The following is a 72,089-nucleotide window of genomic DNA, read 5'->3' as shown; positions in this document are numbered from 1 at the left end:
TCCAAACACGTCTCCGACGATTGTCTGGTTGAAGGCATATGCGTCACTCATCGGTGAAGAGAAGTTGTTGCCAATCCTGACTGGTCCATCTGGCACGTTGTTGGGCCCATCTGTACCGCGCTGCATGGTGTCGTGGTTGCAAAGATGGACCTCGCCGTGGACGTCGGGAGTGAAGTTGCGCATCATGCAGCCTATTGCGCACAGTTTGAGTCGTAACACAATGATCCGCGGCTTCACGAAAAGCATTATTCAACATGGTGGCGTTGCTGTCAGGGTTCCGCCGAGCCGTAATCCGTAGGTAGTAGCCCTTGGGCAGCCTGAGTGAGGCATGTCATCGACAGTTCCTGTCTCTCTGTATCTCCTCCATGTCAGAACATCGCTTTGGTACATTCCGAGAGGCCTCCTTTGTTGAGAGCACTTCCTGGCACTAACAAGGGAACCTCCCCATCGCACCCCCCTCAGATTTAGCTATAAGTTGGCACAGTGGATAGGCCTTGAAAAACTGAACACAGATCAATCGAGAAAACAGGAAGAAGTTGTGTGGAACTATGAAAAAAATTAATAAAATATACAAACTGAGTAGTCCGTACGAACATAGGCAACATCAAGTAGAACGTAAGCCTAGGAGCGTCGTGGTCCCGTGGTTAGCGTCAGTAGCTGCGGAGCGTGAGGTCCTTGGTTCAAGTCCTCCCTCGACCGAAAATTTTGTCTGCTTTATTTTCGCAAAGTTATGATCTGTCCGTTCGTTCATTGACGTCTCTGTTAACTGTAACAAGTTAAGTGTCTGTGTTTTGCGACTGCACCGCAAAACCGTGCGATTAGTAGACGAAAGGACGTGCCTCTCCAATGGGAACCGAAAAATTTGATCGCAAGGTCATAGGTCAACCGATTCCTCCACAGGAAAACACGTCTGATATATTCTATACGACACTGGTGACGGCATGTGCGTCACATGACAGGAATATGTTGTCGACCCACCTAACTTGTACACTTAGCGAATGGGTAAAAAGATTCTTCTACGTTGCCCGATTTAGGTTTTCTTGTGGATGTAATAATCACTCCCAGACAAGTGATGAAAACATAAGAGTTTGTCACATACACTGAAAATAAAAAATTAAACTTTTCACTCGAGGGAAGACTTGAACCTAGGACCTCTCGTTCCGTAGCTGCTCTCGCTAACCACGGGACCACGGCGCTCCCAGACTCCCATTCACCTTGATGTTGCGTATCTTCGATTGGACTACTCAGTTTGTATATTTTACTAATTCTTTTCATAGTTCCACACAACTTCTTCCTGTTTTCTCGATTGATCTGTGTTCAGGTTTTCAAGGCCTATCCACTGTGCCAACTTATAACTAAATCTGAGGGGGGTGCCGTGGGGAGGTTCCCTTTTAAGTAACAATGCGGACGCGATCGAACCGCGGTAATGACCGTCTAGGCATGGTTTAACTACAGACAACACGAGCCGTGTACCTCCTTCCTGGTGGAATGACTGGAACTGATCGGCTGTCGGACCCCCTCCGTCTAATAGGCACTGCTCATGCATGGTTATTTACATCTTTGGTCGGGTTTAGTGACATCTCTGAACAGTCAAAGGGACAGCGTCTGTGATACAATATCCACAGTCAATGTCTATCTTGAGGAGTTCTGGGAACCGGGGAGATGTAAAACTTTTTTGATGTGTGTAACGCACCTCCTCCCTGCCCTCCAATGAGCTCTCGGTTGACACCACTGCAGTCGCAATTGGACTGCACGCTACAGAGCGACTGGCTCCGATCTGTTGTTGAACTAACAGACTTCTAACGTTTCGTCGTGTCACTGTGGTGACAACTGCTACTCAAATTGCTGCTGCAGATGCAGTACGATGCGCCAGTCATACGCCGAACACGATGGTCTTCGCTCTCGGTAGTGCCACGTGGCTGTCTGGAGACAAGTCTTTTTGCGATCGTACATTCTTCTGACCACCGCTGCCAGAAATCGTGTGCAATTGCTACATTCCTGCCAAGTCTTTCTGCAATATCGCAGAAGGGACTCCTGCTTCTCGTAGCCTTATTACACGACTTCGTTGAAGCTCAGCGAGGCATTAATAATGGCGTCTTTGTCGCCACGTTCAATCTCAAAGGTAACTAACTCTCACACCCGTTACAGGGCGTATTTAAAGCAAACCTGATTCCCATCATCATAGTAACTGAAGCGAATATTACACGCCTATCAACTTGCGTTTACGTTGCGCAACTCCTTGGTGTTGTGATATTTTTCCATCACTGTATAACTGACGAACGCATAGGTCAGTTATACAGTCATTCTTTCCAACGTGCGACTTGAACGAGTATGCTGTACAACCTGGCTCAGTTTTGTTGTTGCTGTTAGCACCATATGTATTATTCATGTCGCTTTCTACAGAAATCCATGTCACGGCATCATGGTTACTACTAAATGGTTCAAATGGCTCTGAGCACTATGGGACTTAACATCTGAGGTCATCAGTCCCCTAGAACTTAGACCTAATTAAACCTAAGTAACCTAAGGACATCACACACATCCATGCCCGAGGCAGGGTCCGAACCTGCGACCGTAGAGGTCGCGCACTACCAGACAGAAGCACCTAGAACCGCTCGGCCACACTGGCCGGCTCATGGTTATTACTGGTACATATAGTTCGTCTTCAATTCACATTTACATGTACATGATCTGAAGATGGCAGTTACAACCGAAACTAGCTACTAATAATAATTTGTCTTATGTAGAAGTGATCTATGCATTAAAAAGCTTTTGTGAGATATTTTTTTTTTTTTTAGATTTTAACAAATTACGTAAAGATCGCTTTCTCCATTCCTGATAATGTCAGGCACTACAAGTCAGATACTACGCTGATCACATAGCTACGCAGACGGAATAATTTGGATGTAAATGATGTAACGGTGCCAGCGATTTCTCTACTACACTGCCGGCAATCTATTGCCCATTAAAATTTCTACACCAAGAAGAAATGCAGATGACAAACGGGTATTTATTGGATAGATATATTATACTAGAACTGACAAGTGATTACATTTTCACGCAATTTGGGTGCATAGATCCCGAGAAATCAGTACCCAGAACAACCACCTCTGGCCGTAATAACGACCTGAGCATTGAGTCAGACGGAGCTTGGATGGCATGTACAGGTACAGCTGCCCATGCAGCTTCAACACGATACCACAGTTCATCAAGAGTAGTGACTGGCGTATTGTGACGAGCCAGTTGCTCGGCCACCATTGACCAGACGTTTTCAATTGGTGAGAGATCTGAGAATGTGCTGGCCAGGGCAGCAGTCGAACATTATCTGTATCCAGAAAGGCCCGTACAGGACCTGCAACATGCGGTCGTGCATTATCCTGCTGAAATGTAGGGTTTAGCGGGGATCGTAGAGCCACGGGTCGTAATACGTCTGAAATGTAACGTCCACTGTTCAAAGTGCCGTCAATGCGAACAAGAGGTGACCTAGACGTGTAACCAATGGCACCGCATACCATCACGCCGGGTGATACGCTAGTATGGCGATGACGAATACACGCTTCCAATGTGCGTTCACCGCCGATATCGCCAAACACGGATGCGACCATCATGATGCTGTAAACAGAACCTGGATTCATCCGAAAAAATGACGTTTTGCCATTCGTGCACCCAGGTTCGTCGTTGAGTACACCATCGCAGGCGCTCCTGTCTGATGCAGCGTCAAGAGTAACCGCAGCCATGGTCTCCGAGCTGATAGTCCACGCTGCTGCAAACGTCGTCGAACTGTTCGTGCAGATGGTTGTGCCTTGCATACGTCCCCATCTGTTGACTCAGGGATCGAGACGTGGCTGCACGATCCATTACAACCATGCGGCTAAGATGCCTGTCATATCGACTGGACAACGCCGGTCAACTGCTGTTTTTGTATGAGAAATCGGTTGGAAACTTTCCTCATGTCAGCACGTTGTAGGTGTCGCCACCAGCGACAACCTTGTGTGAATGCTCTGAAAAGCTAATCATTTGCATATCACAGCATCTTCTTGCTGTCGGTTAAATTTCGCGTCTGGAGCATGTCATCTTCGTGGTGTAGCAATTTTAATGTGCAGTAGTGTAGACTCACACACGGCGAAGAAAAGCAACTAACGATAGTTTATTGGGTTGGCGTGTGTAAGTTCGTAGCATTTTTCCAGAAGTTTACTAAACACGATAGACACACATAACACAGATTTTATTCATTAATAATATGTTCTCCTTCACTGTTAACAACAGTCTGTCAAAGCCGGTGTAACATTTCGATTCCGCAGCTGTAGAAATCACGTGGTTTTGAGGCGAAGAATTCTTCGAGCAGTGTTCGAGCATATTTTCACCTGGGAGGGAAGTTCCTTGAAGGTTGTTCGATAGAATGTGGAAAGGTGGAAATCTGAGAGCGCAAGATCAGGTGAATAAGGTGGGTGCGGAGAGACTTCCGTACCCAGCTCCTGTATAGTGTTTATCGTCAGTCTAGCAGAATGCGGGCGGGCGTTATCGTGGAGTAGCGTCTTCCTGGTCGTTGTTCTCGGAATGAGTCTGCAAGACGTCTCAGTTGTTGACTATAAATGTCAGCACTGGTGGTTACACCTCGGGGAAGCAATTCGTGGTACACCACACCTTGGCTGTTCCATCAGGTACATAACAGTATCTTTTGTGGATGCGCGTCTTTGTACGGCGAGCTGCTGCATTGTTTGGGCTCAACCGTTCCTTTCTTTCCTTCACCAGTACCAATTGATGACGAGCACCAGAGATGTACAGGGCTATTACAAATGATTGAAGCGATTTCATACATTCACTGTAGCTCCATTCATTGACATATGGTCACGACACACTACAGATACGTAGAAAAACTCAAAGTTTTGTTCGGCTGAAGCCGCAATTCAGGTTTCTGCCGCCAGAGCGCTCGAGAGCGCAGTGAGACAAAATGGCGACAGGAGCCGAGAAAGCGTATGTCGTGCTTGAAATGCACTCACATCAGTCAGTCAAAAATGGTTCAAATGGCTCTGAGCACTATGGGACTCAACTGCTGAGGTCATTAGTCCCCTAGAACTTAGAACTAGTTAAACCTAACTAACCTAAGGACACCACAAACATCCATGCCCAAGACAGGATTCGAACCTGCGACCGTAGCGGTCTTGCGGTTCCCGACTGCAGCGCCTTTAACCGCACGGCCACTTCGGCCGGCATCAGTCAGTCATAACAGTGTAACGACAGTTCAGGACTGCTAACTCTATTCGGTGATGGTATGCGCAGTTTAAAGCTTCTGGATGCCTGTGCAATCTCACGGTTTAAAGTTTACGGCCCCTTTTTCTTCTGCGAAAAAAAAACGTTACAGGACACGTGTATCTGGACATGCTGGAAAATTGGCTCATGCCACAACTGGAGACCGACAGCGCCGACTTCATCTTTCAACAGGATGGTGCTCCACCGCACTTCCATCATGATGTTCGGAAATTCTTAAACAGGAGATTGGAAAACCGATGGATCGGTCGTGGGAGATCATGACCAGCAATTCATGTCATGGCCTCCACGCTCTCCCGACTTAACCCCATGCGATTTCTTTCTGTGGGGTAATGTGAAAGATTCAGTGTTTAAATCTCCTCTACCAAGAAACGTGCCAGAACTGCGAGCTCGCATCAACGATGGTTTCGAACTCATTGATGGGGACATGCTGCGCCCAGTGTGGGAGGAACTTGATTATCGGCTTGATGTCTGCCGAATCACTAAAGGGGCACATATCGAACATTTGTGAATGCCTAAAAAAACTTTTTGAGTTTTTGTATGTGTATGCAAAGCATTGTGAAAATATCTCAAATAATAAAGTTATTGTAGAGCTGTGAAATCGCTTCAATCATTTGTAATAACCCTGTACATATGGCCACACGCCGATTTTTGTGATTTTGGCTTAGAGCATCAAGTGCCAACGAACCTTTCTTATGTCATGCAAACGTCGCACGATGGTGAAATGATAGCAGTTCATCACATTTTCCAGTTCTCGAGTACACGTCCGTGGATCATTGTTCAGTAATGGTTTAAAACGATCTTCGTCAAACCCCAAAGAAAGTCACTAATGTTAAAACGATCCTTCTTAAAACGAGAAAATTATTTTCTTGCTGTGCTCTGTCCAATGTCATTACCCTCAAACACGGCAAAACTGTTTCTGACTGCCCCGCTTCTGTCACCCATCTACTGTCACCCATCTGCGTCTCGGAAATGTTACGATTCCTCCACTTGGCACGCCATTTCGTAGAGTCACAGCTCCACTCACTATCTCCAAATTACAATATGTTAACTCAAATGGCAGCAGTGAACTACAAATAAAAAATGACATTAGATTCAGAAATCCATAGTAACCGGAATGCAGACATGTAGAAGTAAAACGGAACCAACTTTGCACCAACCTAATACTTATTGTACGAACACGGGTAGTACGAATTTCTACGTGATTACGGGGCATACAGGGTGCAGTATTTAGTTCTCAGAAATGGCACCTCAGGTAGCAATAAAGCCTCTAACCCGACTAGGTATCGGTTCATTTAGATTTAAATCTACATTTACATGGATACTATGCAATTCACACTTAAGTGCCTGGCAGAGCATTCATCAACCAACCTTCACAATAATTCTCTATTATTCCAGTCTCCAATAGAGCGCGGAAGAAACGAACACCTATATCTTTCCGTGCGAGCTCTAATTCCCGTTATTTTATGATGATTATCGTTACTTCCTATGTAAGTCGGCGTCAACAAAGGAGGAGAAAGTTGTTGAATGAAATTTCGTTCAAATGGCCCTGAGCACTATGGGACTTAACATCTGAGGTCATCAGTCCCCTAGAACTTAGAACAACTTAAACCTAACTAACCTAAGGACATCACACACATCATGCCCGAGGCAGGATTCGAAGCTGCGAGCGTAGCAGCAGCGCGGTCCCGGACTGAAGCGCCTAGAACCGCTCGGCCACAGCGGCCGGCCGAAAGTTCGTGAGAACATTCCGCCCCAATGAGAAACGCCTTTGTTTTAATGTCGTCCATCCCAAATCATGTATCATTTCTGTGACACTCTGTCCCCTATTTGGCGATAGCACAAAACTGCAGTTCTTCTTTGATCTTTCTCGATGTACTCCGTCAATCCTATCGGGTAAGGATCCCACACCGCGCAGCAGTATTCTGAAAGAGGACGGACAAGCGTAGTGTAGGCAGTCTCCTTAGTAGGTCTGTTATATTTTCTAAGTGTCTTGCCAATAAAACGCAGTTTTTGGTTAGCTTTCCCCACAACATTTTCTACGTGTTCCTTCCAATTTAAGTTGTTCGTAATTGTAATTCCTAGGTATTTAGATGAATTTCCGACCTTTAGATTTGATTAATTTATCGTGTAACCGAAGTGTAACTGATTCCTTTTACCACTGATGTGGATGACCTCACACTTTTTATTATTTAGGGTCAATTGCCAATTCTCGTAGCATACGGATATCTTCCCTAAATCGTTTTGTAATTTGTTTTGATTTTCTGATGAGTTCAGTAGACGATAAGCGACAGCATAATCTACAAACAACCTGAGACGGCTGCTCAGATTGTCTCCTAAATCGTTTATATATATAAGAAACAGCAGAGGGCGTATAACACTAGCTTGGGGAACACCAGAAATCACTTCTGTTTCACTCGATGGCTTTCCATGAATTACTGATCTTTGATGAGAGACTCGATTACGTCATTCCACGCTGCTTCAACTGTGTGCCAGTCTTCACCAGTGGTAGTGGCTGGCGACCACGTGTTTTCAGCGTGTGAGAGACCTAGAGGACGTGTTGATCAAGGCAACAGTTGAGAAAGGTCAGGACAGCACGGGAGACACGCGGTGTTGCGTCATCCTGCTGAAAGATAACGTCACGGTCTCCTCGAAGATAGGGCACACCCACCGGCCTTAATATGTCAGAAGTGTAACTCCTGCTGTACATGTTACGAGCTACCCGAACCACAGGTGATGGCGCTCTCCACTCAATGGCATTCCATACTGTCACACCTCGTTCCGCGCCCGTATGATCATTTGTACACCAATGCTCCATGTTCAGGATAGTCACCACCACCAGCAAAGCCGTACTCATATACTCTAATAATCCGATTGTCCACAAACTACCGGGTTTCCTATATAAGCTTCACAGACTGAACAAAACTCTACTCAGTGAAGACAACTACACAGTTTCAAACTTACAAAGGCAGAGATACAGAATACAAACACAGAGAATACACACTCAAGCACAAATGAACAAGAAACGCCCATAACAATACGCAGATGGTGCACTCTCATTTACAACAACAAAGCAGCCCAAAGAATAGGCAACGTATTAAAAGAAAGCGCTAAAAATATCCTACAGGACAGACAAGTCAATACAGAGAAAACTAAAGGCAACCAATACAAGCACAGACAAACACATCTGGTATTGAACGACTGGTATTCCAGGGCTGCAAACCAATATATGTAGGACAGACAAGCAAAAACTCCAATACCAGATACAGAGAAGACAGAAGAGCATTAAAAAGTAACAGCTGTCATTCTACATTTGCTGAAGGACAGCTTATGGACATGAAACGCAGTTCAACAAACAACACTAACTTGAAAATTCTCAAATGCAGCAGCAGCAGCAGCTCCCCCCCCCCCCCCCCAAAAAAAAAAAACCAAATAACTGCAGAAAACTATAAAATAAAAAAGCCATAATTTGAAGGAAAACAAGCAATAAATGAACAGACAATTCTCTGCAACGTAACTCTGTTCTCTGCCCTCAAAGAACTATCAGACAACACCAGCCCATACACATTCCAAATCCTCACTTCACACGCACACACACACACACACACACACACACACACACACACACACACACGCACACACACATACATACATACTTAATATACCATATAGAATTAGTTGGTAGTAGGCATAACCGTAAGAGGTTTTTGTAAGCTTTTGTGGTAAGTTCCTATGGGACCAAACGGCTGACGTCATCGGTCCCTAGGCTTACACACTACTTAATCTAACTTAAACTAACTTACGCTATGGACAACACACTCACCCATGCCCGAGGGAGGACTCGAACCTCATACGCGGGGAGCCGCGCGAACCGTGTGAAGGCGCCCTCGACCGCGCGACTACCCCGCACGGTATGACCATAACATTCCCAGTCATAAAATTTCGCAGTAAATAACTCTTCTACATTCTATATGGTTGCAGACTAACTGTGAAACAAAAAAACTGCAATAACTAACATAAAAATCCTGGAAATCCCAGCTTGTTGCAACAAGGAAGTAAACTTGTCTACCACTTTGTCCACCATTACTATTTTCAAGCTTCTTTGTAACCAATATGCGTACAGGTTTACACGTACTGTAACAATATTATGAACACGATAGTTGCTACTCACCACACCGCGGAAATGCTGAGTGGCAGGTAGGCACAACAAAAAGAGTGTCACAAAATAAGCTTTTTGCCAACAAGGCCCGTGTCAGAAACAGACGAGATACACACACACACACACACACACACACACACACACACACACACAGTAGCAACCATCCTTTTCATAATGTTGTTGCATTCCATCCTAGATTTTCCATTCTTTGTTTTACACGTACTGTGGTCTTTACTTTACATGCATATTCTTTATTACCTGCAAGGAAACAAGGAGGACGAGCCTGATTACCAGGAAGTCGTGATGCAGCTTTTGTTTACCTTATTTGTCCGTAAGGTGGCTGTGTTGTATCGTATTTTTCACTGTCCCGTTCATTACTCAGTGCTTGCTATTCAGATACGTACAGTATAATACGATGGAGCAGTACCAGTAGATTATTTCCTGGTCGCTGGATTGAAAGGGGATTCTGTGACCTGCGAGGTCACCTGACCTGAATGCCCTTGCTTATTTCGTATGGGGACATCTGAAGTCACTTGTGTATGAGACCCCAGTGGACACGGAAATGTAATTAGGCGCCAGAACTGTAGCTGCCTGTGATACGATTCGAAAATTACGAGGAATACAGGGTGATTCAAAAAGAATACCACAACTTTAAAAATGTGTATTTAATGAAAGAAACATAATATAACCTTCTGTTATACATCATTACAAAGAGTATTTAAAGAGGTTTTTTTCACTCAAAAACAAGTTCAGAGATGTTCAATATGGCCCCCTCCAGACACACGAGCAATATCAACCCGATACTCCAACTCGTTCCACACTCTCTGTAGCATATCAGGCGTAACAGTTTGGATAGCTGCTGTTATTTCTCGTTTCAAATCATCAATGGTGGCTGGGAGAGGTGGCCGAAACACCATATCCTTAACATACCCCCATAAGAAAAAATCGCAGGGGGTAAGATCAGGGCTTCTTGGAGGCCAGTGATGAAGTGCTCTGTCACGGGCTGCCTGGCGGCCGATCCATCGCCTCGGGTAGTTGACGTTCAGGTAGTTACGGACAGATAAGTGCCAATGTGGTGGCGCTCCATCCTGCTGAAATATGAATTGTTGTGCTTCTTGTTCGAGCTGAGGGAACAGCCGATTCTTGCTGGATGCGTGCTACATTTTCATCACTCGTTCTCGGCCGTCCAGAACTTTTCCCTTTGCACAAACACCCATTCTCTGTAAACTGTTTATACCAACGTTTAATACACCACATATCAGGAGGTTTAACACCATACTTCGTTCGAAATGCACGCTGAACAACTGACGTCGATTCACTTCTGCCGTACTCAATAACACAAAAAGCTTTCTGTTGAGCGGTCGCCATCTTAGCATCAACTGACGCTGACGCCTAGTCAACAGCGCCTCAAGCGAACAAATGTACAACTAAATGAAACTTTATAGCTCCCTTAATTCGCCAACAGATAGTGCTTAGCTCTGCCTTTTGTCGTTGCAGAGTTTTAAATTCCTAAAGTTGTGGTATTCTTTTTGAATCAACCTGTATTTGTCAGGCTGCGTCCGAATCTAGTTTGCCGATGTGATAATTGCACTGAGGTTGATGGCCGTCAGTTTCAACATATCTAGTAAGGAACAGTACAAATGGTAAGTTCATTGTGTCACCGATGATATTCGCAGTTAACTAATGTTAGTAAAAAAGTACACAGTAATGAGGTTTTATTTCTATTATCTCCTTAAGCTGGCTTCTACGACCCCAGGTTCCCTACTTCAAACTGTTCAGTGGAGCATCCTCTATGTCCTGTTAAGCATCTGCACGCTCTTACGGAAACAACCTGTATATACATAACTTTGTCTGCTTTTCAAACATGTAAATACTGTCTTAACTTTATATGTGTACAAGCAGTAAAAAGCATTTTCCCGTTTTGGAGGAAGACAATAAAAAAACCACTGATGATGCCGGAACTTCAGCGAAACATGGCTGGGAAATAAAAAGGAAAATTGTGTTTTCTTCATGGAAGAGCCTCTCCAAAAACAGATACAACACACACACACACACAAAGTACTCATCACATACACGCAAACCCACACAAACCACACACCACTAACACCAAATACAATTCAAACTCGCGCGCCTCACCCAGCAGAACACGCTACGAAACAAATGAACGCCACACAGCCACAACAACACGTAATGACAGCGAAAACTCCGCCTATGTTTTGAGTAATCGGAAAAACTGCATTGCCACGCGAACACAGGCAAAGAAGTAAGCCTATTTACTTCGCCAACAACACAGGGAAGCGTACCACAACTTCAAAACTGTAAGTTACAGAAAGAAAACGTGATACAGTCTTATTTCCGTTCGTAAATCCATAACAAACAGAAAATAAATTACGTTTTGCTGTTTGCAGATGACAAGTTGTATATTGTGTAGCAGAACAGCTACCAAAATAAGTGGACAATAACATCGTGTAGGGTATGTTACTTATGATTACACCCACTTTTCGCCAATTAAGTTACAAATGCAACTTTTACATAATGTTGTAAACGACACAAATGTTAATATGTTAACAACAAATTTACAATTAAAAATAAAAATAGACCCCACTGACGATAGCACAAAAGTGCTGGAACATGTATGGGTGAAACAAAAGAAAAAGGTGTCTTGCATAAGGCGGAACTTCTCATCCCATTTTTTATAGATAGCACGCAGAAGTGGGACTCTTCTGAAAAGATGAAGTTGTGTTTTTCTACTGTGTCCATGGCTGCAGGTTGGCTACACCACTGCGCACCTCTATCTCTCTCCGCTGTCGCGTGTAGGGAATCCACAGCAGTGGCTGCTCTACTGGCAGTCCATCCTGTTGTGGATAGGGGAAGTGCTTGTACATCTGGCATGATTTTTTTTTTCCACGGTCATAGCCAACGGAATAACTGAGATCCTGATGTGTTTATTTAACCAGTCCATTACTTGTCATATTTCCTATCAAATAAATCACAATACATAATCAATTTACTACATGGCTGTATCATACAGATCATTTTTCAGAATGTTGTTTTTGCCTCACGGTACAATGTGGTCTTGTACCACCACCGCCTACGCTGCGGCCGAGCGGTTCTGGGCACTTCAGTCCTGAACCACGCTGCTGCTACGATCGCGGGTCCGAATCCTGCCACGGGCGTGGATGTGTGTGATGTCCTTAGGTTAGTTAGGTTTAAGTAGTCCTCAGTTCTAGGGGACTGATGACATCAGAAGTAAAGTCCCATAGTGCTCAGAGCCATTTGAACCATTTGAACCACTGCCTAAAATAGGTGGACAAATTACATACTGTATGTTGGGAATGCAGGAGGACGGCGTACAATATCTTCAATCAGGAAAATCCCCAAGAATTAGTAATAAATGATATTTATTAAATATGAAGACATACTCAAATGATGCTGCTTCCTTTGAAACGTCACATACGGTCTTTCTGTGTCTAGAAAATATTGTAGCTTTTACCTGTTACAAAGAAAAAAATCGTAACAGTATATAAGTTACCACACTTTTACTGAAACTACGTATTTATAACTGCAATTGATTTAGGTTGCATTTTTAAAGACATGTTGTCTTTCCCACTTATTGTTTTACCTTTTTATGATTACGTATGCCCTTGCTCTTCTAGAAAATATTTTAGCTTCGAACTGCTTCAAAATTTTTTGATTGTATACCAATTACCACATTTTTATTAAAATTACGTATATATATTTGCAACTGTCGATGACAAGAATACAGAAGCGACCACTAGCGGCACTAAATGTCACGACATTCTCTAGTAACTCGCCGCGCCTTAGTTCAGAGACTTGTAATATGTGACAGATGCACTTGGCGAAACATATTCTAGGTTTTAACTTTGACATGTCAGTGCATCTTACAGACATGTACATTTATAGCATTATAATATCACTTCTCTCTATTATTTACTACTCTGTACGCTACTTTTAATCTAATATGCTTCACAGTTCAAATGACAGTTTATCGAAATCAGTCATCTCAATACAGGTTTTACAAGTGCTGACTGAAAAGTTCTCTTTCTTCCAACTGAATAATTAAAAACTAGTTAGATACCATATAGACAAGATGAGTTCGATGTGACACTCAACATAATAAATGAATGTATTAATTTTATTTGAAAGAATATCAACTAACAGTATATCGTGTCTCTGTGTGTGTGTTCTTCAGTCCGTTGACTGATTTGGTGCAGATCTCCGCTACAGTCTACCCACTGCAAGCCTCTTCATCTCCCTGTAGCTACTGCAACCTACATCCTTCTGAATCTGCTTAGTATACACATCTATTGGTCTCCCTCTACGACTTTTACGCACCACGCTTCCCTCCAATACTAAAATGGTGATCCCTTGATGTCTCAGAACGTGTCCTAACAACCGATCCTAATTCCTCTTCTCCCCAATTTCATTCAGTACCTCCTCAATAGTTACATTTATCTACCTATCTAATCTTCATCAGTATTCGTAGTGCCACATTTGAAAAACCTATATTCTCCTCTTGTCTAAACTGTTTATCGTCCATGTTTCACTTCCATACATGGCTACACTCCTCATAAATACTTCCAAAGAAGAATTAATGACACTTAAATCTATACTCGATGTTAAGAAATTTCTCTTCTTCAGAAACGGTTTCCTTGCCATCGACAGTCTACGTTTTATATCCTCTTTACTTCGACCAACTTCAGTTATTTTGCTGCCCAAATAGCAAAACCCATCCACCACTTTAAGTGTTTCATTTCTTAATGTAAATCATCAGCATCACCTGATTTAATTCGACTGCATTCCATTATCATTGTTTTGCTTTTGTTTATGTTCATCTTACTCCGCACAGCCAAAGAAATTCGTACACCTGCCTAATATTGTGTAGGGCCCCAACAAGCACGCAAATGTGTCGCAACAAGACGTGGCATGGGCTCAACTAACGTCTGAAGTACTGCTGGAGGGAACTGACACCGTGAATCATGCAGGAGTGTCCACAAATCCGTAAGTGCACCAGGGAGTGGACATCTCTTCTGAACAGCACGTTGCAAGGCATCCCAGATATGCTCAATAATTTTCATGTCTGGGGAGTGCCGGCCGGTGTGGCCGTGCGGTTCTAGGCGCTTCAGTCTGGAACCGCGTGACCGCTACGGTCGCAGGTTCGAATCCTGCCTCGGGCATGGTGTGATGTCCTTAGGTTAGTTAGGTTTAAGTAGTTCTAAGTTCTAGGGGACTGATGACCACAGATGTTAACTCCCATTGTGCTCAGAGCCATTTTCTTGTCTGGGGAGTCTGGTGGCCAAAGGAAATTCAGAAGAGTGTTCCTGAACCCACTCTGTAGCAATTCTGGACGTGTAGGGTGTCGCATTGTAATGCTGAAATGCGAAGGCTTACTTACGTGTCACCTGTCAGAGTCGTACCTAGACGTATCAGGGATCCCATATCACTCCAACTGCACACGCCCCACACCATTACAGAGTCTACACCAGCTTGAACAGTCCCCTGGTGACATGCAGAGTCCATGGATTCATGACGTTGTCTCCACCCCCGTACACGTCCATCCGCTCGATACAATCTGGAACGAGACTCGTCCGACCAGGCAACATGCTTCCGGTCATCAACAGTGTCCAGTGTCTGTGTTGACGGGCGCAAGCGAGGCGCAGAGATTTGTGTCGTGCATTCATCAATATCCACGAGTGGGTCTTCGTCTCGGAAAGCCTATATCGATGATGTTTCATTGAACTGTTCGCACGCCGACACTTTCTCATGGCCCAGAATCGAAATCTGCAGCAATTTTCGGAAGAGTTGTGTCACGCTGAACGTTTCTCTTCAGTCGTCGTTGGTCCCGTTCTTCCAAGACCTTTCTCCGGCCGCAGTGATGTCGGAGATATGGTGTTTTACCGGATTCCTGATATTCACGGTATACTCGTTGAATGGTCGTACGGGAAAAATCCCCACTTCATTGCTACCTCGGAGATGCCGCGTCCCATCTCTCGTGCGCCGACTATAACACCACGTTGAAACTCACTTAAATCTTGATAACCTGCCATTGTAGCAGCAGCAACCGATCTAACAACTGCGCCACACACCTGCTGCCTTGTATAGGCGTCACCGACTGCAGGGCCTTATTGTGCCTGTTTACATATCTCTGTATTTGAATACGCATGCCTATATCTGTTTCTTTCGCGCCTCAGCGTATATCGTCAGTTCAAGACACTGTCCATTCCGTTGAACTGCTCTTCCAAGTCCTTTGCTGACAGATTTACAATGTCGTCGGCAAACCTCAAGTTTTTTATTTCTTATCCCTGGATGTTAATTCCTACTCCTAATCTTCCTTTTGTTTCCTTTACTGCTTGCTCAATATACAGATTGAATAACGTCGGGGATAGGCTACAACGTCTCACTACCTTCTTTTTCAACCACTGCTTCCCTTTCGTGGCCCTCGACTCTTACGACTACCACCTGGTTCTTTAACAAATCGTAAATAGACTTTCTCTCCCTGCATTTTACTCGTGGCACTTCAGTATTTGAAAGAGAGCCCGCAGCTCGTGGTCGTGTGGTAGCGTTCTCGCTTCCCACGCCCGGGTTCCCGGGTTCGATTCCCGGCGGGGTCAGGGATTTTCTCTGCCTCGTGATGGCTGGGTGTTGTGTGCTGTCCTTAGGTTAGTTGGGTTTAAGTAGTTCTAAGTTCTAGGGGACTGATGACCATAGATGTTAAGTCCCATAGTGCTCAGAGCCATTTGAACCATTTGATTTGAAAGAGAGTATTCCACTCAACAATATCAAAAGCTTTATCTAAGTCTACAACTGCTATAAACGTAGGTTTGCCTTTCCTTAACCGATCAAGATAAGTCGTAAGGTCAGTATTGCCTCATGCGTTCCGACATTTCTACGGAATTCAAACTGGTCTTCCCCGAGGTCAGCTACTACCAGTTTTTCCATTCGTCTGTAAAGAATTCATGTTAGTATTTTCCAACCGAGACTTATGAAACTGGTAGTTAGGTAATTTTCACACCTGTCAGCACCTGCTTTCTTTAGAATTCGAATTATTATGTTTTTCTTGAAGTCTGTGGTTATTTCGCCTGTCTCATCCAATTTGCTCACCAGATGGAAGAGTTCCGTGCAAATGGCTCTGAGCACTATGCGACTTAACTTCTTAAGTCATCAGTCGCCTAGAACTTAGAACTAATTAAACCTAACTAACCTAAGGACATCACACACATCCATGCCCGAGGCAGGATTCGAACCTGCGACCGTAGCGGTCGCTCGGCTCCAGACTGTAGCGCCTAGAACCGCACGGCCACTCCGGCCGGCAAGAGTTTCGTCACGGCTGGCTCTCCCGAGGCTATCAGTAGTTCTAATGGAATGTTGTCTATTCCTGGAGTCTTATTTCGACTTAGGTCTTTCACCGCTGTGTCAAATTCTTCACGCAGTGTATCTCCCATCTCATCTTCTATGTGCTCTTCCACTTCCATAATATTGCCTTCAAGTATATCGCCCTTGTATAGACCTTCCTTTCTCTGCTAGGGCTGGTTCTCCATTTGAGCTTTTGATATTCGTACAGGTGGTTCTCTTTTCTCCAAAGGTCTCTTTAATTTTCCTGTGGGCGGCATCTATCTTACCGCCTGTGACATATATTTCTATATCCTTACATTTGTCCCCTAGCCGGTCCTGCTTACCCATTTTGTACTTCCTGTCGATGTAATTTTTGAGACGTTTTATTCCTTTTTGCCTGCTTCAAGCACTGAATTTTCGTATTTTCTTCTGTCATCAATTAAATTCAATATCTCTTGTGTTATCCGAGGATTTCTACTAGCCCTCGTCTTTTTACCTACTTGATCCTCTCCTGCCTTCACTGTTTCATCTCTCAAAGCTTCCCATTCTTGTTCTACTGTATTCCTTTCCCCTGTCCTTGTCAATCGTTCCCTAATGCTTGCTCTGAAACTCTCTGCAACCTCTGGTTCTTTCAGTTTAACCAGGTTCCATCTACTACGTAAGCAAAGTAGCTTACCGAAATTAATGTATTTCAGGGAAGCCTACCGAGCGAGGTGGCGCAGTGGTTAGCACACTGGACTCGCATTCGGGAGGACGACGGTCCAATCCCGCGTCCGGCCATCCTGATTTAGGTTTTCCGTGATTTCCCTAAATCTCTCCAGGCAAATACCGGGATGGTTCCTTTGAAAGGGCACGGCCGACTTCCTTCCGCATCCTTCCCTAATCCGATGAGACCGATGACCTCGCTGTTTGGTCTCTTCCCCAAAACAACCAACCAACCAGGGAAGTCTCTTTACTAACTGAAAGTGCCGGCGTCAAGCAGGTACCAAAAGATCCGCAATCACAGAAACAAATGAGGATCGCACTGTCAGCGTGTGCCTCAGTGACGCGTTCATCAGCCGCACCAGCCCAATTTGAACTCCGGAGGACTGCTAATGGTTTTGGAGACGAATGGGACCCTTTGTTCGGAGACCGTCTCATTCACATTTGTGAGTCGGTCGATCGTAATGGAACAAGTAACGCAAAGTGGTTTTGACAGTAACTTAGTCACTGTTAGCGTTACCTCTATTGGTCTTATCCGTGTTAGATGACAGTATCAGAACATTATTTTATCTGATTTTGTAGAATACAACCGCGAGTTACACCGAGATGAAGAGGGACAGCACAAGGTCGAGAGCGACATGACCAGCCTGCAATCCGGGGACCACAACAACACTTGCGAGTTCTCGGAACCTTGGATGGACACAGCTGTTCCAGGACAGTGTAAGCCATTAGTGTAGTAGCTTTCCGCATTCCGAATGAAGTTTTACGTTCTCGCATTTGCTCTTCCTGCCATTACGTACTTCCAGCACAAACTTCACTGGAACTTCAGCATTCTCTAATCTGCAGTTTCACGCCATCCTTTTCGTAGATGCGCTATTACCCGCATGTCGACAAATAGCTAGTATACTCTTCTTTCTTTCCTTTTCTCTTCCACCTACTCATCATTTCTTCGACAAAACATAACACTCATTCTAGTGCATCCTTCATTTTGCAGTCTTTTCTCATCCAACGACCTATCCAATTTCTTATTTACGTCCTGACTGTTTCCAAAATTAGTCTTTTCTGATTCATCCTGTGTAACACAACTTCTTTCCCTATTTTATCTGTACATCTGACAAATATGTTCGCAATGTAAACTTTTCGACACAGTCCTAGTCTAACTGGGCTACAATTTTGCTCCTGGTTAGGGAATGTGGTAGCATCGCCATGGGCCACTAACACATCGCCTTCCACATCGCTGGCAACGGGTTCTACACAACGCTGGTGACTACTTTGAATGATAGTAACAGGTGCAAACATGTACTCTTTTGTATCGGCTGTGAATAACTAGTTGCCACTATTTAAGTACCAACCCTCGTAATTCTTTCAACCACCCCCGCATCATATCATAAATCTTGACAAGACTACAATTGTCGCCCATCCAAGTGCTAGCCCAGCCCGACAGCGCTTAATTTCGGTGATCGGACGGGAACCGGTATTATCACGCCAAGGCCGTAGGCTTATGATGACGACGGAAACGTTGCACCAATCTACACACTAAGAGAGATACCGAAATAATCGGTAACCAGTAGCATAAAAGAAATTAGATTTATATTATGCAACTGGTTGCAGATAATTTCGATGTATACGACTGCAATTGCTGAAGATGGATGAAGAGATATACTTTTGCAGTGGAAGTTTAAAAACAATAAGTCAAGTATTGAAGTTATAATAGACACTGGGACAGCATAACTTGCGGCATGCACATTATCCAATGTAAATGCAACCAAATATTTCCTTTGTACAAAAAAGCCGCCTTTTCTTACTGCACTGCAATTTATTTCTCGCACACGCGTTCGCTATTTTTTTAACCGTAAGGCATTTTCAGTGTATTCCAGAACACCACAGTTTTGTTTTGATATGCGTTATTTGTCCATGAACCCCTCCGCAAAACATTAAAACCCAAACTCAAATCAACTGATCACCAAAGTTTTCAACCATTCTGTGACAGTTATCACATTCATTTTCAACACTTTACAACTCAAACCACCAACACTGCCCCCCCAGCCCCACCCCGCACGAATACAAGCGCAACCGCTACGGTCGCAGGTTCCAATCCTGCCTCGGGCATGGATGTGTGTGATGTCCTTAGGTTAGTTAGGTTTCAGCAGTTCTAGGGGACTGATGACCTAAGAAGTTAAGTCCCATAGTTCTCAGAGCCATTTGAACCATATATATATATATATATATATATATATATATATATATATATATATACCCTCACAGACACACACTTCAGCCTCTCTCTCTCTCTCTCTCTCTCTCTCTCTCTCACACACACACACACACACACACACACACACACACACACACACAAGCTTCATGAATAGACGTCAGCTTTCAGCATATACTTCGTTAGGTTGGCAACAAGTATGTAAACAAACCAAACAGGAGGTACTCACAATATTTACGCTTTAAAAGCATAGTTTTCGAACAAATATCAATAACTGGTGACAAAAGTGTAATAGTGTAACACAAAAATAAGGGTAACCATGGTGAATAATGTGAAGGAAAGAGTTCGAAATGTAAAAACGTGCTTATGTTTCGGAAATGAGGTGATAGTGCGACCTCCAGACCGGATGAGAGGAAACGCAAATGCCAACAAACTGTAAATAATTACTTATTTACATAGAAAACGCGATGTGAACTGCTTGATAATCTCGATCCCACTTAAGATACCTTGGATAAAAGAAAAAAAAAAGGGCGAAACGCCTCTGGGAAAGATAAATTTCAGTGAAGCAAGAAAGGGCGGCTTTTATTTACAAAACAAATATTTCTGTGCTTACTGCGGGGGATGGCCACGCAAACAAAATTGTTAAATGCATCTAGTATTTGGGAATGACAGCGCTTAGCGACTTTAATAAATTTTGGCCATAATTTCAAAATTTTTGGAAACGTTGTCTCCGTGACATCCTTCCCCACTCTGCCACCGAAATCTTCTTTTCCTCCTTTATGAAGATGTGACTGTGCAGCTCTGTAGAATGAAATTACGATTAAATCAATACCATTAGCTGCTGACGGGCGTTGATATACATCAACGGGGACAGCTGAAAATGTGTGCCCCTACCGGGACTCGTACCCGGGATCTCCTGCTTACATGCACACGCTCTATCCATCTGAGCCACCGAGGACTTCAGGGAATTATCGCCGGCACGCTCCCCGTGAGACCCACATTCTCAACTTATAGTCCACACACTACATTCGTAGCGCACCTGCAGTTATACCCATTCCTCGCGGCAGACATCCACCGAGTCCCGTAAGAGTTCAGGCAAATCGTGTGCATCCGCACTGCAGGCTAATCGTGGGCATCCTTCACTGAAGGTCATCAAAGGTTAGCCTTAAAGATGGCATCTGTTCTTTCGGACATCTCCTGTCTTTGTCCCGCATCGGCGCGGCGCCGCCACGGTTATTAAGGGGCTCCGGAACGCCCTATACTTGCAATGTTAAAATAACGCTTATAAATTACATCTTTCCTCACAAAGTATTTGAGGTAGGAAGTTGAACTTTTTACAAATTATTTATTGGAATATGGGCTACAACTTAACACAGGGATTTTACAAAATTTTAGTTCAGTTATTAAAGATTATTTTTTTTCAATTGTAATGAAAATTCACAACATTTTTTTGCAATTTTTTATTTATATATTCAAAAATATACAGTTTTTTGGAAAAAGGCTGTGTTAAATTATGCAGAAGGTACTGTGTAACATTTACTGAAAGTTTGAAACAAATATGTTTGAAAGATCCTTAGAAAACATGTAATTAGTATGAGAAAATAAAAGTTTTGGGAATCGAGCGACAAAGATTGGATTAACTTTTTAGTGCATTACAGGTCCATAGGATGGATTATCTTCATCCTCTGCAAACTCCTCCTCCAGCTTCCTCTTGTTCCTCCTCCTGTTTACTCTTGCTTGTATTTCTAGACTCTTTACAGCCCTGTCTGCAGCCCGAAGGCGTTCCTTGTCTAAAGCAAGCATCGCTCGTACCATGTTAGAACCTATCTTCATTCCCATATTTCTAAATACCTTGCACCTTACAATGTTGCCTTCATTGAAAGTCGCAACAGCATCATACACACCAAAGTGAAGTGTTTCTATTCCAACAAATACAGTCTTGGGGATTCTCGACCATATAACACTATTTACACTTTCATTGGGGTTTTGAGTTTTTCCGTGAATACACTTTTTCAACAGTTCAGGTGCTGCTAAGTCTCTGAAAATAGGTTTTATCACCTCCATTATTGCATGAGGCAGACTATGCTTATGAGTGTACACTTCACCAGTTAGCAATCCTTTGTTATATTTACACCAACTGTCTTCTTCTTTGGGACACAAGCTATGTTGGGGATTTTCATCGTCTTTATTGTTTACAGTAATAACACATACCTTTGGCTTTACAACATTTCTCCTTTTCTTAAAAGCCTTCAGAGGATTTCTAATAACTTTACTTTTACTCATTATTATACTTCAACAAAACAGAGACTCAAGAAACAGAATTAATTACGAATTTTTTCGAGATAACGACAGAGTAAATAAACACGAAACAATCGACAATCACACCAGCGATATATATTGAACCATCACAGGTTAGCCACAACACATACTTTATCTCACATCACTAAAATGTACCTGATGAACACGGACGTTAATAATAACACCATTTGACAGCAGTTTAACAGCGCCATAGTGGGTCACGCCCATGTAGAACACATTTCAAAAAAAATTTAAAAATAGTTGTAGTCTTCGGAATTGAATAAATTATATATCTATTAAAAGATAATAGTCTGCAGATTCAGAAAACGCAAAAAAGTAAAAACTGAACCTTTCATGATTTTGAGCCTTTCCGGAGCCCCTTAAGGGATGTTGCACGGTTAGTGCAAGGGGTGGCCAGATGACCTCGCTGTCGTCACCCCGGGATGAGATATGTGCGCCCCCCCCCCCCCCCCCCCAACTGTCTGCGAGCAATGTCCTTCGCGTGAAAGTGAGCGAAAGGTTTTCTAGATGTTTACGCACCGCGCAGCTGACGCTTGGCTAGCAGCCCGGTATTTACCACACCCAGGCTGTCCGGCAAACACCGATCCTCGTCGTTAATACGCCGGGCGGATTACAACCGAGGCCGGCGCACCTCCCGCTCCCGGGACCGGCGCTTTAACGCGCACGGCTACCCCCCCCCCCCCCCCCCAACCTCCCGCCGCGCAAAATAATGAAAGAAAAGAGTTTATCGCTTGCTACATTTTCGCTGTTCACGCAGAAGAACTTCAGCACCACGCATTACGTGCTAATAACTTACGGGAATGCAGGCGGGTGACGTCGCCGACGACCGCCGATATTTCGACACGAGCGCGACCTGCCATTTTCACGGCAAAACTACAACAAGTAGGCGCTCTGTAAGAGAATTTAAAACCTCGCTTTTCAGAGAAACCCCGTAAAGATAACAAATTCACACACACGCACTATAAACACTCGCGCCGTCACAAAACAAAGAGGTCGACGTCAAAAGTTATCGATAGTGACATTAGCAATCAGCGGCTGCGGTAACATAAACTCTGTCCCTCTGTTTGTTGCCAGGCGAGAGAGCAAGATTCCACGCAAAATTTAAACAAAAACTATCATCTCTATTTACAAGGTGACAATTATTGAACTATATGAAATAAAATCGTCATAACTTATGAACGGTTTGAGCGTAAGGACGTTCGAACTGTACGGTTGGCCGCGGGGCATGATGGGAATTAGAACGCGCATGCATACGGCATGCAACTTTTTCTTTCACACTGTTTACCATGTTTATCCCTATTTTTGTGGTGCACTCTTACTCTTTTACCACTTGTTATAGAAATTTGTTCGAAAACAGTGCTTTTAAAGGCGTAAATTCTGTGAGTCCATTATGTGTTTGTTTTGTTTAACTAAAGAAGTATATGTTCAAAAGTAACATCTGTTGACAATGTTTATCTCTGTGTGTGGGGGGGAGGGGGGGGGGAGGGAGGAGGAGGAGGGGGGGCGGGGTCGGTTGGTGATTTGAGTTGTACAGTGTTGAATATGAATGTAATAGCTATATATAAAAGATTTGGGAGAAAATCTGAGCAGCCGTCTTCGGCTGTTAGCAGATGACGCTGTCGTTTATTGGCTAATAAAGTCACCAGAAGATCAAAACAATCTGAAAAACGATTCAGAAGAAGTATCGGAATGGTGCGAAAAGTGGCAGTTGACCTTAAATAACGAAAAGTGTGAGGTCATCCACAATGAGTGCTAAAAGGAACGCGTTAAACTTTGGTTACACTAGAAATGAGTCACATTTAAAAGCCGTAAATTCAACTAAATACCTAGGTATTACAATTACGAACAATTTAAATTAGAAGGAACACAAGAAATATGTTGTGGGGAAGGCTAACTAAAGAATGCGTTTTATTGGCACGACACTTAGAAAATGTAACAGACCTACTAAAGAGACTGCCTACATTACGCTTGTCCGTCCACTTTTAGAATACTGCTGCGCGGTGTGGGATCCTTACCAGATAGGACTGACTGAGTAAATCGAAGAAGTTCAAAGAAAGGCAGCACGTTTTATATTATCACGAAATATGGCAGAGAGTGCCACAGAAATGATCCAGGATTTGGGATAGACATCATTAAAAGAAAGACGTTTTTCGTTGCGACGGAATCTTCTCACGAAATTCCAATCACCAACTTTCTCCTCAGAATGCGAAAATATTTTGTTGACACCGACTTACATAGGGAGGAACGATCACCAAGATAAAATAAGGGAAATCAGAGCTCGTACGGAAGATATAGGTGTTCATTCTTTCCGCGCGCTATCCGAGATTGGAATAATAGAGAATTATGAAGGTGGTTCGATGAACCCTCTGCCAGGCACTTAAATGTGATTTGCAGAGTATCCCTGTAGATGAATATGTAGATGTACCTGTTAGAGTGGTTGAAAGCTTATGTGTTCAGCGTATTTGAGTTTTGGTTTAAATGTTATGTGGAGGGTTTCAAGGACAAGTGAGTGAAAAGGTGTTGGGTGGTATTATTATTATCCTCTTTCGGAGTGTTACTGTATTATTTTATCTGTAAGTGTAAACAATGAATTGTTTGGCATGTGTACTTGTATCCTTCAACAGAGCATCCAAAGCAGAAAAGAAAAACCTGTTGAATGATCAAGTACACATGCCAAACAATTAACTGTTTACACTAACAGATAAAATAACAGAATAAGACTCCGAAAGAGGATTATGGTAACAATAATACCAGACAACATCTTTTCACTCACATGTGCATGAACCCCTCCACACAACATACAAACCAAAACTGAAATCAGCTGAACACCAAAACTTTCAACTACTCTCTAACAGGTATTACATTCCTATTCAGTACTCTATAACACAACTCCCCCCCCCCCCCACCCTGTGCACACGCAAACGCACATACAATAGACACTCTTCAGCTCACACACACAAATACACTCCCTCCCTCTCCCTCCCTCTCTCTCTCTCTCTCTCTCTCTCTCTCTCTCTCTCTCTCTCACACACACACACACACACACACACACACACAGACGGAGCACACAGAGGCAGACACAAATATAAAAATCATAAATAGACGTTAGTTTTCAGCATATAATTCGTTACGTTTGCAAATGTAGGTAAACAAAACAAACAGGAGGAAACGCATAATACAAAATTTACGTCTTTAAAAGCACAGTTTTCGAACAAATATCTATAGCTAGTGGTAAAAGAGTAACAGTACACCACAAAAATAATGATAAACACGATAAACACTGTGAAAGAAAAAGTTCGGAATGTAAGAAAATATGCTTATGTTTTGGAAATGGAGTGGCAGTACGACCTCCACATCAGATGAGATGAAACGCAGGTGCCAACAAACTGTAAGTAATTAGTTATTTACATAAAAAAACGCGACTTGAACTTCTTGATAATGTAGAAATAAAACATATCGAAACAAAACTGTAGCGTTCTACATCCCATTGAAAATGCCTTAGAGTTAAAAAAGGCAAAACGCTTCTGACAGACATAAATTACAGTTGCAGCAAGAAAAGGCAGTTTCATTTACAAAACAATTATATGTAACATGTACGTACTCGTAACAAGCCGTAGGTAAAAAGGTCCCCATAAAGCCCTGGATTAGTTTATACCAATCTTGGTACGCATATTACTTACTATCTGGGAAGGAGTACTGTGAGGGTAACAAGCACCAACATCCTATTGGGTCTGGGTGACAGAGAAGGGTCGAAGGAGAAGATGGACAAAGAGATGGAGGAGAGGTGGAGATGGACTAGTAAAAACCTGCAATAAATACATAACCGGTCAGGCACTCAGCTAGTTGTTTATATACCAATCACGACCTATCCGCCAGGACGTTTTATCTGAAACCTACAGGGTGGCGCACGAAATGTGTTACCATTTTGTTTTTGAATATAAACTTTGTTGTCAATACAATCTGAAAGGAACTTATGCTACAATGAAGAGCAGTCCACGGAGATTTGTTCTAACTCAGCACATGCTCAATATGTCCACCATTTCGTTTCCTAACTTCCTTCAAACGAACACTGAAGTTAGTGATTACCCTACGCCACATGTCTTCCGTAATTTCACTGCAAGCTTGAAGAATAAGTCTTCTGAGCTCCATTAAATCACGTGGACGTTTAGGGAAATTTTTTTCTTTAGGTACGCCCAAAGAAAAAAGTCACATGGATTGAGGTCTGGACTATTGGGGGGCCAATTTTGTCCGTCATTGAAGCGACCTGGAAACCTGAGTGAAATGATCCGCATGTCGAAATGCTCGTGTAGAAACTCCAACACAGTGTTTGCAGTATGTGGCCTTGCTCCATCTTGCATGAACCACTGCGTATTGAAGGGCAAGGCAGTAGCAAGAAGCTGTAGAATGAAGCTATTGCGAATCATGCTCAAATAACGCTCGCTGTTCAGTTTCTTCAAAGAAAAAGGGTCCAATAAGTCCGTGACTGGAAATTGCTGTCCACGCTGTAATCCTCGGAGTATAATGTTGTCGTTTATGAAGCACTTGTCGGTTTTCAGTGGCCCAAAAGCGTACATTTTGTTTGTTAACCACACCGTCTAAATGAAAATGCGCCTCGTCTGAAAACCGAACGTTGTTGAGAGTTTTTTCCCTATCCTCCGCCCACTGGGAAAGCAGTAGTCTCTGCTGCTTGTGTTCTTCAGTGAGCTTCTGTGCACAGGTCATCTTGTATGGGTACATATGGAGGTCACTTTTAAGAATGCGTTGAACGGAGCGTCTGGATATTCCGAGTTGCACTGCTGCCTTTCTACACGATTTCCCCGGACTTCTCTGTACAGCAACTCGTGCCCCTTCAATATTCTCCGGCGAACAAACAGGCTTAGGCCGAGGTCGCTTCGCTTCCAATACTGTTCCTTCCTGTACAAATTTATCGTACAACCTGTGGATGGTCTTCTTGCAAGGGACCCATCGTGTGTTAAACTGTTGCCGAAAACGCCTCTGAGTCACAACAAGGCTTTTCGTTTCATGAAAAAGTAACAAAATTGCCGATCGTTGCTGTGTCGTCAGTCTTCCATTGTCAGCCATTGCTGCTTACTAGTTTCCTAGCGGCAGTATAGTGAATTACACGTCATTTCGTAACTCATTTGTTTTTCCAAGCTCTGCTGGTACTGCTGTAGAGATCCCAGAGGGATATCTAATGTGCGTCGTAAATTGTGAAAGAAAAAAATTGGCATACATTTCGTGCGCCACCCTGTACTTACGGTTTTAACGAAAGCAGCAATGAAAACGCGCAATACAAAACAGCGGGGGAACATCACTGTATAAATTTTACGGTCTCTAGCAGAACTCGGCTTTACAAGCGCTTGTGAGGGTGAGAAGAAGTTTGCCACTGGGGCGATTCCCTCGCGGGCCGGCAGCGCGCGCGCGCCTCCTAATAACTTTGTTTGTCACGGGCCGACACCGGAGTAATTGTTTCGGCCTTGATACGGCCGTAATCGCACACACGTTATCACCAGCGAATGAGGAACGGCGTCTGTCTATCTGCCGAGCTCGCTCTCTCCGGGAGCAGATATTCTCTTGCGTACGCACTGTGTGCGAGGAAATTGCAACCTCTGCTAAAAGTGCCAGATTCGTTGGCATCGTTTCCGTCAGTGTAGACACGTAAAGTTCTCTGGCAATCTGGCGTTCCGTTATCTACCTCTACAGGCTGTCTCAAAGGTCGCTGTACACTCATGTTACGTCAAAAGCTATGCAGGAATAGGGAAACCTGAATATTCCAGTAAGGTGAGGGTGAGGTGGTCTATCTTTTACGGCAAGTTCCAAACACGGGCGCCATCTTGAAATCGGCCATCTTGAATCTAAGCGATTTTTTTAAAATGGAAAGGGTATCGTGTGATACAACAGCATTTCCTGACAAGATCATTCCTGTAAACAGATACGAAGTAGTAGTTATGGTTCAAAAGTTACAACTGGAATAAACTTATCAGAAAATGTAGATTTTATGTGACATATCAAACGAGCCCTTTTCCATTTAAAACATCTGACTTAGATTCGAGACGTCCGATTTCAAGATGGCGCCCATGTTCGACATATACCGTAATACGAGACCACCTCACCCAAACCTTCAGGTTTCCCCATTCCTCGAGGGTTTTTGACATAACGTGGTGTACTGCGACTTTTGACTGACCCTTTACAGTCCGCAGTGGAGCGCGCTTCGGATAGCAGATTCATTTCCTACGTGTGAAGGCATAACGTGTTGACCGACACATCTCGGTTGTTCGATCTCGTAACGTTAATAGTAAATCCATCGGTGGCGCTCTTGCAACGCTTGCACTGATGTTTGAAGACAATCTCCATGACGGTCCCGCGCTTAAGAAGACGTGATTAAACCCGCCGCCCTGCTCTGGATGTTCTCTGACGAGCAGTGCTGGAGAATTGGTCGACAGGGGTTGTGTCGTCGACTTCTTAGGTGGCTACGTTTCTTGTAGTGAGCCTCGCCGAGGAATCTACTTCTCCGCACACACGACTAATATGTGACTGCAAATCTTAAAAGTTTAGTAATATTCCTGAAAGGCGTGCTATCGCTCTAGCAGCTGACAGCAGTTATCACTGTGTTTCGAGTCGTGACCAATAATTGCTCGACCCCCCCCCCCTCCCCTTCTTTTTGCTCCATTTATTTTTCCATGGATACAAAGGATAATTTTGTAATTATTGTCTTATTTTTCATTTTTTATCAAGTTAACACACTTTTGCGTATGCACTATGTAACTGCTGTTAGATTCCATGTACATTGTTGTAACACATACCATTTTAAGTTTCATAGTATCATCTACGCTCAGCGTTACAAAACGTAGCTTAGCTTCACATGAGCAACAAAAATAATACTTCGAGAGGTGTTGGAATAGTAAAGATGTTAAGTTACAGATACTGTATAGAGAGTATGGGGAGAGTAAAACATGCCGGCCGGTGTGGCCGTGCGGTTAAAGGCGCTTCAGTCTGGAACCGCGTGACCGCTCCGGTCGCAGGTTCGAATCCTGCCTCGGGCATGGATGTGTGTGATGTCCTTAGGTTAGTTAGGTTTAAGTAGTTCTGTTCTAGGGGACTGATGACCACAGATGTTAAGTCCCATAGTGCTCAGAGCCATTTTTTTAGTAAAACATGTTTTTGATAGTACGATGAAATTATTTTGAAAGTCGAAAAGAGAACTAAAATTATGTACAATAAATTCTAATATGGCATTCTACTGAACCGCTAACTACATAATGCATAATACAAGTACAGGACGAATTCTTCGCACATAACTATCCGCCACTTAAGTTTTCGCCACAGTCATTTCATGAAAGTTTCTGTGAAGGTCAAAACCAGAAAAATCTATCGTAACTTTAGGCAACTGTGAACGAAAAACTTTATCTCAGTGCACTGCACCAGTAACGAACAGAAAACGATGTCCCAGCAGGAAAGAAAGGAAACATGGAAGGCCCATCTGAAGATGGATTGTGATAAATTCCAAACCGATAACGGATGGATTTAAGTAAACTTTTTTAAACCATACTTGGGGCTGGTTGCTGCTTAAATTGTAAACTACAGCCACTTTTCTCAACTTATCCACTTTTGACATGACAGTGAAAAAATACTTCTCACCAAGTATCCAAGCACTTCCAAAGCCCAAAGACTAGAAAATTGCTCAAGTCACACCAATACCCAAAAAGGGAAGCGGAAGTAATGCGTTGAATTACAGGCCCATATCACTAACGTCGATTTGCAGTAGGGTTTTGGAACATATATTGTATTCGAACATTATGAACTACCTCGAAGAAAACGATTTAATGACACGTAGTCAGCACGGATTCAGAAAACATCGTTCTTGCGAAACACAACTAGCTCTTTATACTCATGAAGTAATGAGTGCTATCGACAGGGGATGTCAAATTGATTCCATATTTTTAGATTTGTAGAAGGGTTTCGACAACGTTCCTCACAAGCTTCTTCTAACCAAACTGCGTGCCTACGGAGTATCGCCTCAGTTGTGCGAATGGATTCATGATTTCCTGTCAGAAAGATCACAGTTCGTAGTAATAGACGGAAAGTCATCGAGTAAAACAGAAGTAATATCCGGCGTTCCCCAAGGAAGTGTTATAGGCCCTCTATTGTTCCTGATCTATATTAACGACATAGGAGACAATCTGAGTAGCCGTCTTAGATTGTTTGCAGATGATGCTGACATTTACCATCTTGTAAAGTCATCAGATGATCAAAATGACTTGCAAAATGATTTAGATAAGATATATGTATGGTGCGAAAAGTGGCAATTGACGCTGAATGAGGAAACGTGTGAAGTTATTCACATGAGTACTACAAGAAATCAGCTAAATTTCGATTATGCGATAAGTCACACAAATCTGAAGGCTGTAAATTCAACTAAATACTTAGGGATTACAATTACAAACATCCTAGATTGAAACGATCACATAGATAATGTTGTGGGTAGAGCTAACCAAAGGTCTACTAAAGAGACTGCTTACACCACGCCTGTCCGCCCTATTCTGGAGTATCGCTGTGCGGTGTGGGATCCGCATCAGGTGGCACTGACGGATGACATCGAAAAAGTACAAAGAAGGGCAGCTCGTTTTGTATTATCGCGAAATAGGGGAGATGGTGCCACAGACATGATACGTGAATTGGAGTTGCAATCATTAAAATAAAAGCGGGTTTTTCGTTGCGACGGGATCTTCTCATGAAATTTCAATCACCAGTTTTCTCCTCCGATTGCGAAAACATTCTGTTGGCACCCACCTACATAGGGAGAAGTGATCATCACGATAAAATAAGAGAAATCAGGGCACGCACAGAAAAATTTAAATACTCGTTTTTCCTGCGCGCCGTTCGGGAGTGGAACGGTAGAGAGACAGCATGAAGGAGGTTCACTGAACCGTCTGCCAGGCACTTTATTGTGAATAGCAGATTAATCACGTAGATATAGAAGCGTTGGAATCCGTACATTGCACGTCATGTGAATTCCGTTGAAAAAACACATATCTTCAATTTTTCGGCGATAGGTCATTTGCATAACAATAAATACGCAAGATTTTCATTTGTATCACCCTCTTATATGAGCAATACGTTGTGATTCGCACATCCTTTCCAGGAGGTCCTGCATTTCGCTACAATTTTCAGCCTTTATGACTCTCCTTACGGGGTAGAAACATCAATCAGTTTCGAGATTGGATAAACACAAACAGAGAAAAGCTAAGATGGTGGTTTTAATGCTTCAGGTGCGGTACATATTCTCCTCCCACTTGAGCACAGCGCACAGAACGTTCACCCGACCATGTCAAACCGCAATTGGGACGTTGTTCCAAACGAGCTCAATTTCGATTTAACGTCGGTTGGGTTGTCAAAGCATTGACTCTCGGTGTGAATTTCTGTGTTCTGTCGTTTGGTGGCAGATTCACATTGATAACATCAAGTCTCATAATAAAAAAAAAAAAAGAATTGTTCAAATGGGTCTGAGCACTATGGGACTTAACTTCTGAGGTCATCAGTCCCCTAGAACTTAGAACTACTTAAACCTAACTAACCTAAGGACATCACATACATCCATGCCCGAGACAGGATTCGAACCTGAGACCGTAGCGATCGCGCGGTTCCAGACTGAAGCGCCTAGAACCGCTCGCCCACTCCGGCCGGCTCGAGTCTCATCACCATTGATGATTTTTTCCGCAATTTGTATTTCAATCAATTCCTGGCAGACGCCCACGCGTCACTGTTTTTGCTCTGGAGTCAAAGTGCGCAGAATAAACTGGCGGCACACTTTTCTCTTCTTCGAAAAACCCTGGAGGTCGTCGTGAACACTTGATTTACAGGGGTTCATATCGTTTCTGCACAACAACGGTGACGCACCGTGGACACACTGCCGCTACTTGACACTGTCTGCTCGCAATTGACAGGTCGAAGGCGCGCCTGTTGTTTACAGCTGTTAGTTCGAGAATATATGAGTCTGGCGATATAACATCTGACTTTCGGAAAAGCATCATCCACACAATTCCGAAGACGGCAAGAGCTGACAAGTGCGAGAATTATCGCACAATCAGCTCAACAGCTCATGCATCGAAGCTGCTTACAAGAATAATATACAGAAGAATGGAAAAGAAATTTGAGAATGCGCTAGGTGACGATCAGTTTGGCTTTAGGAAAAGTAAAGGGACGAGAGAGGCAATTCTGACGTTACGGCTAATAATGGAAGCAAGGCTAAAGAAAAATCAAGACACTTTCATAGGATTTGTCGACCTGGAAAAAGCGTTCGACAGTATAAAATGGTGCAAGCTGTTCGAGATTCTGAAAAAAGAAGGGGTAAGCTATAGGGAGAAACGGGTCATATACAATATGTACAACAACCAAGAGGGAATAATAAGAGTGGACGATCAAGAACGAAGTGCTCGTATTAAGAAGGGTGTAAGACAGGGCTGTAGCCTTTCGCCCCTACTCTTCAATCTGTACATCGAGGAAGCAATGATGGAAATAAAAGAAAGGTTCAGGAGTGGAATTAAAATACAAGGTGAAAGGATATCAATGATACGATTCGCTGATGACATTGCTATCTTGAGTGAAAGTGAAGAAGAATTAAATAATCAAAAAATGGTTCAAATGGCTCTGAGCACTATGGGACTCAACTGCTGAGGTCATTAGTCCCCTAGAACTTAGAACTAGTGAAACCTAACTAACCTAAGGACATCACAAACATCCATGCCCGAGGCAGGATTCGAACCTGCGACCGTAGCGGTCTTGCGGTTCCAGACTGCAGCGCCTTTAACCGCACGGCCACTTCGGCCGGCAATTAAATAATCTGCTGAACGGAATGAACAGTCTAATGAGTACACAGTGTGGTTTGAGAGTAAATCGGAGAAAGACGAAGGTAATGAGAAGTAGTAGAAATGAGAACAGCGAGAAACTTAACATCAGGATTGATGGTCACGAAGTCAATGAAGTTAAGGAATTCTGCTACCTAGGCAGTAAAATAACCAATGACGGACGGAGCAAGGAGGACCTCAAAAGCAGACTCGCTATGGCAAAAACGGCATTTCTGGCCAAGAGAAGCCTACTAATGTCAAATACCGGACTTAATTTGAGGAAGAAATTTCTGAGGATGTACGTCTGGAGTACAGCATTGTATGGTAGTGAAACATGGACTGTGGGAAAACCGGAAGGGAAGAGAATCGAAGCATTTGAGATGTGGTGCTATAGACGAATGTTGAAAATTAGGTGGACTGATAAGGTAGGGAATGAGGAGGTTCTACGCAGAATCGGAGAGGAAAGGAATATGTGGAAAACACTGATAAGGAGAAGGGACAGGATGATAGGACATCTGCTAAGACATGAGGGAATGACTTCCATGGTACTAGAGGGAGCTGTAGAGGGCAAAAACTGTAGAGGAAGACAGAGATTGGAATACGTCAAGCAAATAATTGAGGACGTAGGTTGCAAGTGCTACTCTGAGATGAAGAGGTTAGCACAGTCAAGGAATTCGTGGCGGGCCGCATCAAACCAGTCAGTAGACTGATGACCAAAAAAAAAAAAAAAAAAAGTTCGAGCTGCCGCCGTAGCTACTGCGCTGGCGTCGCGTACACGTGACGAACGAAATCAGTGTCAGGACTTCCTGGACTGACGGTGTCGAATATCGTCATTAGTAAACGGACTGGAATTTGCTTTGTCTGATCTGCCTTTTACTCATATGAAGGATGCCATTACACGAGACTACGAGATACTGGCCAAGGCCAGTTCACGACGGACAGCCGCGCGCATTTCGGTTTTTGGAAATTTGTGATAAATTGCTATGGGACCAAAGTGCTGAGGTCATCGGTTCCTAGGCTTACACACTACTTACTCTGTATTAAACTAACTTTCGCTAAGGACAACACATACAAATATGCCCGAGTGAGCACTCTTCCTCCGACGAGGGGGGGGGAGGGGGGAGAGAGAGAGAGCCGCGCGAACCGTGGCAAGGCGCCCGAGACCACGCGGCTATTACGGCTTCTTCGGCTTCAACATGACTTCTTGCAACGGCTTGACTTGCATGCTTCACCTCACTGGGCCGGCCGCGGTGGTCTCGCGGTTCTACGCGCGCAGTCCGGAACCGTGAGACTGCTACGGTCGCAGGTTCGAATCCTGCCTCGGGCATGGATGTGTGTGATGTCCTTAGGTTAGTTAGGTTTAAGTAGTTCTAAGTTCTAGGGGACAAATAACCTGAGAAGTTGAGTCCCATAGTGCTCAGAGCCATTTAAACCAATCACCTCACTGGCAGTTTGTCAGACGGGCGAATGTACCTCGATACGAATTTGTCTGTTGGTAATATCTTATCTATACTTACAGGCACGTAAAGTGCGCTTGTAAGTAGCCTGTTTATATGTTGGCAGCGCGATCGACTGCATTAGTAACTGACAGCGCTCTGTGCCCTCTGCAAGAGACTCTTTGGCTGGTCTGACTCGCAGTTATAGAGGTGAATAGCCACCAATGATGGAGGTTGGATGTTTAATGGTTAGCAGTGGTGGAGGTTAGAGGTTTGAAGTGTAGCGCGAGCGCCCGCATCTCGTGGTCGTGCGGTAGCGTTCTCGCTTCCCACGCCCGGGTTCCCGGGTTCGATTCCCGGCGGGGTCAGGGATTTTCTCTGCCTCGTGATGGCTGGGTGTTGTGTGATGTCCTTAGGTTACTTAGGTTTCAGTAGTTCTAAGTTCTAGGGGACTGATGACCATAGATGATGCAGTCTGGAACCGCGCGACCGCTACGATCGCAGGTTCGAATCCTTCCTCGGGCATGGATGTGTGTGATGTCCTTAGGTTAGTTAGGTTTAAGTATTTTTTTTTTTTTTTTTCGCGAGCGAACGGTCCGGACGTGTCTTCGTCATGGAAATGTAAGATTGTTGATTATATGATTTTTTTGGAACTGGATGTCGCGGACGATTATATAATTTTTTAAAACTGGATGTCACATTATTAAGGTAAAATTTGCTAAATACATTGTTTGCTCTGCAACAAAATCTTTCCTTTGCTAACCACATGCCTATTAGTAGTTAGAGCCTACAGTAGTTAGAATCTTTTCTTTAGCTAGCTGTATTGGTGCTTGCTGTATCGCTGTAGTTCGTGTAATGAAGATTTTCTCTGAGGTAAGTGACCTATGAAAAATGGTTCAAATGGCTCTGAGCACTATGGGACTTAACTTCTAAGGTCATCAGTCCTCTAGAACTTAGGACTACTTAAACCTAACTAACCTAAGGACATCACACACATCTATGCCCGAGGCAGGATTCGAACCTGCGACCGTAGCGGTCGCGCGATTCCGGACTGTAGCGCCTAGAGCCGCTCGGCCACCCCGGCCGGCAATGACCTATGAAATGTATGGGTTATTGTTAGGATTTCTCTTGTGTTATTTGCAGTCAGACTGAGAATTTCCTCTAATTCAGGGCCATTCTTTTGTGTTAATTACGTGCAGTCAGATTGCGTTTCGTTTGTATATTGTAAGCCAGAAGAAAAGGATACAGAGGCCTACCAAGAAGCACTACTGAATGAACTAAAATCAGGGGACTGCTCAAATTAAAAACTTTTTGAAAATATCGTTTGCAAGTTTGTTGTACAATCAACAACTCGCCGATAGAATATAAAAATGTGACGAGCTGTATCAGGAAGAGATCACCATTTAATTACTCTTCGATTTTAGCAAACCGTATTTATTACTTTTTATTACAAATTCAACACATTTCTTTTTACACTAATACTAAAATGTCAGCTAAAATTTACAGGCATCTTTAATTTCGCACTTCGTGGCTGACGCTGGTGAATTATACATACAAGGCGATTCAGTTGCCCTTATCTACAGGTTTTATGCAACCCACAACGCCTTCAAATATCACGAGCAAGGTTTTCATATTCTCTCCCCCGCTTCATGCAGACTAATAGTCCTACAGAAAAAATGAACAGGATCCATCTGTAGTAAATTTAATGTAATTAAATTTTCTTATGGGATACGTTTTCGCCAGAGGCCGTAGTTTTCAAATTATTCAAGAAAAACGTACAAACACGACCTCCAAATGCGTTTTTCTTGAATAACTCGAAAACTGTGACCTCTAGTGAAAAAGGAACGCAGTACAAAAGTTAACTGCATTAAATTTCCTACAAAACAGTAATCTTCATTTTTCTGTGAGACTAGCAGTTTGCACGTAGCGAATGAGAAAACTGACAATCTCGCGCCGGCCGTGGTGGCCGAGCGGTTCTAGGCGCTACAGTCTGGAACCGCGCGACGGCTATGGTCCCAGGTTCGAATCCTGCCTCGGGCATGGATGTGTGTGATGTCCTTAGGTTAGTTAGGTTTAAGTAGTTCTAAGTTGTCTGATGTCTGATAACCTCAGAAGTTAAGTCCCATAGTGCTCAGAGCCTTTTTTTGACAATCTCGCCCATGGTTTTTAACGGTGTTGTGCGTTGTATAAACACCACAGATAGGGGCAGTTGAACCACGTGTGTTTAGGGGTTACAACGGTACATTTATCTCGGCACAGCTGTCTTTGGGCCCTCCTCCTTTTCGACACTGACATTTTTGTATCAGCACTGAACACAGAAAACTTCTGCAAGTTTGAGTAAGAAGTCCGGCAACTGTCTGGTTTGCCAAGTATATGCAGAAAGATGCAAGAAGCGGTTTCCACTTAGTTACGGAATCTACTTCTGGATGTTGAAGAAACTTGCGGAAATCGATATGCTAGGGGCGTTGCCATGTCAGAGAACTTGCGGAAGTAGCTCTGCGAACGTCTTGCGGAAGTTTACTTGCTAATGGAAACACGCCTTATGATTCACTGTCAACATCGGTACAGGAATGACAAGAGTCGGTCCAAACACTACTCGTATACAGGGTCCAGCGAACAGATTGCCAGTATTTGGAGAGCCCGTTGTGAGAGTTGCGATGGGGATACTAATGTATGAGGGCGTATCGATCGATAGCGGTGTACGAGTCATTTTCAGTAGGCGTAATAGTTTGGCTAGGTTAGCATCGCACGTTTGTTTTGAAGGTGTATACTCGTAATAGTGGATCTGTAATCACTACTTAGCGAGCTTTACGCATTCGGTTCGAAATTGGCAGACTATTCGATCATGGGTACCAAGCCTCAGAGCATCAGGTTCCGCACTGTAAAGAAAATCCGCGGCCGACCTCGGATTGTAACAGTAGCGGAAAATGCGCGAGGCAGGGCGCCCGTCCAGCGTTCCCCTAAGCGTTCAGCTGTCCTCGGATTGTCTGACAGGAGTATATGTCCGCCCGTGGTAGCTATGTGGTCAGCGCGACGGAATATGATACCTAACGGAGCAGGTCCCTCAGGGACTGGGTGTTGTGTTGTCCTTATTATCATCATTTATCCCCATCGACACGCAAGTCTCCGCAGTGACGCCAACTCGAAATACTTTCACCAGGCGACCGGTCTCCCCAACGCGAGGCCCTAGCCACACGGCATTTCCATTTTTCCAGGAGTAAATGAAGAATGCTGCACAGAGATCTTCACACGCACCCATACAAATCTTGGTTACCCAAGAATTAAGTGAGAGAGATTTTGAAACTTACGTGTGTGTGTGTGTGTGTGTGTGTGTGTGTGTGAGGAAATTCTTCAGGACATTCCTCCTGGCGCTATTTTGATTTCTTGTGAAGAGGCCCACTTCCTCTTGTCAGGAACATCAGCAACGACCACTTCGCACGCATCGTGTGACAGTTTAGTGCGCCGTTGGTGAATCTGGTCTGTTGGGTCTGTATTTATTCGGAGAAGGTACCCTAACAGTAACTGTTGATTGAAATCGCTACCGCCAAGTGGTAGAGATCTTCCTCCGAACTAAGTTAAATCAGTTTGTTGTGGACCAGGAAGAGGCAGGAAACTGGCTACAACACGATTGCGTCACAGCTCACACTTCTCGGCGTTCTCTAGGAATTTTGATAAGAGTTGTTTCCTGGACGTCTTCCCTGTTCACGAGGCGCCTGGCCCCGAAGGTCCCCAGTTTATCACTTGTGATGTTTTTCTTTGGGGACGCTTACAGGCTCAAAAGCAGAAACATCGCCACACAGTTCTGCACGCACTTCATCAGGCAGCCAGCCAGGAAGCGGCAGCCATTTCACCGGAAACAGCACGAAGAACTATGGACAACTTCGCGGAAAGGAAATTTGTGCTAACGTCTTATGGGACCAAACGGCTGAGGTCATCGGTCCCTAGGCTTTTTCACTACTTACAAGGGGAGGCCGCCAATTGTGAAATTCTGATTCGATTCATACTGCGCATAATAAAAGCTCATGGCCAGAGGTGTAATGTGGCAAAGCACTAAGATGCACTTCTCAGCCGTTGTCGAGAAAATCGAGAGTTAAAATAAACCGTTGCGGTGAAATACTCTCTACGATTAATAATTTTCTACAGCGTCGTGGCGCTGCGGTAAGCGCTCGGGTTCGTAATCCGAAGGTCGGCGGATCGAATCTCGCGCCATGCAACTTTTTTTTTGAGTATTTGTTTTTTGTAATTCAAATGTGTGTATAAACACACACACACACATTATATATATATATATATATATAAAATTCCCGGCAATCAGTTGCAACAATTATGAATATAATAAGTTGTTGAAAGTCGTTTGTCGTGGAAAAACTGGCGACTTTGAACATCATTATGTTTTCCGCAAACAAAGTTGTATTTTACAAATGTTATTAATTGTCTTCATAATGTTAACCACGTATAGTTAACGGAAGACGTAGAAGCGATATTCCGAAACGAATACGTATAGCGTAAGTCAAACGTTCGAATTAGAATAGAATCCCCACGAACACAAATTTGCTGTGGCAGGTATGAAATATAAACTCCGTTACTCGCTCGTTACACTTGAAGGACAGTTGTTGAATGGGCCGAAACGAGCCGCCGCGTAACAGCGTAGTTGCCCGCTAACTTCGAAAGAAGGTAGATGCGGTCCCTAGCGCAACATCGTCGAAAATCAGTGCGGACGTGAGAGCTTTGGTATACCCTGTTAAACAAACGGAAAAATGGAGGCGGTACAATTGGAGAGCGATCCGCCTTCACCAACATGCATATATTTGAATTACAAAAAACTAATAATAAAAAAATGTTGCATGGCGCGAGATTCGATCCGGCGACCTTCGACCTTCGGATTACGAACCCGAGTGCTTACATCTGCGCCACAACGCTGTAGAAAATTATTAATCGTAGAGAGTATTTCACCGTAACGGTTTCTTCTAAGTGTCGATTTTCTCGAGAACGGCTGAGAAGTGCATCTTGGTGCTTTGCCACATTACACCTCTGGCCATGAGCTTTTATTATGCGCAGTATGAATTGAATCTGAATTTCACAATTGGCGGCCTCCCCTTGTTAGTCTAACTTAAACTATCTTACGCTAAAGACAACACACACACACCCTCATGCCCGAGGGAGGACTCGAACCTCCGACGGGGGAAGCCACGCAAACCATGACAAGAGGCCGTAGACACCACGGCTACCCCGCGCGGCTTCGCGAAAAGGTTTTGAGATTGTGTCAACAATGGATGGTTGGTTGGTTGGTTGGCTGGGTGGAGAAGGGACCAAACTACGAGGTCATCAGTCCCTTCGTCCTTGGACTAACTAAAACCGATAAAATCCCGCATTAGAAGAGAGAACTACAATGTCCATAAAATGATAAACTATTGACAGGAATGGAAGGAAAAGGGCGGAAGAAAAGGTGGAGGGGGGGGGGGGGAAGAAAGTGACTAATGACAGGACACCCTCGTTGACAACTTGGTCCATCGCTTCGTGGGAGCTGCGCCACGCTCGGAGCCTAGCATCAGCTCTCACGAACTGAAATCGGGATTCATCCGACCAGGCCACGGGTTTCCAGTCTCCTAGGGTCCAACCGATACGGTCAGGAACTCAGGAGAGGCGATGCTGGCGATATCGCGCTGTCAGCAAAGGCACTCGCGGCGGTCGTCTGCTGCCATACCACAATAACGCCATATTTCACCGCGCTATCCTGACGGATACGCCTGTCCTACGTCACACAGTGATTTCTTCGGTTATTTCACACAGCGTTGCTTGTCTGTTATCACTGACGACTCGATGGGCACGGCGCTACTCTCGGTCGTTAAGTGAAGACCGTCAGCCACCTTGCTGTCCGTGGTGAGAGGTAATGCACGAAATTTAATATTCCCGGCACGCTCTGGACACTGTGAATCTTCGAATACTGACTTTCCTAATGATTTCCAAACTGGAAGGTACAACTACCCTTTGGCGTTCAAAATCTGTTAGTTCCCGTTGTCTGGCCATAACCACGTCGGAATGCTTTCATATGAATCACCTGAGTACAAATTCCAGCTCCATCAATGCACTGTCCTTTTGTACCGGATACTGCTGCCACCTGTATATCTGCATATGACTATCCCATGACTTTTGTCACGTCAGTGTAATGTTAAACAGCAGAGTATTGGTTGTTCACAAATAAAAGTATCTCCAGTGTACACTGTCTATTTGTTTGTTTCTAACTACACTATTGGCCATTAAAATTGCTACACCAAGAAGAAATGCAGATGATAAACGGGTATTCATTGGACAAATATATTATACTAGAACTGACATGTGATTACATTTTCACGCAATTTCGGTGCATAGATCCTGAGAAATCAGTACCCAGAACAACCACCTCTGGCCGTAGTAATGGTCTTGATACGCCTGGGCATTGAGTCAAACAGAGCTTGGATGGCGTGTACAGGTACAGCTGCCCATGCAGTTTCAACACGATACCATAGTTCATCAAGAGTAGTGAATGTGGTATTGTGACGAGCCAGTTGCTCGGCCACCATTGACTAGATGTTTTCAATTGGTGAGAGATCTGGAGAATGTGCTGGCCAGGGCAGCAGTCGAACATTTTCTGTATCCAGAAAGGCCCGTACAGGACCTGCAACATGCGGTCGTGCATTATCCTGCTGAAATGTAGGGTTTCGCAGGGATCGAATGAAAGGTAGAGCCACGGGACGTAACACATCTGAAATGTAACGTCCACTGTTCAAAGTGCCGTCAATGCGAACAAGAGGTGACCGAGACGTGTAACCAATGGTACCCCATACTATCACGCCGGGTGATACGCCAGTATGTCGATGACGAATACACGCTTTCAATGTGCGTTCACCGCGATGTCGCCAAACACGGATGCGACCATCACGAAGCTGTAAACAGAACCTGCATTCATCCGAAAAAAATGACGTTTTGCCATTCGTGCATCCAGGTTGAGTACACCATCGCAGACGCTCCTGTCTGTGATGCAGCGTCAAGGATAACCGCAGCCACGGTCTGCGAGCTGATAGTCCATGCTGCTACAAACGTCGTCGAACTGTTCGCGCAGATGGTTGTTGTTTCGCAAACGTCCCCATCTGTTGACTCAGGAATCGAGACGTGATCGAGACGTGGCTGGACGATCCGCTACATCCATGTGGATAAGATACCGGTCATCTCGACTGCTAGTGATACGAGGCCGTTGGGATCCAGCACGGCGTTCCGTATTACCCTCCTGAACCCACCGATTCCATATTCTGCTAACAGTCATTCGATCTCGACCAACGCGAGCAGCAATGTCGCGATACGATAAACGGCAATCGCGATAGGCTACAATCCGACCTTTATCAAAGTCGGAAACGTGACGGTACGCATTTCTCCTCCTTACACGAGGCATCACAACAACGTTTCACCCCAGGCAACGCCGGTCAACTGCTGTTCGTGTATGAGAAATCGGTTGGAAACTTTCGTCATGCCAGCGCGTTGTAGGTGTCGCCACAGGCGCCTACCTTGTGTGAATGCTCTGAAAAGCTATCCATTTGAATTTCACAGCATCTTCTTCCTGTCAGTTAAATTTCGCGTCTGTAGCACGTCAGCTTCGTGGTGTAGCAATTAATGACCAGTAGTGTACCTTGTGTGATGCGGGAGGTCTTATTGCCGGACACCGTGTAAGAACGTCGTGTCCGTAATTTGCGCGCGCTTGCACAGAAGCCAGTCTGCTAGCGAAGCGAAACCGGAAGCGGCGGCTGCGGGTCGAAGCACCGCGCCGCTGGCCGGCCGGCTGTCGCATGACGCAGGTGGACTTCCGGCGCGCACCTGCCCGAGCCGCACGTGGCCGCAGTTCAGCGCGGCGCGGCTGCAGGGCGCTAAGCCGCTCGGGGCTGCACGTGTGAGCGCCTGTGGACGCCTCACAGCCGACTAGTGACGTCACGGACCTAGTGCTTTTAGGGGGCACGGGATACAGCGCTAGCTCAACGTGACATTTCCAGTACAAAATTTTAGCGTTAACGTGTAAACCGCCACGCATTGGGCAATACACACAGATCACATTACACTGTAGCAGACATGAAAACGGGGATCCAAAGTCTTTGGCAGCTTTACCACAGTGTAATATATACACTAAGCAAATTCAGAAGGATGTAGGTTGCAGTAGGTACTGGGAGATGAAGAAACTTGCACAGGATAGGGTAGCATGGAGAGCTGCATCAAAGTAGTCTCAGGACTGAAGACCACAACAACAACAATATATACACAGGGCAGTGTTTCAGCTGTTCGAACAGTTTACATCACAGTTCGGGGAACTCTCCAGTTCTGTTCGACCTTTCGATTTAGCGATTATTTCCCCCCTTGTTGTGTCACAACGACCTCTAAAATGGTTCAAATGGCTCTTTTTGTATCCCGCCTGGAAGGCGGCGCGTGGGTTGGATCAGAAAAAGGTAAAACACATCGGTACTGCTGTATGAAGAGGGCGCTGTCGTCGGTGTCTGTCGTAGTGCCAACCTAAGCAGTGGCATCGTAGCTATCGATACCACAGCTCTAATCACTATGGGACTTAACAAAATGGCTCTGAGCACTATCGGACTCAACATCTGTGGTCATCAGTCCCCTAGAACTTAGAACTACTTGAACCTAACTAACCTAAGGACATCACACACATCCATGTCCGAGGCAGGATTCGAACGTGCGACCGTAGCAGCAGTGTTATTTCATACAAAGATGGCTGACTAAAACTGAACGTACTCAAACAGTTCTCTCTTTACTTCTTCTGATCATCACTAAACGCACACACAACATTTTTTTTAGCGCAAAGCAATCTGTCTTTCAATAATCCCTACAAAAGAGTGGCCCTGGCTAACAATAACCTATACCTTTCTTGAATCACTTACCTCACAAAAATTTTCGTTACTAAACTACTGCAATACAGCGAGCGCCAATACTGCCTGCCAAATAAAAGATTCTAACTACTGAAGGCACTAAGCACTCATAGGCATAGTTAACAAATGAAAGATTTTGATAGAGAACAGCGGAACCGCGGGGCTGCTACGGTCGCAGGTTTGAATCCTGCCTCGGGCATGGATGTGTGTGAGGTCCTAAGGTTAGTTAGGTTTAAGTAGTTCTAAGTTCTAGGGGACTGATGACCTAAGATGTTAAGTCCCATAGTGCTCTGAGCCTCTGATAGAGAACAAACAATGTATTTACCTTAATAGCGTTCAAAAGTCATGATATACATATAATTTTGTGACATCCAATTAAACAAATTTCCTTTTTCAGACGGACACACGTCCAGGTCGTCCGCTCTCAACTTTGGCATCTCACTCCCCACATCCACCACTACTGGCGGGCCACCTCCAACTAGTGATGGGGAGCTCGTGAATGAGTCGTTCAAATGAACGCTTCACTCCAGTGAAGTGTGAACTAACCACTCAATTTCAATGAACTGGTACTTCAAACTCTTCGCAGATAACACTCCACACTTTTTTCTAGTTCACTCACTCTCTTCCCCTCTCCCTCATCCCATTACATCGGCGCTACGTCTTTCATTCTCCCTTCACTTCAGTCCCCCCTCTACTGCCTGTTGACGAATCGCGCGGCGTTTGTGGGAAACGATGGGTTTTGCGATGGTTTGTGCAGGTGAGGGGCAAGGGGAAGGCAGCGTCAGCTGCTTCCTGCAGTGCTGACATCATTACCCGTGACAATTTGTGCAGTTCAGTTATACTTCGCGTCTACCGGTAGCCTACCGTTGGCAGCGCTTTAGGACAAATGAATATTACAGATACAAACGAAGAGGCTGGCTGTGTCAGCACGCACAGCCAACATGAAAATAAAAGTTTTGTTAATAACACTGAAAGAGGGATTTTACCTGAAATCGTACCAATGACTACAGGTGACAATTTACGTTTTGAATCTGAAGGGTTATATTATTCTCAACAAAAATAAAATCTACAGGAAAACTTCTGAATAATTACTTAACGTAGATATATAGACTTTGTGACAGTGGTAAACATACTCACTCTATTTTGGATTAAATTTTAAAAGGAACATGAAATTGAACTGCATTTTGTTGGTAGCCCTAGTTTTCATTCCATGAATACAACAAATAATGTTTCACTTGGCAGATGAAGACTTTTGGGCGCTTCATGAGAAAATGTCGAACAAGATTAAATGTAATACCTTCTTTATATGTGGCAGGCTTCTCTGTTTATCTTTCGTTTGTCCCCTTCGACCATGCTCTATATAAGTTAGCTCAGACGCTGTAAGAGCGTAAAACGTTGCGTGCACGTTACTGCATAGTTCGGCCATCTGTTGGTAAAAGTATGAAGTATTACGAAGCTTTATTGTACGAGCGAGGCGAAGCGAGCGTAGCCGCGGCTGAGCGGCGAACTGGGCAACTTCGCCAAGCTTCCGTACTTCATGAATGAACTTCTTCATTTGAACGCTTCTCGCGCAAAGAGTGAAATGAATGAAGTAGTTCACGGGAATGAACGAGTTCGACCCATCTCTACCTCCAACTGCCCAACGCTACGCGCTGCTCACATCCAACTGCCCAACACTACAATAGCGAATATTCCAACAACGAGTCCAACCAGCCACAGTCTGCGATTTTCATACAGAGCGCTACGTGACGTTACCAACATAAAAACCTAAACAGCCTACTTACAACCTGTCTAATTACAAACTAATAAAAATAAATATAAGATTGCAATCATGATTCTGTCCAATTCTCGAGCTATCGCTCACCCCACGATATACTGACGTCTGATAGTACTGTCTCCGAAACCGGCCTTGCCGCTGTAATTCATTTTCACGATAAAAATTAATGTGTTTTATTACGATTCGCTTGTTCAGCTTTTAATTCTTGATTTATCGTCTTGATTGTTCAATCTGAATGTTGTCTTCGCGTTTTCAAACTTATCATTATCTGGTAGCGTTTCTATCTCTTACTCTAACATGTGAAAAGGGACTGAACTGCACCTTTCCTGCCGACCTGGTAAATCATTAACGCTTCTCATAAACAAATAAAATACTATAGTATGTTCAGTCAACTAGTATTTTCTTCTTTGTTACATTTACTTAAAAATCAGCAAAAATGTTTACATATGTTATATAAATACGAGGGTTGTTTTTTAGGTAAGGGCCGTTCGCGCGTATAGTCCCGTAGCTTGCGCGGACGCCGCAACAAGCCACCGCGCCACTTGCCGGCATCCTTCCCGCTCACAATGATGCAAGTTGCAGCTCTGTAGCTGGCGTGTACGCATCGCTATGCTACTTTATAATGTTTACGATTATTGAATCGCCCGCCGCGTGTGAGATACGGTCAGTGATACGTTTTTTGACCGCGAGAAGCCTATCAGCTGCAGAAATTCATCGTCAGTTAACAGAAGTTTATGGCTTGAATGCAATGAGTGAAGGTAAAATGAGTCAATGGGTTAGAGAGTTCAAAATGGCCGTCAAACCTCCATGACGAAGAACGCTCAGGCCGGCCCTCTGTGATCACTGATGATTTGGTGGCTGCAGTCGAAACAAAGATTCGTGAGGACAGAAGATTCACAATTTCCACTCTTTCTTTGGAATTTCCACAAGTTTCAAGATCGGTTTTGTACAAAATTGTGTCTGGAAACCTAAATTTTAAGAAACTGTGTTCTCGGTGGGTACGCAGACTCCTCACAGAGAACCACAAAGGGAAGAGATTTGCCACTTCAGTGGACTTTTTGATTCGTTACGAGGAAGAAGGGGATGACATGTTGAGTCAAATTGTCACTGGAGATGAAACGTGGGTATCCCATATCACTCCCGAAAGCAAGCGACAATCGATGGAATGGCGACACACAACCTCACCCGTCAAGGTCAAAGCCAAACACACTGTCAAAGCGCAACATTATGGCAACTGTGTTCTAGGACCGGCGCGGTGTTTTGCTAGTGGACTTTATGCCACGAGGAACGACAATCAACTCAGATGCCTACTGTGCAACTCTAAAGAAGCTCCGCAGAGCAATTCAAAACAAAAGGCGCGGCATGCTGACAAAAGAAGTTTTGCTCCTGCACGATAACGCTAGGCCTCACACCTCTCAAAAGACTCGGGATTTGATTAATTCTTTTGGATGGGAAGTTTTGGACCATGCACCATAAAGCCCCGAAATTGCTCCTAGCGATTTTCATCTTTTCCGGTACCTGAAACACCATCTTGGCGGGCAGCGCTTCAATGACGACGATGAAGTGAAAGCGGCCGTGAACTCTTGGCTGTCGGAGCAGGCGGCCGAATTCTTTGAAGAGGGAATTGAAAACTTAGTTGTACGGTATGACAAGTGCTTAAATAAACAAAGCAACTATATAGAAAAATAGGTAAAAGTGTGTAGAATCAGAAAATAAAAGTTTCTTTACAAAAGTATTGGTATCTTTTTTTTTAAATAAAAACGGCCCTTACTTAAAAAACAACCCTCGTACAAATGTTCAGCCAGAAGATTATGACCACCGACTTACTATCGATAAAAAACCGTCCAGGTGATACCAGCGTCACCTGGCGAGGAATGACAGAGTACGGTGCATGAAGTATCAATGAGCGTCCTTTCCCTGAGCAGAATGGGGAAGGCGCACAATATCTGAGTTTGACCGAGGGAGATTGTGATGGTCCGGCGGGTCGGCATACCCACTTCGGAAACTGCACGACTAGTCGGGTGTTAGAGGAGTCCTGTGGTGAGTGTCTTCAACTAGTGGGAAAACCAATGTGAAAACCATGTCCACACGTCGTGGGGATTGGCGGCCATCCGTCATTACATATGTTGGACGTCGTTGGCTGGGCAGTATGGTAAAACAGAACAGGTGGCTAACTGTGGAGGAAATAACATCAGACTTTAATGCTGGGCACAGTACAATCATGTCCGAACACACAGTGCACCTAACACTTCTAAGAATGGGCCTCCGCAGCCAGCGACCCATGCATGTGCCAATGTTAACACCACGACAGCTGGCTGCTGTGGCCGAGCGGTTCTAGGCGCTTCAATATGGAACAGCGCTGCTGCTACCGTCGCAGGTTCGAATCCTGCCTCGGGCGTGGATGTTTGTGATGTCCTTAGGTTAGTTAGGTTTAAGAAGTTCTAAGTCTAGGGGACTGACGACCAGAGATGTTAAGTCCCATAGTGCTTAGAGCCATTTCAACAAGTTTTGAAACTGCACAGCAGCCAGCAAGTCCAGTTTGCTGAAACGGATGTGGAAAGAAGCAGTGCAGCACTGTCGCTAATAGCTTTGTGACAGGGTCACAGCCGGCCGCGGTAGTCTCGCGGTTCTAGGCGCGCAGTCCGGAACCGTGCGACTGCTACGGTCGCAGGTTCGAATCCTGCCTCGGGCATGGATGTGTGTGATGTCCTTAGGTTAGTTAGGTTTAAGTAGTTCTAAGTTCTAGGGGACTGATGACCACAGCAGTTGAGTCCCATAGTGCTCAGAGCCATTTGAACCATTTGAACAGGGTCACAGAAAAACATCCAGGAGAAACGAGCAGCAACGAGGAAAGTCATCACTACACAGAAATCTGCATTTATTTTGAAAATGTAGATAAATTCCGTCCACTGTTTGTTTGCAACACAGTTGTCCTTTATTTTTGGAGGGGCGTTCAATATGTAATGCCACATATTTTTCTCTGAAAGCAGGTTCGTGTTATTCAGGATTCCAGTACACCATATTATTCCCCGCTCTTTTGGCTCCAAAACCCTATTTTTCAACATAATCTTCCTTGAGTGCGATAACCTTAGACCGCCTTACTGGGATTGCCTTTATGCCCGCTTGGTACCACTCGACCGCCGGCCGGTGTGGCCGTGCGGTTAAAGGCGCTTCAGTCTGGAGCCGCGTGACCGCTACGGTCGCAGGTTCGAATCCTGCCTCGGGCATGGATGTGTGTGATGTCCTTAGGTTAGTTAGGTTTAATTAGTTCTAAGTTCTAGGCGAGTCATGACCTCAGAAGTTAAGTCGCATAGTGCTCAGAGCCATTTTTGAACCACTCGACCACGTACTATTTCCCATGGAGTGCATCGTTCACTGAGCCGAACAGATGGAAGTCGAAAGGTGCGAGATCCAGGCTGTACGGTGAACGAGGAAGAACAGTCCAATGAATTTTTGTGAAATGTTCTAGGGCGCGCAGGCTTGTGTAAGGCCTTGCGTTGTCACAAAGAAAAGAGAAGTTCTTGAAACTTCCTGGCAGATTAAAACTGTGTGCCGGACCGAGACTCGAACTCGTGACCTTTGCCTTTCGCGGGCAAGTGCTCTACCAACTGAGCTACCCAAGCACGACTTCCGCCCCGTCCTCACAGCTTTACTTCTGCCAGTACCTCGTCCCCTACCTTCCAAACTTTACAGAAGCACTCCTGCGAACCCTAGAGAAGTTCGTTTCCACGTCAGTGGCGACGAACACGCTGAAGTCGATTCTTTATTTTCCCGAGGGAAGCACAGTTCACTTCAGAGTTGATCCTTGCACCACAAGGGAGGACATCAAACAGAATAATCCCTTCAGAGTCCCCGAAGACCGTCACCATGACCTTACCGGCTTTCGGTGCGGCTTTGAACTTTTTCTTCAGAGGAGAAGAAGTGTAGCGCCACTCGATTGACTGCCGTTTTGTTTCCAGTTCGAAGTGATGAACCCATTTTTTATTTCGTATGTTGATGTGCGACACAAAATTGTCAAGATCAGCTTCGTAACGCCCAAGCAATTTCGCGCAGATGGTCCTTCGTTGCTCTTTATGATCTTCTATAAGACAGAGGTGTGCGTACGCTGTATTTCTCGCTGAGTACCCCAACTGGTGGACGAGTGTGTCAGCACTACCAACAAAGACGTCCAACTGAGAACTGAGGTGTTTGACGTTGATCCGTTCTTCGCCTGGACTGAGAGTGTCCGCACGTTTCACCATTGCAGGTGTCACAGCTGTGTACGGGCGTCTGGCGTGCACGAGATCGGTCAGGTTTTCGCGACATTCTTCCGATGATGACCGATGCCCCGCCCAACGACTTACCCAGCCTTTTCTCACTGCCAGATCTCCGCGGAGATAGTGCAAGCGCCTATAAATATCTGCGATGCTCTGGCGCTTCCGCCAAAAGAAACGCAATGTCAGCCCTCTGCTTGGATTGCACCTCTGTTACAGAAGCCGTTTCGAAGACTAGGTACAGAACTTATCGGAACTTCATGAAACTGTAGCTGGAATATTCCACGATGTCCCACAACTACACTCCTGGAAATTGAAATAAGAACACCGTGAATTCATTGTCCCAGGAAGGGGAAACTTTATTGACACATTCCTGGGGTCGGATACATCACATGATCACACTGACAGAACCACAGGCACATAGACACAGGCAACAGAGCATGCACAATGTCGGCACTAGTACAGTGTATATCCACCTTTCGCAGCAATGCAGGCTGCTATTCTCCCATGGAGACGATCGTAGAGATGCTGGATGTAGTCCTGTGGAACGGCTTGCCATGCCATTTCCACCTGGCGCCTCAGTTGGACCAGCGTTCGTGCTGGACGTGCAGACCGCGTGAGACGACGCTTCATCCAGTCCCAAACATGCTCAATGGGGGACAGATCCGGAGATCTTGCTGGCCAGGGTAGTTGACTTACACCTTCTAGAGCACGTTGGGTGGCACGGGATACATGCGGACGTGCATTGTCCTGTTGGAACAGCAAGTTCCCTTGCCGGTCTAGGAATGGTAGAACGATGGGTTCGATGACGGTTTGGATGTACCGTGCACTATTCAGTGTCCCCTCGACGATCACCAGTGGTGTACGGCCAGTGTAGGAGATCGCTCCCCACACCATGATGCCGGGTGTTGGCCCTGTGTGCCTCGGTCGTATGCAGTCCTGATTGTGGCGCTCACCTTCACGGCGCCAAACACGCATACGACCATCATTGGCACCAAGGCAGAAGCGACTCTCATCGCTGAAGACGACACGTCTCCATTCGTCCCTCCATTCACGCCTGTCGCGACACTACTGGAGGCGGGCTGCACGATGTTGGGGCGTGAGCGGAAGACGGCCTAACGGTGTGCGGGACCGTAGCCCAGCTTCATGGAGACGGTTGCGAATGGTCCTCGCCGATACCCCAGGAGCAACAGTGTCCCTAATTTGCTGGGAAGTGGCGGTGCGGTCCCCTACGGTACTGCGTAGGATCCTACGGTCTTGGCGTGCATCCGTGCGTCGCTGCGGTCCGGTCCCAGGTCGACGGGCACGTGCACCTTCCGCCGACCACTGGCGACAACATCGATGTACTGTGGAGACCTCACGCCCCACGTGTTGAGCAATTCGGCGGTACGTCCACCCGGCCTCCCGCATGCCCACTATACGCCCTCGCTCAAAGTCCGTCAACTGCACATACGGTTCACGTCCACGCTGTCACGGCATGCTACCAGTGTTAAAGACTGCGATGGAGCTCCGTATGCCACGGCAAACTGGCTGACACTGACGGCGGCGGTGCACAAATGCTGCGCAGCTAACGCCATTCGACGGCCAACACCGCGGTTCCTGGTGTGTCCGCTGTGCCGTCCGTGTGATCATTGCTTGTACAGCCCTCTTGCAGTGTCGGGAGCAAGTATGGTGGGTCTGACACACCGGTGTCAATGTGTTCTTTTTTCCATTTCCAGGAGTGTAATTCCGCATTTTTTCAACCGAAACTGATCAAGTAAAAGTTGTGTTGCAATACTTATCGAACGCCCTTCGCATAACTGTCTACGAAAACATTCCCCAAGATGTGACAATTTTTTGAAATAATTTCGTTCATATCCTCACCACAAATACATTTCTGATAAAAACTACTATAGTCAACTGTCATTTCCAGAAGCTGTTTAAACATTCTGCACAATTTGCTTTACTTACGAACCAACTTTCGATGTCGTCAGATACACTGGGACTGCACAAAGTAAGTTACAAAAGTCGTCACACGTTTACGCCGGTGTTACATACACTATCATATTTATTTGTCAAAGCGGATATGTCAAATATTTATGTCAAAGAAATTTGTTGGTGTAATAGGGAACTTTGTCAAATCTCGCCTGTCGTAGAACAAATATGATCAAACCTAGGGCCTCGCCGTAGACTTGATCACAAAAAGTCGTTCGTCTTCTGTTCACTGCAATGTGAAACGTAACCGCTACGAGCGCTGGCGTCGCTATAACTATTTAACGTCTGTGTAATGCGTTTGTAAACATGGCTTCAAAGTTGGTTTGTTCCTTCGACTCTTTTTTTTTTCTATATATAGGGTGGTCGGAAATTCCCGTTACAGACCTCTAGAACTTGTAGAGGGGAGTGAGTACATCGTATTTTGAATAGAAACCCATGTCCGGAAACGTCATCCAACGAGACTACAGAGCATCAAAGTTATAGGCGCGGGCGTCTGTAAATGTACGTACACACGGGGTGATCCGTCTGCACGGGGGAGGGGGAGGGGGGTGAATGGAATAACAAGATCCGATGTGAAGAAATAGCGTAACAGTTGCGTTAAAAAAACAGTTTTTAACGCATCTACTGTGCTTTTCCTTCACATCGTCATTCTCAAAAAACAGAAAAACAGAAAAGTAAAAACTGATGAACAAAAACCTAAATGACAAGATTGGTCTTTGTTGTGGGAGGAGAAGTGTGAGGGGAAATGCTGACGTAATCGGCGCTCGGCGCTACCAACAGAAACTGGAACGTTTAACTTCACCACGCAATTTTGATACCACGACTACTAGGTCGCTGGAGTTGGCAGGAATGAGGGAAACAGCGAAGTCGACATGAAGTGTTCTGGACAAATCCGATATGTGAGGAAACCGAAAGACGGACCCATCGGACACCTTTTATTGTGCCCCTTACAAGCAGTTACCATTATTAGCAAAGTGGTTAGCGCCAAGCGTGAACGTACATCGTTTTCCTTTCAGTTCTTGCTCTAAGGGTGATAAGTAGACTGCTAGCGTGTTGATTTACAGAATATCTAATAATAAATCAATACTTAAATATGCAGCTGTAAAAACGGCAGTATATTTAGAATGTGCACCCGATATTTTTTTTTTTTTTTGCCGTTACGTCGATGTTTTATCCGCCGGTATATCGATAACATTTTTCGATATATCTAAAGCCGTTTACGATTTTTCATATATCGATGTATCGGATTTCGATAGATTAAAAATATCCGCAGTCCTAATAGCTTAATGATTCCGTGATCAAGAGGCGGTTTTTCACCGCCGAGGAACTGAACGATTGGTACGGCGTTCAGACGGTCGTTTGCAGAGACCTGGCGACTATTGCAAAATAATCTCTTGTATTTGTGTCACTTTGAAGTTTAGTGCACCATTCAATAAAAGGTACCTGGTCTGCCATAATATGTAACCTACTTTTTGAAGTCTCCTCGTGAAAGTGTACGTGAGTCACCGGTATCCTTCACAACACAGATTGAGTAAATATGCGTTGTTACTGTTTCTCCCAGCTGCATTGAACTCATCCAGCACTGGCCTCAAGAGCTTTATATTTATCGCGCCCATTTATGGTTGTAATAAAGCAATACGTAACCTACTATGTAGAACAACAATACACTTAACGTCATTCTGAGACATTTCTACACTCCTGGAAATTGAAATAAGAACACCGTGAATTCATTGTCCCAGGAAGGGGAAACTTTATTGACACATTCCTGGGGTCAGATACATCACATGATCACACTGACAGAACCACAGGCACATAGACACAGGCAACAGAGCATGCACAATGTCGGCACTAGTACAGTGTATATCCACCTTTCGCAGCAATGCAGGCTGCTATTCTCCCATGGAGACGATCGTACAGATGCTGGATGTAGTCCTGTGGAACGGCTTGCCATGCCATTTCCACCTGGCGCCTCAGTTGGACCAGCGTTCGTGCTGGACGTGCAGACCGCGTGAGACGACGCTTCATCCAGTCCCAAACATGCTCAATGGGGGACAGATCCGGAGATCTTGCTGGCCAGGGTAGTTGACTTACACCTTCTAGAGCACGTTGGGTGGCACGGGATACATGCGGACGTACATTGTCCTGTTGGAACAGCAAGTTCCCTTGCCGGTCAAGGAATGGTAGAACGATGGGTTCGATGACGGTTTGGATGTACCGTGCACTATTCAGTGTCCCCTCGACGATCACCAGTGGTGTACGGCCAGTGTAGGAGATCGCTCCCCACACCATGATGCCGGGTGTTGGCCCTGTGTGCCTCGGTCGTATGCAGTCCTGATTGTGGCGCTCACCTGCACGGCGCCAAACATGCATACGACCATCATTGGCACCAAGGCAGAAGCGACTCTCATCGCTGAAGACGACACGTCTCCATTCGTCCCTCCATTCACGCCTGTCGCGACACCACTGGAGGCGGGCTGCACGATGTTGGGGCGTGAGCGGAAGACGGCCTAACGGTGTGCGGGACCGTAGCCCAGCTTCATGGAGACGGTTGCGAATGGTCCTCGCCGATACCCCAGGAGCAACAGTGTCCCTAATTTGCTGGGAAGTGGCGGTGCGGTCCCCTACGGCACTGCGTAGGATCCTACGGTCTTGGCGTGCATCCGTGCGTCGCTGCGGTCCGGTCCCAGGTCGACGGGCACGTGCACCTTCCGCCGACCACTGGCGACAACATCGATGTATTGTGGAGACCTCACGCCCCACGTGTTGAGCAATTCGGCGGTACGTCCACCCGGCCTCCCGCATGCCCACTATACGCCCTCGCTCAAAGTCCGTCAACTGCACATACGGTTCACGTCCACGCTGTCGCGGCATGCTACCAGTGTTAAAGACTGCGATGGAGCTCCGTATGCCACGGCAAACTGGCTGACACTGACGGCGGCGGTGCACAAATGCTGCGCAGCTAGCGCCATTCGACGGCCAACACCGCGGTTCCTGGTGTGTCCGCTGTGCCGTGCGTGTGATCATTGCTTGTACAGCCCTCTCGCAGTGTCCGGAGCAAGTATGGTGGGTCTGACACACCGGTGTCAATGTGTTCTTTTTTCCATTTCCAGGAGTGTATTTTATTCCGATGTTCCTTGTTCGTCCTATAATTTACAGTACAGGCTGGTACACTACAGGTACATCCCATTCGATCAACTAAGATCAATTACCAGCCGTGGCGGCCGAGCGGTTCTAGGCCCTACAGTCTGGAACCACGCGACCGCCACGGTCGCAGGTTCGAATCCTGACTCGGGCATGGATGTGTGTGATGTTCTTAGGTTAGTTAGGTTTAAGTAGTTCTAAGTTCTAGGGGACTGATGACCTCAGAAGTTAAGTCCCATAACGCTCAGAGCCATTTTAAGATCAATTAACACAGAGATAAATGATTTTCGAAAGCAACAAGAAACGGGTTGCACGAGGAACACATGGACTACTCAAATACCGGGGGAAGAAGCCGTACCTTACACAAATCTAGAAACAAATTCATCTCTAACAAACTCCAATGGCGGTTAGGACTCTGACTTAACCTACCGGATTTTACGTAGGATTCGCTCTGGCGCGGCACCAGCTTCGTGTCATCACGTAGGCTATGTGCCAGCTATTTTTATTTTTTATTATTGTCCTCTCTATACACCAACACAGCCATTAAAAACTTATAGTGCCCTTCCTTTCAAAGGAAAGCATCGATCTATCTTTTCTGTCGTTTCTCACGAATTTAGAACAAAAATTTCACTGACATTTTGAATAGCGCATAATTAAATACAGTTGTCTCTTATAGGTCAACCGACAGGTTCCCAACATATCGAAAAACATACACAACAAACCAAAATTGTAAGGTTACAATTTAATCCGAACTTTTTACATGAACTTCAGATGCAGTTGATACATGTCTATATTTGCTGTAGTCAAGAGTGTTGACACCTTCGAGAGAACTTGATTCATGTGAACCAAGTCTGTAAGTAGCTAGTCTGATTCTCTTACATATACAGGGTGGTCCATTGATCGTGACCGGGCCAAATATCCCACGAAATAAGCGTCAAACGTAAGAACTACAAAGAACGAAACTTGTCTAGCTTGAAGGGGGAAACCAGATGGCGCTATGGCTAGCCCGCTATATGGCGCTGCCATAGGTCAAACGGATATGAACTACGTTTTTTTTAAAATAGGAACCCTCATTTTTATTACATATTCGTGTAGTACGTAAAGAAATATGAATGTTTTAGTTGGACCACTTCTCTCGCTTTGTGATAGATGGCGCTGTAATAGTCACAAACATATGGCTCACAATTTTAGATCAACATGTGGTAACAGGAGGTTTTTTAAATTAAAATACAGAACTTAGGTACGTACGAACATTTTATTTCGGTTGTTCCAATGTGATACATGTACCTTTCTGAACTTATCATTTCTGAGAACGCATGCTGTTACAGCGTGATTACATGTAAATACCACATGAATGCAATAAATGCTCAAAATAATGTCCGTCAACTCAATGCATTTGGCAATACGTGTAACGATATTCCTCTCAACAGCGAGTAGTTCGCCTTCCGTAATGTTCGCACATCCACTGACAATGCGCTGACGCATGTTGACAGGCGTTGTCGGTGGATCACGATACCAAATACCCTTCAACTTTCCCCACAAAAAGAAATCCGGGGACGTCAGATCCGGTGAACGTGCGGGCCATGGTATGATGCATCGACGATCAATCCACCTGTCATGAAATATGCTATTTAATACCGCGTCAACCGCACGCGAGCTATGTGCCGGACGTCCATCATGTTGGAAGTACATCGCCATTCTGTCATGCAGTGAAACATCTTGTAGTAACATCGGTAGAAGATTACGTAGAAAATCAGCACATAATGCACGATTTAGATTGCCATCGATAAAATGGGGGCCAGTTATTCTTCCTCCCATAATGCTGCACCATACATTAGGCCTAACCCGCCGAAGTCGCTGATGTTCCACTTGTCGCAGCCATCGTGGATTTTCCGTTCTCCAATAGTGCATATTATGCCGGTTTACGTTACCGCTGTTGGTGAATGACGCTTCGTCGCTAAATAGAACGTGTGCAAAAAATCTGTCATCGTCCGGTAATTTCTCTTGTGCCCAGTGGCAGAACTGTACACGACGTTCAGGCCATGCAATTCCTGGTACGTAGAAATATGGTACGGGTGCAATCGATGTTGATGTAGCATTCTCAACACCGACGTTTTTGAGAATCCCGATTCTCGCGCAATTTGTCTGCTACTGATGTGCGGATTAGCCGCAACAGCAGCTATAACACTACTTGGGCATCATCATTTGTTGCAGGTCGTGGTTGACGTTTCACGTGTGGCTGAACACTTCCTGCTTCCTTAAATAATGTAACTGTCCGGACACTTGGATGATGTCGTCCAGGATACTGAGCAGCATACATAGCACACACCCGTTCGGCATTTTGATCACAATAGCCATACATCAACACCTTTTCTGCAATTGGTAAACAGTCCATTTTACCACGGGTAATGTATAACGAAGCAAATACCGTCCGCACTGGCGGAATGTTACTTGATACCACGTTTGTGACTATTACAGAGCCATCTATCACAAAGCGAAAAAAGTGGTCCAACTAAGACATTCATATTTCTTTACGTACTACACGAATATGTAATAAAAAATGGGGGTTTCTATTATAAAAAAGAATAAAGAAATAAAACGTAGTTGATATCCGTTTGACCTATGACAGCTCCATCTAGCGGGCCAACAATAGCGCCATCTGGTTTCCCCTTCAAGCTAGACGAGTTTCGTTCTTTGTAGTTTTTTCGTTTGACGCTTATTTCGTGAGATATTTGGCCCGGTCACTATCAATGGACCACCCTGTATAAAGCGGTTCGCAGGAGAGCTCTGTTAAGTTTGGAAGTGGTCGTGCGGTAGCGTTCTCGCTTCCCACGCCCGGGTTCCCGGGTTCGATTCCCGGCGGGGTCAGGGATTTTCTCTGCCTCGTGATGGCTGGGTGTTGTGTGATGTCCTTAGGTTAGTTAGGTTTAAGTAGTTCTAAGTTCTAGGGGACTGATGACCATAGATGTTAAGCCCCATAGTGCTCTGAGCCATTTGAACCAAGTTTGGAAGGTAGGAGACGAGGTACTGGCAGAAGTAGAGCTGTGAGGACGGGTTTGGATAGATCAGACGGTAGAGCACTTGCCCGCGAAAGGCAAAGGTCCCGAGTTCGAGTCTCGGTCCGGCACACAGTTTTAATCTGCCAGGAAGTTTCATATCAGCGCACACTCCGCTGCAGAGTGGAAATTCTCATTCTGTAGGTCTCTGAAGTATATAATCGTTCTGGTATGACAGTCGTAACGCAGTGTCTTAACTTGGCTCCAATGTTTGGATGTTTTTCGTCAGATAATAGGATATGCAAATTGGGCCAAGCATAAGATTGATCGCTTTCTGTTCTAAGCCATTCTGTTCGATTACGAACCTATATATCTAAATTTCTTCACACGATTAAACTTCCCTCGACTGAAAATCACCCGTTCTGGACCATCGCTGATGTCTGCCATGTATTTTCTCAAAGCTCACCCATACTCCTATTTTCGCAGCTCTCTCTTTCAACCGATAAGTCTTTTTATGTTTGCTGAGTGAATATTGATGACCAAAATGCCCCTTTATCGAAGGCAGTTCGAAAAAAAATAAAAATGCTCCAATGAAGAGTGTTGGAGACAGTATAAATTATTGTCTACTTGCAGATAACCAGGAATTTTCTTGTTTGCTCGCATCTTCTTCTTTCTTCTTGCCTATGGGGCTGAGCTTATATTCGCGAGAGGCGTCACAGTCCTTACGCCTTAACGCGCGTGAATGAGACGCACCCACTGCCCATTTGCTAAGGCTCCTACATCCACGCTATAAGGAGATTTGAGCATAGAGAGACTCCTGTTTACTTTACGTCGTAGATACGAGGATGAGTCAAATGAAAACCTTAAATATTTTTTTAAATACTATTTATTGTGCAGAAGTGGTACAAAGCCGTATAACTTTTCAACATTATCTCTTCCACGCTCAATGCAAGTCCTCCAGCGGTTACAAAGTGCATAAATTCCTATAGAAAAAAAAATATTTTGGTAGTCCGCCAACCACTCATGCACTGCGTGGCGTACCTCTTCATCAGAACGGAACTTGTTTCCTCCCATTGCGTCTTTGAATGGTCCAAACATATGGAAATCACTTGGGGCAAGGTCTGGTGAGTATGGTGGATGAGGAAGACACTCAAAATGCAGGTATGTGATTGTTGCAACTGTTGTACGGGCAGTGTGGGGCCTTGCATTGTCATGTTCCAAAAGGACACCTGCTGACAGCAATCCACGTCGCTTTGATTTGATTGCAGGCCGCAGATGATTTGTTAGGAGATCTGTGTATGATGCACTGGTGACAGTGGGCCCTCTAGGCATGTAATGCTCCTAAATGACGCCTTTTTCGTCCCAAAAGAGAGTCAACATAACCTTCCCTGCTGATGGTTCTGTTCGAAACTTCTTTGGTGATGAGGAATGGCGCCATTCCTTGCTCGCTCTCTTCGTTTTTGGTTGGTGGAAGTGAACCCAGGTTTCGTCCACAGTAACGATTCTTGCAAAGAAGCCATCACCTTCTCTTTCAAAGCGTCAAGCATCAAGGAGTCGTTCTCTCATTTCAGGAGTCAGTTGCCATGTCACCCATCTTGCAGACTGTGAAACTGGAGCACATCGTGCATAATGTGGTGTGCTGACCCATGACTAATCTGTAAACATGCTGCAATGGCATTCAGTGTTACTCGGCGGTTTTTCTTCACTATGGTTTCAACTGCTGCAATGTTCTGTGGAGCCACAACTCGTTGTGCCTGACCTGGACGAGGAGCATCTTCCACTGAAGTCACACCATTTGCGAACTACCTACTCGATTCGTAGACTTGCTGCTGTGACAAACATACATCACCGTACTGAACCTTCATTCGTTGATGAATTTCAATAGGTTTCACACCTTCAATACGCAAAAATCGAATAACAGAACGCTGTTCTTCCCTGGTGGAGGTAGCAAGTGGGGCTGCCATCTTTATACTGATACTGTGACGGTATGTGTGCATCTGCACTATGCTGCCACCTACAGGACATTCTGCACGCTGTTTGTAGCACACTTACCAACTTACAGGATAACGGCGCGAAATTTCGATTTGTTATTACAAATTTAAGGTTTTCATTTGACTCACCCTTGTATATCCAAATCAACCCTACGAGGAGATGGATATGGAAACCCGGGATGGAGGTTTTTCTCCACGCGTCCTTTTGCAATTTGACTACCAAGAAACACACAATAAAACTCTTTACAATAGACGTAAACAATATGAGTGGAACTCGCCACAATGCAGCTGAAAGTGGGACTGCTGCACTTGAGGAGGAGCGCTCTCCTTCCTACCTGTCGGTCGCCCAGAGTTCCTCTCTCTCTTCACCAGCTCAGCACGAGAGGTGATTCGGCAGACTAGCAGGCAGCGTCGGCACAGTTGCGTCCTTACCTGGAACAAAGAGGGACAAGCTCAGTGTACAGAGAATGCGCTCATCAACGGCGGGACAGCCGTGTCTTATGGGGAGTCGGAACTCCCTAAGGTGCCAATGGTAAATTTGCTTACATTATGTACCTTTATCTTTGGAACTGTGTAAGTTGGCTGTTTAGGTTTTTATGTTGGTTACGCCACGTAGCGCTCTGTATGAAAATCACTGACTGTGCTGTGTGCAATCTGTGGCTGGTTGGAATATTCGCTATTGTAGTGTTGGGCAGCTGGATGTGAACAGCGCGTAGAGTTGGGCAATTGGAGGTGAGCAGCCAGCAGTGGTGGATGTGGGGAGAGAGATGGCAGAATTTTGAGAGCGGACGATTTGGACGTGTGTCCATCAGAAAGAGTAAAATTGTAATACTTTGTTCTCCATCAAAATCTTTCATTTGCTGAATATGTCTATCAGTAGTTAGAATCTTTTATTTAGCTGGCAGTATTGGCGCTCGCTGTATTGCAGTAGTTTCAGTAACGAAGATTTCCGTGAGGTAAGTGATTCATGAAAGGTATAGGCTACTGTTAGTCAGGGCCATTCTTTTGTAGGGATTATTGAAAGTCAGATTATGCGGTTCTGGCGCTGCAGTCCGGAACCGCGGGGCTGCTACGGTCGCAGGTTCGAATCCTGCCTCGGGCATGGTTGTATGTGATGTCCTTAGGTTAGTTAGGTTTAAGTAGTTCTAAGTTCTAGGGGACTTATGACCTAAGATGTTGAGTCCCATAGTGCTCAGAGCCATTTGAAAGTCAGATTGCGTTGCGCTGAAAAAAAAAAAAAAGTGTGTCAGTTTGCTGTTGATCAGAATAAATAAAAAGAGAAATGTCTGAGTACGTCCAGTTTTGCTTAGCTGTTTGAAAATCAAATAACGTAAGAGGTTTACCAGCACTGTCATTCTTAATTTTTCTAAGGGGATGTTTCAACTGTTGCAGCTAGAATTTAAAAATTTTTTACAACATGCGCTGTTATTTCATCGAACTAGAATCAATGTTGCAGCATGCGCTGTTATTTCATCGAACCAGAATCAATGTTTCTTATTGTTGGTACAATAAATACGAATTTTTTACCGTTAAGCCATTTTCAATTAGAAAATTTTTCTTTTAACTCTCTCTGGTACAGAGAATAATCTAGTCCTTGTCATAGTTCAAGTCGGGTGGCACTTTTTATCTATTTTATAGCGTTTCTGAAAATCTGTATATGGTACGCGAGTTACAAGTACACATAATAGTGCAAATTTCAAAGCTAGAAAATGCGATCGATTAAGGTCATTATTACGAAAATGTACATACAACAGTGATTTTTTGATCAGAAATGTCCTGCAGCGTAATCAGAAAGTCATATTCTAATTATACTTTTTCACCTCGAGGCTTTCTTCTTCTTACTGCTCTTGCAGACTTGTTGAATTCTGCAGTATACTGAGCCTAATGTATTCTCACATTGTCTAGGAACTGGAGATGTTTGATGTTACTAACACCAAGAGAAACGGCAAGCCTGTTCAAGGCCTTTAACCTACAACGATGGCCATCACTGAATGAAATAACAGCATCGCCCACCCATGATTTCGAAGTTTCTCTCTCAACAAATTCATATTCAGGCAAACTGCCCGAAACTTGGATATAATTTCTTTTCTACATCCTGTATACAGCTACAGTCTTGTTACGGTAATCGTAATATAGCAAGTTAAATTAGAGGTTTTCACGTACCTATCTGATTCAACAAATTATACACGCAGCATATGTAAACAAAGGGACGTATTAGATGAAAGTAATCGATATTTACCCAAAGGATATGGGACGGACGTTGAATCTGATGGTGTCGTTGAATCATTTCCGGAACAGTTGAGATTTTTAGGGGGCTACCTTCATGGAATTGAACTACCCGACAAGAATGTAATGACGTAGTCATTCGGTCACCAATACAAAGTGTTAGCTTATAGTCTTACGTAACAATATGAAACCATGGCAAAAAGTGATACGTCCAAAACATTTATTCTCAAGTAATTAAACCGAAGCCGCATTTAAAATTTGATTTCGTTATTCAGTTTTACCCAATCGAATCTTATTACATAGTGTATTTTTCGCTTCCAGCAGTTCAGCTATTTATACTTAGCCAACTACATTGTCATTTAATATATTAACCATTGTTCATTTGTTATGTTAACAGCGAATTTCGATACATCCCACAATTTCTTAATTAGATATTACCATTGCAAATAACACAAAAACACAAACTTCCTTCTTTTCATTCTGAGGATGTTAATAACTGGCACTTATATTTTACTCCTCTAAGTTTTACGAAGTTTGTCATTGGTAATAAATACTTCATCGAATAGGATGTATATCCAGTGGAGTCTTGTACAAGGGTAAACAAATCAAATAAAATATGGCGTTTCAGTCCTCGGTCGCTATACTTTATTTTCAGTTACCGGTTTCGGGCTAGCTGCCCATCTTAAGATCATATATTGTAGTTACAGAGTAACTTGTCCGTACAGAACACTCGGTTCGCTGTCATGACTTATGACAGCGAACCGAGTGTTCTGTACGGACAAGTTACTCTGTAACTACAATATATGATCTTAAGATGGGCAGCTAGCCCGAAACCGGTAATTGAAAATAAAGTATAGCGATCGAAGACTGAAACGCCATATTTTATTAATGAACGATCGCGCAATTCCCATTGAGACAATTATGTCTAGTTTTGGTAAACAAATCTAGTATCACATTATCTCAGTTACTTTGTGTTTGGTATTCCACTGAGCTACACAGCCTGCATCAAGTTATATACTGTATACGAGGTGCGGCTAGAAAAAAACCGGACTGATGCTGGAAAAAACATTTATTTACAATTATTTACAATTTCATGTTATCTCCTTCAATGTACTCTCCTCCTCGGTTTCTACAACGCTCCATACGAATTTTCCACTGTTCATAGCAATGCTGCAGATCATTTTCGGTAAGTCCATACATTACTTCCGTCGCTTTTTCTTTTACTTATTCAACAGCCTCAAATCTAGTTCCTTTCAAAGCTGACTTGACTTTAGGGAAAAGAAAAAAGTCACAGGGGGCCAAATCAGGAGAGTAGGGTGGATGATCTAAGATGGGAATGTTGTGTTTTGCCAAAAACGTCTTCACTGACAACGCACTGTGAGCTGGGGCATTGTCTTGGTGAAGGATCCATGACTTTTTTCTCCACAAATCGTTCCGTTTTCTCCGTACTCGCTCACGTAGGGTAGCCAGGACGCTAATGTAGTAATGCTGATTCACTGTTTGTCCCTCTAGTACCCAATCAATGTGCACAATCCCTTTGATGTCAGTTTTTGCTGACAATGGTCTGCCAGTGCGAGTGTCATCACTGGTGTCTTCGCGGCCATCTTTAAATCGTTTAAACCACTCAAACACTTGTGTTCGCGATAAACAATCATCGCCGTACACTTGTTGTAACATTAGAAACGTTTCACTTGCAGATTTTCCTAGTTTGAAACAAAATTTGATGTTAACACGCTGTTCTTTCTGTACACTCAACATTTTCCGACGCACAGACAAAACGCCAACTACTTAAAACAGGCGCCACGGGCAGACTGAGTGCAGGAGGCAGATGAAACTCGAGCAGTAGGCGGAGCGAGAGTCACGTGACAGGCCACGCGACTTTCAGCCTTATTGCATTCGTTTTATTGTTTCACCAGTACTAGTCCGGTTTTTTTCTAGCCACACCTCGTATATAGCCATACAATTTTCTTTAACAAAATGAACAAATCCGCAAAATTCTTTTGACCTTAAAACTCAAGTTGAATAAGCTTTTTCAAATGAAATCTGAAGTGCTGTATTGCATAACAGCAAACAATTTGAAAATGACTAGAATGCGGCCGGACTTGCAGCCCGTCCGTTATCAGGTGAAACTACGGTGTTTACCACCGCGCTGGACACAAGTCTGTCTTACTAAATGCCCTTCTGCAAGACATATATGCACCACTGATGAAAAGAGTGATTCAATTACTCAAAACAGATGACGTAACTTTTAATTAAGGTTCAGGGTTAAGATGCGCACCAGTGATTAAAGGTTAAACAGATTAGCAAACAATATGACAATGATAACGCTTAGCCCACCTGGCTAGCCGCGCGGTCTGACGCGCTGCTTCCCGAGAGGGAAGGCGTGCCGGTCCCGGCACGAATCCGCCCGGAGGATTAATGTCGAGGTCCGGTATGCCGGCCAGCCTGTGGGTAGTTTTTAAGGCGGTTTTCCATCTCCCTCGGCGAATGCAGGCTGGTTCCCCTGTCTCACACTATGCCGGAGATTGCTGCATAAACACTGTTTCCACGTACACCATAATTATTCTACCACGCAAACATTTGGGGTTACACTCGTCTGGGATGAGACGTTCCCGGCGGGGTCCACTGGGGGCCGAACCGCACAATAACCCTGGGTTCGGTGCGGGGCGGCGGTGGGGTGGGTGGACTGCTGTGGCCTGTTGTGAACCACTGAGAGACTGCCGTAGAGCGCCGCCAACCAACAGTTACGTGGTCAGTGGTTTGGCGTACGGTTAACCACCCACACCTTGATACGGGAACGCGCGCACTGTGGTGTCAGGTGGTAAATGGGAAATACGTGACTCATTCCAGGTTGCATACAATTCATATGGCGGACGAGCCACTGTGACCGCAGTGCAATGTTATAGACAGAGGAACATCGCCTGATATGCGGGAATTCGGCGGACGTATGGTGTTTGGTCCAAAAAATGATCGCCTTCCTCCTTCGGGTGGTGCCGCAAGCAACAGAACCACGCACACTACTTCTCCCAGATAGGACATATTATCCCCGAGCAAAAACAAACGCAGTGACTTGGATTCGAGGTTTGACTGTGCTTTATCTTTTCCGAAACGGCAGTAAGAATGTACTCGACTTTTGGGCCTTACTACAAGAACATCACTCACAGCTTATGAGACATCCGAGATATCGAACATATTACGCAAATTTTTTAGGGAGTGCCTTGCTTGATCCCCCACCCAGTTGGGGTGTCCCGGGTAGGAGAAAGTAAGTATTGCCTGTAAGTATCAGAACAAGAAAGGATCAGGACAGAGGAGAGGATCCACCACCACACGTGAAGACGTACCCGACACCAACGCGAGGTGTAACGGGATTAGCGAGGTACGCGCCCAAGAAGAGGCACGTGATCCGTTATTGTTTTGTACTGACAGAAGCAGTTTTTTTTTTAGTATTGCGTAAAGAAAGTCCATTTATTTACGTTTCCCACAAATATTTTATTTTATAAAAGCCATCGTCTTATAAATATATAAAAAAACTGATAGAAGCAGTTTATGTTTGTTATTATTACACAATTATATAAAAAAAGTCCACTTATTTACGTTTTCTAGAAATATTTTATTTTATAAACGACATCATCTTTACAAAAAAGAAAAAAGTCGGGAGGACGACCGTAAAAAAAAGGAGCTATGGTGGGGCGATGCCTCTCCGTCCTTTCTAGGTCCCCAGTTCAATACACTATACAAACATAATGATAAGGCTTACTTCAAAGCAACCAACCTCTTAATTTCAATCGGCAACCACGGCGCGACTGGATCCCAACCCAGTACGTAGTTGTAATTTTCATCTGCTACAGGACAGTAGCAGACAGGACTAAACAGAAAGAACTATAATGTAGTTAAGAATTTTGACCACCAGAGTCCAGTAGTGCTGAGACATTCAAGGAACAAGTCAATGTTATTGTGAACTGTTCTGTTTAGTTCTTAAAGGATTTTTTGTTTATTTATGTTTCTACAGCTTTGTAATATGCTTGCGTGAATGATGCGTGAATGTGGTCTAAAGTAAATATGTAGAGCATTGTTCTACTGATGAGCGCTGTACGAACTAGTGTGAGAAAGTTTTACGACAGCTTGAGTGCAGACGACAGGGAATTTTGTATCATAATATGTTAAGCACGTTTATGGTAAAAGGAAAGCTAATTCGAGTGCAAATGAAAATAGTTAATAACATAAAGTATAAACAAAACATCAGAATGTTAGAATATTCATTTCGGGAAAAAGTACAGTTCTAAAATGCGTTATTTGTTGATTGGTTAGTCATGCAAACCGCGGAATAACGCGGGAGGATAATGTTTTTCTATTGGCCTTACAGAAAGCTGAACAATCAGAACGGAGTATTCTTCGCGCGTCTTTTCTCTTGCAAATATTGAATGCTTACAGCAGTCTAAAGGGTCGGAGCCCAGTCTTTCAATGGTACGGTCTTGTGTAGCATGGGCTCCGAAGTTTTTGGGATCCACATCAAATTGGATTACCGGAAGACATCAAAGCAATTCAGAGGCGTGCTGCTAGATTTGTTATCGGTGGGTTCGATCAGCACGCAAATACTACGGAGATACGTCGTGAACTTGACGCGAATTCACAGGAAATGCGCTCTGTTGCGGAAATTTAGAGAACCGGCATTTGGGGCCGGCTGGAGATCGATTCAGCCGACGTACATTTCGAGCAAGGACAACGAAGGTAAGATGAGAGAAATTAGGGCTCGTATGTTCGATTACCCTCCGCCACGGACCGTACAGAGGCTTGTGGATCCCCTCACTCCATCAACTACTGGACTTTAGCCCAGAACAAAGTCGCAGGCCTGTGGGTCAGGAACTGTACGTCAACATCTCTTCTCCCCTCGCCTGCCAAATAATCGTGGTGAAAATTTTCCTCAGGATTGTAATCGGCTCTTTCGACTAGAGCGTGTCCCTCCCCGCGCCTCCGGCATAATATTGCGTTCGACCTCGGCTACGAAGATAGCAGGATGACTTGCAACCAAAAAGATTTGATCGTAAGCAGTGTCACGTTTTGTTTGAGGAGTGTTTGGGTCGAAGCTTCGACCACAGATACTAATAGACTGTGCACACAGTACGCTGCCTGTACGCTTGGCGTGGTTCCAACACAGAATGTGACATTTGGCAAAACGCTGCACAGAGAGCTCGGGTGACCACTGTTTTCTTTTCTGCTATTTCTCGATGTAATTACCGCTAAGTTACTGTGTTAAATTCAGCCTCCATAAGTGCAAACGGTAGCGACAAATTATTGTTCATGATAAATTATTGTTAACACTGTGAACGAACTTTGTTTGTGATAGTTGCTTCGCGATGAACTTAGCGTAACGGCTGAGGCGCATCCGATGTTTAGCTAGTTATTGGTTTCTAAATGATAAATCAGTTGCTATCCCCTAATATTTCTTTATTACGAATTATGTCTTGCACGCTTTAGAAAGAGTATGTTGTTGGTAAGGCGGGTGCCAGGTTGAGATTCATTGGGAGAGTCCTTAGAAAATGTAGGCCATCAACAAAGGAGGTGGCTTACAAAACACTCGTTCGACCTATACTTGAGTATTGCTCATCAGTGTGGGATCCGTACCAGGTCGGGTTGACAGAGGAGATAGAGAAGATCCAAAGAAGAGCGGCGCGTTTCGTCACAGCGGTATTTGGTAAGCGTGATAGTGTTACTGAGATGTTTAGCAAACTCAAGTGGCAGACTCTGCAAGAGAGGCGGTATAGCTTGCTCGCCAGGTTTCGAGAGGGTGCTTTTCTGTAGGAGGTATCGAATATATTGCTTTCCCCTACTTATACCTCCCAAGGCGATCACGAATGTAAAATTAGACATTTCTTATTAATCTGCAAATAATACTCAGCCTTCACGGGCACGCCGGCCGCTGTGGAGGAGCGGTTCTAGGCGCTTCAGTCCGGAACCGCGCTGCTGCTACGGCCGCAGGTTCGAATCCTGCCTCGGGCATGGATGTGTGTGATGTCCTTAGATTAGTTAGGTTTAAGTAGTTCTAAGTCTAGGGGACTGAAGACCTCAGATGTTAAGTCCCATTTGAACCATTTTCACAGGCACACTAATCGGCGTAAACAAAAAAACCTGTGATGCGTCCGTACCTGTTCTCTTCATGGCATTTGACGTAATTATACTGTTCGCTTCCCCAATGAAATCCAAAGCATTTCGTTTTTAATTTATGGTATAAATAGCCGGTATCCAGAGGACGTCAAATGCTGCAGAATGTCTGTAAAATTTAATACGCTGAAGTAAAAGCTTTGTTTATCATCACTCAAAAAGTACTACAAAATTTCGGCTGAAGTTTGTAATTAATGGAAACAAGCCTTAATATATTAGCTCCAAGCGTTTGAGAGTTTTCCGTCTTATGCAAAATCGACTTTCTCCTAAATCACGGGAGTCTGTAAGCAGACATACAATCCTGATTGTAACACACGTTTCACTTTCAACTATAATGTACATGACAGACCTTTCGGGCGTTTAAAAATAAGTAGAATCAAAAGATTTAGCAGTTTCTAGGAAACGCTAATGTTCACACGTAGGCCTACACGTGAAATATAGAGTTATTTCTCTTGACAAAATGCGCAGCCATGAGCACAATATGACACCACGATTGTTTAGCCGTAGTAATAATAGCTGTAGAGATTTTGAGGCCATGAAAGTGACATCATCCCCAGTCTGTTGGTGTCTGTGGTCGAAGGTCTGCAAGTTGCTTGTGGTGTGTGTGCGTAACCCTCCGCCCTCCCTACTCTACATAGAAAATGACTTATTGATACATAACCAACTGGGATACAGAAAATATCGTTCTTGTGCAACGCAGCTAGCTCTTTATTCCCATGAGTAACGAGTGCTGGCGACAAGGGATCTCAGGTCGAGTCAATATTCCTAAATTTCCAGAAGGCTTTTGATACCGTTCCTCACAGGCGACTATTAATCAAATTGCGTGCGTATGGAGAATCGTCTCAGTTGTGTGACTGGATTCGTGAGTTCCTCTCAGAGAGGTCACAGTTCGTAATGATGGATGGTAAATCATCGAGCAGAACGGAAGTGATATCTGTCGTTCCGCAAGGTAGTGTCATAGGCCCTCTGCTGTTCCTGATTTACATGAATGATCTAGGTGATCATCTGAGCAGGCCCCTTAGATTGTTTGCAGATGACGCTGTAATTTACCGCCTAGTAAAATCATCAGACGATCAATTCCTATTACAAAATGATCTAGAGAGAATTTCTGTATGGTTGGAAAAGTAGCAATTGGCACTAAACAAAGAAAAGTGCGAGGTCATCCACATGAGTACTAAAAGAAATTCGATAAATTTTGGGTATACGATAAATCGCATAAATCTAAGGGCTGTCAATTCGACTAAATTCTTAGGAATTACAATTACGAGCAACTTAAATTGGAAAGACAACATAGATAATATTGTGGGGAAGACGAAACAAAGACTGCGCTTTGTTAGCAGAACAAAAGATGCGACAAACCCACTAAAGAGACAGCCTACATTACACTTGTCCGTCCTCTGCTGGAATATTGCTGCGCGGTGTGGGATCCTTACCACGTAGGATTGACGGAGGGCATCGAAAAAGTGCAAAGAAGGGCAGCTCGTTTCGTGTTATCGCGCAGTAGCGGTGAGAGTGTCGCTGATATGATACGCGAGTTGGGGTGGCAGTCACTGAAACACAGGCGGTCTTCTTTGTGGCGAGATCTATTTACGAAACTTGAGTCACCAACTTTCTCTTCCGAATGCGAAAATATTTTCTTGACACCCACCTACGTAGGGAGAAATGCTCATCATAATAAGAGAAATCAGAGCTCGAACGGAAAGATTTAGGTGTTGCTTTCTCCCACGCGTCATTCGAGAGTGGAATGGTAGAGAAGCAGTATGAAAATGCTTCGATGAACCCTCTGTTAGGCACTTAATTGTTAATTGCAGAGTAACCATGTAGATGTAGATGTAGACGTAGAAAACCGCCAGTCAGCTTGCCACGGACAGGGAGAGTGAGAACTCGACATGTGTGTCGGCTCCAATAGACTGTTCGCGCGCGCATCTGAATCACAAAGCCGGCACTCGAATGAAATGCGACGAGCCTGACTGCGAATGTGAACAGTCCACTCCGCATCAGTTGTCTTGACGACCTCCAAACGTGGGGCGTTGCGCTGGTAACTTGATTTTTCCTTCATACTTGCGGTAACAATTGACGCTTCCTGCTCGTTTACTACAACTTATGTAAACTCAATGGGTCGATAAAACGATAGTAAATTTATTTAGAAATACATAAATCCTCCGTCCTGCGACATAAAACATTATGATAGATGTAACCTCTCTTCCTCAGGGGAAAACTCTTTAAGAGTAACGTCCCCATCAAAAACAGGCAGTTTGCAGCAAACGTGCCGAGGAACAATATTTGAGAATGATATTTTCACTCTGCAGCGGATTGTGCGCTGATATGAAACCTCCTGGCAGATTAAAACTGTGCCGCACCGAGACTCGAACTCGGGACCTTTGCATTTCGCGGGCAAGTGCTCTACCATCTAAGCTACCCACGCACGACTCACGCCCCGTGCTCACAGCTTTACTTCCACCAGTACCTCGTCTCCTACCTTCCAAAGTTCACAGAAGCTCTTCTGCGAACTTTGCAGGACTAGCACTATTGGAAGAAAGGATATTGCGGAGATATGGCTTAGCCACAGCCTGGGGGATGTTTCCACAATGATATAATGAGACGAGGTACTGGCCGAACTGAAGATGTGAGGGCGGGTCGTGAGTCGTGCTTGGGTAGCTCAGTTGGTAGAGCACTTGCTCGCAAAAGGCAAAGGTCTCGGGTTCGAGTCTCGGTCCATCACGCAGTTTTTACCTGCCAGGAAGCTTCAACAATATTTGAATTAGTCAATCCGTGCATTACCGCTAGTTTGCAAGGTTCCAATTTGAATTTGTGACACACAAGCGTTTTCTGTGAGAATACAATAGCGTTTATAATCACGAGAAGTGTATTAAGTTTATATGATACAGGAAAGCGATGAGTGCAGATACAAAAGTGCGGAGTTCGATCCTCAGGCGATCCAGGTAATAGGTTAACCTCAATGTATAAGCCCAAAATGTAAAGCGGGTGATGTCTGAAGTGGTCAATGTAGCAAGTAGGTATCTACTAGTACTAGTACTGCTGTCCCCTGCTTGCTTCACAAGCGAGGCAAATTATTCCTAGCCGTCGGTCAGGTGGCTGAAGATAGCGTAATAAAGCGCCGAAACTGGTTGCCTAATAAAATAAGGTTGAAAATTGACGGATGAAAGGTGTTTAATTTGACATCACTAAAGCAAAATGGTTTAAGCACCAATAATGTGTATTTCAGGTCACTTAAGATACCTGGCAAATAACGAAGGCGAAACGCATATGGCAAGAAAAAACTGTTTTACAGAGTTGTGATTAAACGGGTCTAAAGTAGTAAGTAACAACATAATGATATTAGACATATTTATGGCTTTTAACTACGTTCGATAAATTAACATCAACGTTTCGTGTTCGATTATACTACAGGACCTCGATGTTTAGACGTGAATGATGATATCGAAATCGGTATCAATGATTTGCCCTACCGTCGTACAACTCTATAAAAGTGCAAGTAGGAAGGTAGCAGCGCAAAGAGACACTACTGGCTGGACTAGAGCCCCTATAATTATAATAACAGGCTGAATCGTCCACCATATCTTCCCCATCCCTGAGGATTCAGCAATTTTTTTATTTTGCAACTTTTTACGATATTTCTTATGAAATATATTGCACAAATGTAGTGAACTAAACAATAATTAATGTGCTCAAAATGCCATTTTCAATAACAGAAAAATTTAAATGTAATATTATATGGCTATAGAAACGTATGCTCGGAACTTGCGTGGTAGTTGTAAATATTAAATTTAAGGAGTTAAGAACTCGATACGAATGCCTTCAATTATGGGTGTTATGCAGAAACAACCTGTGGCTATTTATTAGGTTTGCTTGTATACAGCCACTTGTAACAGGTTTCTAATTCAAAAGGAGGCACTTGAAATGCTTCATTCCTATTTTTCGGAGATGGGGAAAGTATAGTTTCATCTTACAGTGAAACGAATTTTTATTAGTATTGTAGTTTCATGTATCGTTTAACCAGTATTCATTTTGTGTAATTCATGATACATTTGTTGCTTGTTGAGCTGTAGCAAAAACTTTATTCTTTGAAGGTTATGTCACTCGTGCAGGTTCCCTCACAATGACTTATCCGCTCTAAAAATATCTGAATTATTACTCTTTCTACCGTACCTACATAAGAAATGGGGGTCAATTTTATTCAGTTTGTGTATGTGTGTATATTATGATAAGGCATAAATACATCAAAAATATTCTTCACCACCTTGCCAGTTCTGAAAATATCTCACGAATAGAAAATTTTTGAGACAAACTGCTTCAGTACAGATTTCGACAGAGAGGAAACCAACTGCGTTCAAGTGGTTTCATGTTTATAACTA

The sequence above is a fragment of the Schistocerca nitens genome, chromosome 6, assembly GCF_023898315.1.
Source record: "Schistocerca nitens isolate TAMUIC-IGC-003100 chromosome 6, iqSchNite1.1, whole genome shotgun sequence".
In the NCBI taxonomy this organism is placed as follows: Eukaryota; Metazoa; Arthropoda; class Insecta; order Orthoptera; family Acrididae; genus Schistocerca; species Schistocerca nitens.
Note: the sequence above shows the minus strand (reverse complement) of the source record.